The 62,899-nt window shown below is 59.4% G+C and overlaps 1 protein-coding gene across 1 annotated transcript; it reads right to left on the bottom strand.

The window, feature by feature from the left end:
* Positions 1–2,674: 2,674 nt before the first annotated feature.
* MYOM2 (myomesin 2) lies at positions 2,675–60,921 on the bottom strand. The gene is made up of 36 exons (XM_054720341.1): positions 60,815–60,921; positions 58,607–58,777; positions 56,043–56,181; positions 55,768–55,925; positions 55,568–55,660; positions 50,802–50,890; positions 50,667–50,717; positions 49,022–49,186; positions 48,349–48,510; positions 46,693–46,834; positions 36,617–36,816; positions 35,707–35,760; positions 34,198–34,325; positions 32,530–32,713; positions 31,405–31,579; positions 29,627–29,748; positions 25,796–25,983; positions 25,373–25,499; positions 25,079–25,257; positions 23,210–23,324; positions 21,131–21,287; positions 20,943–21,049; positions 18,670–18,714; positions 18,148–18,284; positions 15,457–15,601; positions 15,306–15,365; positions 14,095–14,162; positions 13,244–13,357; positions 12,731–12,818; positions 12,192–12,230; positions 10,659–10,764; positions 8,273–8,436; positions 8,028–8,064; positions 7,088–7,110; positions 4,278–4,333; positions 2,675–3,158 (listed from the first exon to the last, which is right to left on the bottom strand). The coding sequence occupies exons 1-36, from the start codon at positions 60,919–60,921 to the stop codon at positions 2,841–2,843; spliced, it is 4,413 nt and encodes a 1,470-aa protein (XP_054576316.1). The 3' UTR covers positions 2,675–2,840.
* Positions 60,922–62,899: the final 1,978 nt, after the last annotated feature.

Here is a 62,899-nt window from a genome sequence, read left to right as displayed (position 1 = left end):
CTTGGTTTGCACCTTGGCCTCGCCTGGGCACCTCCGAGTCCAGCACAAGAAGCAGCCATCTGCAGATCGCTTTGTAGATCATGCCAGGTGTCCCTGGGTAGAACAGGTGGTGACTGAACTTGGTCCGCCCCTCCTGGGAAGCCCCAGAGCCATCAAACCCAGCGGGCAGCTTCGGATCACATGGGGGCACCACCCAACCACCCCCACAAGAGACACGCCTAAGGGCCGGGCTCAGCAAACACCAGAGCCCTGCTACGTCCTGCTCTGTGGAGTGGGCCCCTGCACGGCTGGTCCTCCACAGTGGTCAGAGGTCAGTGGTCACAGCCAGTCCTTGCATCTGATTGGCCTTGGGGTAAATCCCTCCCATTGCCGTGCCAACAGTGATCGAGTCTCAACTACAACAGGAGGGGGACACAGCCCACCCGGGGAGCACCTGGAGTGCCCCATTGGGGTGATCAGGGAGGCGATGCCACTGGACCCTACGGGACACCTACTACACAAGGCCCCGCTTGCACGCCCGGGAGACAGAGCAGCTCCACCTGCACACAGCATGGGTAGGTGCCCAGATGAGGAGACCGAGAAACATGTCCCAAATGAAAGAAGAAGAGAAGCCGAAACCGGTTTGGCTCAGTGGATAGAGCGTCGGCCTAAGGACTGAGGGGTCCCGGGTTCGATTCCGGTCAAGGGCATGTACCTTGGTTGCAGGCACATCCCCAGTGGGAGGTGTGCAGGAGGCAGCTGATCGATGTTTCTCTCTCATCGATGTTTCTAGCTTTCTATCCCTCTCCCTTCCTCTCTGTAAGAAGTCAATAAAATATATTTTTAAAAAAGAAGAAGAAGAAGAAGAAGAAGAAGAAGAAGAAGAAGAAGAGAAAACTCCAGAAAAAAAAAGCTAAGCTGGAGACAAGCAATCTACCAGAGGCAGAGTTCAAAACACTGGTTCTAAGGATGCTCAGTGAACTCAGAACATCGGCAGCATAAAAAAGGATCAGTCCTAACTGGAGCATACACTAATTGAGAAGAAGGAGAATTGACCAGGAACCAGCAGGAGAGTGGATGAAGCCAAGTGATTTGGAATAAAAGGAAGGAAAGAGCACCCAATCAGAACAGCAAAAGGATAAAGAATCCAGAAAAGTGAAGTTAGTCGAAGGAGCCTCAGGGACAACTTCAAGCATACCAATATTCACATTCTGGGGGTGCCAGAAGGAGGAGAGAGGGAGCAAGATGTTGAAAACCTAATGGAAGAAATAATGACAGAAAACCGTCCTAACTTGGTGAAGGAAATAGACATCAAAGTCCAGGAATTTCAGAGAGACCCTAACAAGATGAATCCAAAGAGGACCACGCCAAGACACATCATAATTAAAATGCCAAGGGCTAAAGACAAAGAGAGAATCTTGAAAGCAACAAGAGAAAAACAGTTAGTTACCTACAAGGGAGCACCCATACAACTGTCAGCTGATTTCTCAACAGAAACCATGCAGGCCAGACGGGAATGGCAAGAAATATTCAAAGTGATGAATAGCAAGAACCTACAACCAAGATTACTCTACCCAGCAAAGTTATCATTTAGAATTGAAGGTCAGATAAAGAGCTTCACAGACAAGAAAAAGCTAAAGGAGTTCATCACTACCAAACCAGGATTATATGAAATGCTGAAAGGTATTCTTTAAGAAGAGGAAGGGGGAAAAAAAAGATTAAAAATAGGAACAATAAAATGGCAATAAGTACATATTAACAATTGGATCTAAAAAACAAAATAAAGGAGCAAGCAGAACATTTTGATGGTTAGCAGATGGGAGGGAAGTCGGGGGGAATGGGTGAAAAACGTGAAGGGATCGAGAAGTACAAATGGGTTGTTACAGAATAGTCATGGGAATATGAAGTGTAGGACAGGGCATATAGCAATAATCCTAGATAATAAAAGCCTAATATGCAAATTGTCCCCTCAACCAGGAGTTCAACCGGGAGTTCGACCAGGGGGCGGGGACAGCCGGCCAACCGCCCATGGCCCCTCCCCCCGGCCGACCAGGCTGATCGGCCCTGATGGAGGCGGGCTGGCCGGACCCCACCTGTGCACGAATTCGTGCACCAGGCCTCCAGTATTCTAATAGGTATGTACAGGGTCCGAGGGTACAAGATTTATCAGGATGATCGCTTAGTAAGCTGTGTCATGTCCAATCGCTGGGGTGTGCACTGAAACTAATATAACATTGTGTATCAACTGTAACGGAAAATAAAAAATGATTTTTGTAAAGGAAAGAATGTGGCCATCTATGCATTTCATGTTCCTCTCATGTTCCTCACAGAGACATGCAACGCAAAAAACACTCAGTGTTTCTCATTCTGCGGGGACCCCTCTAGCCAGGCTCCGTCACCTTGACCCCAAGCCCTGAGGGGTCCGGCTTTGGAGGGACCTCCCCGCAGGTGCTCGGAGTGCAGGCTCCCTGCGGGCTGCAACCTGCCCGACCATCATAATGGAAGGGCTGAAGCGGAGGCAGTGAGGTGCGCAGAACCACAACAAGTCGCTTCATAAAGTTTTATTAGTCGGAAGCAAGAGAAAACACAGTGGCGGTAGCACAGCATACAGGGCTCCAGCCAGGAGCCGGGGCTGCTGGGTGATGTTGGCACTGGGGTCCACCCCGGGGCGTGGACAGGACCCCACACCCAACCCTCGGCTTCCCGCCCCGAGGGCCCTAAACCAGACTGAACAAATGCCGAAGCTAAACACGCGTGGCGCAGGCTCGCTCTCCGGCCACGCGTGGGGTCACTCAGCTGGCGACACGCACTGGGCACGGCACACGGCACGGCACACGGCACGCCGCCTGGGGGCGCCCGCCTCACTGGGCCGGGCCGGAGGCGGAGGCGGGGATGAGCTTGGGCGTGGCCTGCTGGGGCGGCGGCACGTCGGGGATGGTCTCCCCGTGCTGGTACACGCTGACCGTGACGTCGATCTTCTCGCCGCCGTACTTGTTCTTGACGCTGATGCTGTACTTGCCCGAGTCCTCGGAGGTCACGCCCTTGATGCTCATGCTGACGTACTTGGCCTGCTCCACCTTCACCGAGAAGTGCTCGCTGAGCTCGATGTCCTTGTCGTTCTTGAACCACACCACCTCGGGGTCGGGGTTTCCGAACACCGTGCAGGTCAGGTTCAAGGTCTTCGGGAGGGAAGGGGGCAGAGGGAGGAAGACGAAGGTCAGATTCCCTCCGAATGGCACTGACCCTCATCGTGGTCCTTTACAGCATCCATCGAGTCAACATGCTCTTTACACGTGTGAGCACCACGCCAGGCCCCAGGGGTCCCCAAGCGAGAGCAGCTCGTGAGGCAAACCCGCGGTAACTCCTCCTATTCATCCTCAGCCGTAACCCAGGGCCTAGGCCTGAGACGGGGACCCTTTTTCCTGCCGCGGCCGTCTGGGTACTTATACCATCATTCTCGGGCCAAACAACATGATCCACGTAAACATCGGCCTCTGCGTTCGGTCCAACATCCCATCAGCTCGCCCTAATGCCTCCGCAGGGCCGGACCACACGGTTTCGAGAGCCTTGTACGGCCCGCGGGCCGGACGTCCCCCACCCCTGGCCTAAGCGGCTAAAGAATTGGAAAGTCACTAAATATACCCACGTTTTACAGACGTTTTAGCATGTTTCTCAATCTCCTTCCTATTCAGACCCGGGGCCTCTGGCAAATCCAGAGGATGCACGGACTTAGAGCACGCCGGGCGCAGCAACCGACACGGAGCCACACCCGCCGGAGCCCGGGCCGCGGTGAGTGTCCCAGCGACGGCTCCGCCCGGAGCACGAGCTGCTCAGCCTCGCACGGGCTCGGCAGCGGCCCAGGAGGAGGGCCACACCTTGGTGTTCGGAGAATAAAGTCCTCTCCGCTCTGTGTCCCGGGACCCTGAGCTAGAGCTGAGGCCGGAGGGGGGGGCGGCTGGGCGGCAGCAATCCCGCCGACAGGGGCCCGTTAACACTCGGCAAGAAGCGCCCGGTCACGTTCCAAAGGGCCTGGAGCCTGAGGGGTTCCACACGCAGAGGGCGGCTCCGCCTTCACGCGGGCAGGTGCGTCCGGTGGGCGTGAGTGTGGCCTCCCCACCCCGGGGCTTGTAGGCTCAGGTATCAGCACAAGGGCCACCAGGGGCAGCGGGCCGGCAGGAGGGGTGGGGAGCCCAGTCCCCGGAGGCGGAGTGACAGGCACACGCCCCACTCCGCGTGGCCCTTTGCAGGCTGCAGGCACGGCTGAGCCGTGAGCCCCGGGTCCTGCCGTCCGTCCTTACCTTGCCTTCCATTATGGTCACCACGTCAGGTAAGCCACCGATCACCTTGCCGCGATCTGTAATGGAGGGGACTCGGCTGAGAAACCATCAGCAGGGTGTCCTCCCTCCTCCAGCCCCGCTGAGCTCCGGCTGTATACAGGTGCACACAGCCACTCGGTGGAGGACGGCACCGGAGGGGAGGCTGGGGAGGCTGGGAGGGACGGGGGTGTGAGCGGGCCTTTGAGGGTGCAGGAGGGGCGCCCGGGGCTGAACTAGGGGGACAGGCCCGGCTATCACTCAGTCTTGCAGGGCAAGGGGTCTAGACGCCTGGGCACCTGGGGGACCTGCCATCCACCCACCAGCCATCCAGAGCCTGAGATCAGGCCCACGTGCCAGGCATCCAGGGACCATGCCCACGGCCCAAAGCCCCCCAATGGTGCAGTCCAGCCGCCCCGAGTGTCCCCGCCCGCCTGCCCAGGGAAGCCCAGCAAGGGCGTGTCAGCTCCCCAGTCCTGTCTTCTCCTCCGGACCCCCAGCCCTGTGCTCCCCAACACACCGGCCTGTCCCAGAACCTTGTTTCCTGAGCCTCTCAGTCTCCTCCTGCAGCCACCCCTGCCTGACCGCCTCGTCAAACAACACAGAACAGGTGGGTGGTGGCAGGAGGACAGGTGGCCAGGGGTGCTGGAGGCTCAGGAGGGCAGGGGTGAGGAGGGCAGGGGTGAGGGGGGCAGGGGTGAGGGGGGAAGGTGTGAGGGGGCAGGTGTGAGGAGGCAGGTGTGAGGGGGCAGGTGTGAGGGGGGAAGGTGTGAGGGGGCAGTTGTGATAAGGGGAGGTGTGAGGGGGCAGGTGTGAGGAGGGCAGGTGTGAGGGGGGCAGGGGTGAGGGGGCAGGTGTGAGGGGGCAGGTGTGAGGGGGGCAGGGGTGAGGGGGCAGGTGTGAGGGGGCAGGTGTGAGGGGGGCAGGGGTGAGGGGGCAGGTGTGAGGAGGCAGGTGTGAGGGGGCAGGTGTGAGGGGGCAGGTGTGAGGGGGGCAGGGGGTGAGGGGGCAGGTGTGAGGGGGCAGGTGTGAGGGGGGCAGGGGTGAGGGGGCAGGTGTGAGGGGGGAGGTGTGAGGAGGGCAGGTGTGAGGGGGCAGGTGTGAGGGGGCAGGTGTGAGGGGGCAGGTGTGAGGAGGGCAGGGGGTGAAGGGGCAGGGGTGAGGGGGCAGGTGTGAGGAGGGCAGGGGTGAGGGGGCAGGTGTGAGGGGGCAGGTGTGAGGGGGCAGGTGTGAGGGGGGCAGGGGTGAGGGGGCAGGTGTGAGGAGGCAGGTGTGAGGGGGCAGGTGTGAGGGGGCAGGTGTGAGGGGGGCAGGGGGTGAGGGGGCAGGTGTGAGGGGGCAGGTGTGAGGGGGGCAGGTGTGAGGGGGCAGGTGTGAGGGGGGCAGGGGTGAGGAGGGCAGGTGTGAGGAGGGCAGGTGTGAGGGGGCAGGTGTGAGGAGGGCAGGTGTGAGGGGGCAGGTGTGAGGAGGGCAGGTGTGAGGGGGGCAGGGGTGAGGGGGCAGGTGTGAGGGGGCAGGTGTGAGGGGGCAGGTGTGAGGGGGGCAGGGGTGAGGGGGCAGGTGTGAGGAGGCAGGTGTGAGGGGGCAGGTGTGAGGGGGCAGGTGTGAGGGGGGCAGGGGGTGAGGGGGCAGGTGTGAGGGGGCAGGTGTGAGGGGGGCAGGGGTGAGGGGGCAGGTGTGAGGGGGGCAGGGGGTGAGGGGGCAGGTGTGAGGAGGCAGGTGTGAGGGGGCAGGTGTGAGGGGGCAGGTGTGAGGGGGGCAGGGGTGAGGGGGCAGGTGTGAGGGGGCAGGTGTGAGGGGGGCAGGGGTGAGGGGGCAGGTGTGAGGGGGGCAGGGGGTGAGGGGGCAGGTGTGAGGGGGCAGGTGTGAGGGGGCAGGTGTGAGGGGGCAGGTGTGAGGGGGGCAGGGGGTGAGGGGGCAGGTGTGAGGGGGCAGGTGTGAGGGGGGCAGGGGGTGAGGGGGCAGGTGTGAGGGGGGCAGGGGTGAGGGGGCAGGTGTGAGGGGGGCAGGGGGTGAGGGGGCAGGTGTGAGGGGGCAGGTGTGAGGGGGCAGGTGTGAGGGGGGCAGGGGTGAGGGGGCAGGGGTGAGGGGGCAGGGGTGAGGGGGCAGGGGTGAGGAGGGCAGGTGTGAGGGGGCAGGGGTGAGGAGGGCAGGTGTGAGGGGGGCAGGGGTGAGGGGGCAGGTGTGAGGAGGCAGGTGTGAGGAGGGCAGGGGTGAGGGGGCAGGTGTGAGGGGGGCAGGTGTGAGGGGGGCAGGGGGTGAGGGGGCAGGTGTGAGGGGGGCAGGGGGTGAGGGGGCAGGGGTGAGGAGGGCAGGTGTGAGGGGGCAGGGGTGAGGAGGGCAGGGGTGAGGAGGGCAGGTGTGAGGAGGGCAGGTGTGATGGGGGAGGTGTGAGGGAGCAGTTGTGATAAGGGGAGGTGTGAGGAGGGCAGGGGTGAGGGGGCAGGTGTGAGGGGGCAGGTGTGAGGGGGCAGGTGTGAGGGGGGCAGGGGTGAGGGGGCAGGGGTGAGGGGGCAGGGGTGAGGAGGGCAGGGGTGAGGGGGCAGGTGTGAGGAGGGCAGGGGTGAGGGGGCAGGGGTGAGAGGGCAGGTGTCAGGGGGCAGGTGTCAGGGGGCAGGTGTGAGGGGGCAGGTGTGAGGGGGCAGGTGTGAGGGGGGCAGGTGGGGAGAGGCATGGCGGGTGCCCAATGGGAGCGAGCAGCTCTGCCCGTTGCCATCCAATACACGGGGTGACACTCTAAGGCGTGGCCTCTGCCCTCCCACAGCAAAAGCCCTGTTCCCATCGCCCGTACTTACTCTTCTCTGCAAACGCAGCTGCCCTGGACGTCAAGGGGGAGGGGAGAGCAGAAGAGAGTCGTGAGGAAACGCACCCACACACATCCCACAGGGGAGGGGTCGGCTGGGGTGAAGGGGGGTGGGGGACGCCTGCTGCAGGGGAGGGGTCGGCTGGGGGGGAGGGGAGGGGGACGCCTGCTTTCTCTCGGGAGGACACGCCTTTCCCCTGCCCCGCCGCCCCTTTGAGAGGGGGACCCCGTCTCTCAGCTGCTGAGACGCGGTTTACATTCAGACTCAGAGTCACAGAAACTTCTTTTCCACTGAATTCCTCGGGTTGCACTGGAGCGTTTCAGAGCTTTTGGGAAATGCTGGTTCTGCCTTACCCTGGTCACCCACTCACCCATTGACAGATATTCACTGAGTGACCTGGTGCGGGCCATGGCTGTGTGTGTGGATGCTCTAAAATTCACACACACTTAGAAATCTGAAGTTACTGCCCGGCCGCCGTGGCTCCGTGGCTGAGCGTGGACCTATGAACCAGGAGGTCCCGGGTTCGATACCCAGTCAGAGCACATGCCCGGCTTGCAGGCTCCATCCCCAGTAGGGGGTGTGCAGGAGGCAGCCGATCCATGATTCTCTCTCATCACTGATGTTTCTCTCTCCATTTACCTTCCTTTCTGAAATCAGTAAAAATATTTAAAAAAAAAAAAAAAAGAAATTCATCACTTTCCTCGTTGAAACCACGCAGGGTTCCCACAACTCCAGGCAGTGGCTGGCAGACACGGTCACCGTGCGGAGAGCGCCTGCCATCTGCAGAGAGCGGCTTACACTGCCGCTCGCACCCAGTGCCCAGGGAGGGACAGGCCTCGGTCCCCTGGGCGCCCAGCGAGGCCCCTCGGCAAAATAACTGCGAGGCCCCGGACCCTGGACGGCGGCGTCTTAACCCGCGAGCGAGTCTTACTTGAGCTGCTGGAACTCCGCCAGCGCGTCGTCGAAGGCTGCAAGGAAACACGGCAGCGTCACTAACGGGGCTCCCTGGCCGTGGGCCCGCGGCGCCTCTTTCCGAGGAACACGGACCGGCAGCACGCGAACGGGCCGATTCCTCAGAAACCATGTCCCCCCGTGGGATCCCCACGCCAGAGGGCTTCCCCGCCCGCAGGCCACACCATCGCCACGCGCCAGGCCTGAGGCGAGGAGGCCTCTGACCTTGGCCGGACAGGTCGAGCGAGCGCTGGTGGTTGTCGGTGCCGTCCGCGATCTCGAAGGTGTACTTCCCCTTGTCCTTCTCCGTGGGCTCGCAGATCTGCAGCCAGGCCATCTCCTCGCTGCCGCCCGCCCGCATGTGCTCGCTGGACGCGATCTTAGCGTCTCTGACAAGAAAAGGCAGCGGGACGCGTGTGAGTCCAGATCCAGCCACGCAGGTCCCCGAGGGCAGCGGCCGGCGTGGGCGGGAGCCGTGTCTGACCGGCCCGTGCCTCTGTCGGACCGGTTCTTCGGGACGTTAGTAACGTATTCTCCACGTCGTCACTCAGACCCGAACACCGTCTGAGATTAAACACAACGCTTAGTGTTTAAAGACGGATTGCCATTGGCCATAGCATAATGGACTCTAACGTACTCTATGCAGCCCGGCCGGCGTGGCTCCGTGGCTGAGCATCGACCTCCGAACCAGGAGGTCACAGTTGGATTCCCGGTCAGGGCACAGGCCCGGGTTGCGGGCTCCATCCCCAGTGGGGGGCGTGCAGGAGGCAGCTGGTCAATGATTCTCTCTCATCATGGATGTTTCTCTCTCTCTCCCCCTCCCTCTCCCTTCTTCTCTGAAATCAATAAAAATATATCTTTAAAAATGTACTCTATGCAGTATGGCATTTTTTCCTCAAAAAAAATTTTTTTAATTACATGTGATGTAGCATTTGCATTTCCGGATCTAAACCCAGAGGGGTGACTGACAGCAGGGCCCCGGCACCAGGTGAGCGGCCGGCCGGTGGGCACACACCGGTGACGGACAGACAAGCAAAGCTCGGTGGAATGCCGTTCAGCCTTACGGAGGGCAGAGCCCAGCCCTGGCCAGTGTCTCGGTGGTTCGTGTCGGCCCACACGGAGGGGTGGCAGGTGCGATTCCCGGTCAAGGGCACGTACCTGGGCTGCGGGCTGGCTCCCTGACCCCAGTGGGACGCATGCAGGAGGCAACCAGTCAATGTGTCTCTCTCACCTCTCTCTCTCTCTCTCTCTCTCTCTCTCTCTCTCTCTCTCTCTCTCTCTCTTTCTCCCATTCTCCCTCTCCCTCTCCCTTCTTCCCTTTCACTCTCTCTGCAGAGCAATGGGGTAAAATACCCTCAGCTGAGGATTAACAACAAAAACACGCTGCCTCTAGCACTTTCCCAAAGGAGACCCTTGGGCTGGGGCCCGTGACGACCCCGGGTCTGAGTCCCACGCTGTGAAAAGCACGGGACGCCCCGAGACACCAGCACGCCTCCCTGTCCACGTGCCCGAGCGTCACATCGAGGACGGCGGCCGGGCGGCCGATCTCGGCAGGAAACGCCCAGAGCACTGGTCCCCCCAGCAGGGCCCGCGCTCCCCCCCATCCGCCCACACACGTGACGCCCTAAACACGGGACTCGCAGCCACGGAGTGCGCCTGGGAAAGGTCATGGGGGACGTGGCCCATCCAAAGGCGGGAGGAGGGGCCCGGCCGGCGTGGCTCCGTGGCTGAGCATCGACCTACGAACCAGGAGGTCAGGGTTCCATTCCCGGTCAGGGCACAGGCCTGGCTGTGGGCTTAATCTCAGTCGTGCAGGAGGCAGCCGATCCCCGATTCTCTCCCATCACTGATGTTTCTATCCCCCTCTCCCTCTCTCTCTGACATCAATAAGAATATATTAAAAATAAAATTAAATAAAGGCATGAGGAGGCACCGGGCTGGATCCGGGAGGAGCTTAAGACATTGGTGCGTGGACCCCACTGACAGCTGAGCTGACAATGTCGCCGTGTCCTCGGGTCAGACCGGGGTGTGGGGGGTGGAAGGCAGGTGCCCAGCAGGTTCCCTGAGGCCCTGGTGCCCGCCGGGTCCTCTCCCGGAGACCTGGGGCTCTGACGAGTGTTGGGGACGAGCTGGGGGTGGCGGGAGAGAGCCGGCCCCCACGGGCGGGGCGACAGCCTGGGCGAGTGCTAACTCCATCATGACCGTCAGGAGGGTTTTCCCAGGGGCACCCCGCCTGGGGAGGCCGGGAGCGCTGGGACAGGAACGCCGCTCCGCACACAGGCCCCGGCTGCCCTCCTCCCAGCGTGAGCCTTGGGCTCACTGCGGACCTCTCTGCAGGCTGCCTCCGGGACGGCAGCAGGCGGACACGCGGGATGTGGTTCTGGGCTTATTCTTCCTGGACTGGCTCTCCGCTGAGTGCCCACGCCACGTGTCCACACCGAGAGGGTGCAGGAACTGCTCTCTGACCCCGTCAGGCATGTCCGTACCTGCCTCCTGCCCCCGCCCTGCCCATGCCAGGCCTGTCACTGTTTCTCCGAACTCCAGGGGCTGAGGGCGCGGGCACTGCCCTGGTCCTCGCCTCGGACGGCCCGTCCACAGCTCTGGGACTTACTTGTGGTACCAGTTCACTCGCATCTCCTCGGTGAAGTATTTCATGAAGCACTGCAGTCTGATTCCGTCTGGGGTGCAGAGGATCTTCAGAGGAGAAGCAGACAAGCCTGCAGAGAGCGAGACACACTCAGATCTCAAACACAGCCTGCCACGTGAGCGGGAGCCACGTGAGTGGGAGCCACGTGGGGGACCACGTGAGCGGGAGCCATGTGATCGGGAGCCACGTCAGGGGGGACAGCGCTGTAGGCAGGTCCTCGCCCAGCGGCGCAGACGCGCTCCCACTCCCGTGCGTCTGTCTGTCAGCCCAGATCCTCACGCTGGTCCCCTGCCACAGTCATTCGTCAAACAAGCCTCGGCCATGCCGGAATCACTGGACGTGCCCACTGAACACGGTGAGGAGAGAGTCGTGCCTGCCCTTAGCTCAGCGTGTGACCAGGAGGGAAGCGCGTGGACTGCACTGTGACCGGGAAGTGCTGTGTTCACTGATCCAGAACCCAAGCCGGCCGGACACCGCCGACGGGACAGGCCACAGGCCCGGCGCCCGGAGCGCTGCCGACCAGACGCGGTGCCGGGAGGCCTGCCCTCCGCCTGGTTTTACGTCAACGGCCCCGTACGCGGCCGTCGTCCTGAGGGCATGGGGCACGTCTCCTCTTTCCAACCAGCATTTCGCCACACAGACCACCGTCCACGCCGCCCACGGAGGGAAGTCCGTTCCCATGCTGGCGCCGAGGCACCCGCTCCGTCAGCCGGTGTCTGCGCTCCGGGTTAGAATTCCCGGGTCCCACCCACACTCAGAGTCCAGGCGTGTCCTGTGGGCCGGGCCCCTCGGGGAGCCGCACGCTCTGGAGAGCCCTGTACATCGGAGGAGCGGCCAAGGTGAGGGACCGGTGAGTGAGGAACGCCTGTGGGCGGTGAGGAGAGACCCCTACGTGAGTTACCGGGATCGCGAGCGTCCGAGGGGCCAGGCGGTCAGGTGCCCCTCGACCGGCTGGGAACTCACTGGGTGACGGAGAGCTCACTGCCCCGTCCCCGGGGACATGGCTGCCACCGGGACACTCACGTGGTCTCTCCTAAGATTCTGCAACGTCCATGGGCCCCCTGGGGTGGGGGCACGGGGTGTAACGGATCCCATTACAGAACCCACACCTGCATGAGCATGTAGATCAACATCTCCCCAGTCCACTTAACGAAAAGGGAAGAAGATAATAATAATTAAAGCCAGTGGGCTCCCCCATCCGACTCGCCAGCTCTAGTTAAGGGGACGCCTCCTGCTCCGTGGCCCCTCGGTCCTCCTTCTCCGTCCGCTCCCACGGAAAGCACACAGCCGTGGCGGCACTGCCCCCGCGGGGAGCGTGGGGCGAGCAGGGCTCGTAAAACAAACCAAACACCACGCTGAGGAGCCCGCGGGCGCCGCCAGCTGGCTGCGCTGCCACCGCGCCGGGGCCCCTGAGGGCGGGCGCCTGGGTCCCCCCCACCTCCCCGGACAGTGACGCTCCCACCCAAACCACCCCGACACGAGACGGCACCGACTTACCGCAGACTCTGCTCATCGCCAAGATCATGTCCTCGTACACTGCCGGAGAGAGCAGACGCACGGTTACCGCACGTCACCGAACCGGCGCGGCCCTCTCGCGTGTCATTACGTGGACACGGGACATCGCCACGTGCGTTTGAAAGTGACGCCCTGAAGCGGCGGTTTGTGTCCACAAAGGCGGGGCGGGGTCGCTCCAACCACCCCGTCCACTTCGTAATCAAGGACAAGCACGTCCCGCGCCCCCCGAGTCCGGCCGGACCGGAACCGTCTGCTCGCAGACCCCGCCACGGCCACGCCAGGCCCGGGAGAGCCCCGCTGTCTTGCGAGGGCCTGCGGTGACATGGCAGCGACCCACGGGACTGCCACGCGGTATTCCACACGCGGCACCGCCCCACGCGCGGCGCAAGGACAGACCTCGTTCCTCTCGCGGCGGCTGCTAAACTGCAGTGCGTGCCACGGCCCGGACGGGGCGAAGGGCCCGCACCCGCTCCCGGGGTAAAATGGGTTTCCCCTCGGCGGGACGGAGAGGCGGCCTGTACCTTTGCCGGCGATCTCCAGGGTGGACACGTCCTGGCCTCTGTCGTCCTTCAGGGTCGCCTTATACTCCCCGAGGTCCTTCTTGGACAGCTGTGGGGAGCACGCCGTGTGGGGTGAGAGGAGGGTCACCACACGCAGCGGAGGCCCTGCTGCCCGGCCCGCGGCGCGTGGCTCAGCGTCGACCGATGAACCGGGAGGTCACGGTCGATTCCAGGTCAGGCACACGCCCGGGTTGGGGCTCGCTCCCCAGTGTGGGGCGGGGCGGGGCGGGGAGAGGAAGAGGCAGCCGATCGAGGATGCTCTGTCATCACTGATGTTTCTCTCTCTCCCCCCCCCCCCCCCGCCCCTCCTCTCTGAAATCAATAAAAACATTTTTTAAAAATGAAACAAAATGGAATCCCTGCTGACAGGTTTCCTTTGCCAACCACGGAGACCAGGCCGCAGCCCGGAGACGGGGCAGGGCCGGCGGCCCCCGAGAGCCGTTCTGGCGCCGGCGCTCCGGGCAGGGCGCGCACCTTGGGGAGCAGCAGCTCGCAGACGCCGCGCTCCAGGTCCGGCGGGCTCTCCGGCTCGTGCAGGGCGTCGTCCTTCAGCCACCGGAACACGGTCTCCTTCCTGGTGTTGGCCACCTGGGGGCAGAGCCCGGTCAGGGGGGCGCCGGCTCCGGGCCGGAGGCTCTGCCGGCCCAGCCCCGGCCCAGAGGGAAGGACTCCGCGTTCCCGGACGCTCGGACGGAGGCGGCGAGCTCCGGCCTGCCGGCTGCGCGCCCCCGAAGGTCGCGGGTTCACGTCCCAGTCAAGGCCTGTACCCGGTCCGGGTGCGCGCAGGAGGCAACGGTGGGCGCGTGCCGCTCTCACATGGACGTCTCTCTCCCTCTCTCTCTCCCCTCCCTCACCCTCCCCCTCCCCTCTCGCTAAAATCGAGGGGAAACGCCTGCAGGGAGGAGGGCCGTGGGTCCGAACGGTGGCAAACGTGTCTCTGAGGCCCTGGCCCTGCCAGGAAGGGCCTGCTCGAGTCCCTGGAGGGGACGGGCCAGCGGTGACCGCGATGGCGGCGATGGGACGAGCCGTGCGCAGTGCGTGTGAAGTGTCACCGCGTGGAACGTTCTCCGAGGGCCAGGACCCCGGCTGCGGCGGCTCCTTGGGCAGTGACATCCCGGCGCATCGCCACGGAGGGAGGCACGGCACCCAGGCCGGCCCGCGGAGGGCGGCTCCTTCCCAGGCGACGCTGACAGTCTCAGACCGAAGCGTCCACGGGACCCAGCGCGTGCGGCCTGCCCCGCCAGACCCCGCCCCGAGCGCTCACCCTCCGGCTCCCTGCAGGCCCGGCGCCCTGAGGGAGAGCCGCGCTCCTCCCGGCCGCTCACCTTGCAGACCAGACGGACCTCACACTCCTCGGTGACGTCCCAGTGCAGGTACTCGGCAAAGTGCGGGCCTGGGGGGCAGCGTGAAAAGGAATTACATTGTATAGTAACACATGTGTATGTGTGCATGTGTGTGTGCACATGTGTGTGTGGGTGAGTATATGTACCCATGTTGTGTGTGTGAACATGTGTGTGCATGCATGTGTGTGCGGGTATGTGACTGTTTTATGCATTTAAACATGTGTGTGTATGTGTGTGTTGTGTAGATGTGTGTGTGTGTGTATACTTGTGTGCATTTTAGGCAGAAGGAAGCAGCTGTTCAGTGTGAACCGGGAAAGCCCGTTTCTAGGCTCTGAAACCGACGTGTGCACGGTCCGCTCCCTCTCCCGCCACCATCGCCTCCTCCGCTCTTCAGAAAGCAGGCGGAACCCTCCTTCCTCCCCAGGCACCTGCCCACTGCGGCCGACGGCCATGGAGGTGAGCAGGGGTGAGGCGACGAAGACGCAGCTTGGCCTAGCCACGTCGTGAACACATCACATTCTCAATTCAAACGAGGATCTGTCTGTCTTTTAAATTAGTGTGCTCATTTAAAGGAAACTTAGAAGTAATTCATACACTGATAGCAATGTCATTAGCCCATTCAACACAAACATGCAAGGCAGATACGGGAAGTATTTACTGAATTCTTCCAATAAACATATCCTGCAAAGTTAAAAAGTTCATAATGCAGAAAGGGGGAAAACAAAGTATTTTTGACTGTTAAAAATAAAAATAACTAAAAACAACGAACTTAAAAAGAACTCCCTGATGGTATATTTTATAACCCGTATTCTAATGTTTTTCAAAAGGCAGAGAAATCCCCCATAAACATCCCATTAAAAAAGTAAGCCCTTGCGTTATTTTTCAGGCTCTGAAATTTATCCATTTTACTTTGTATCTAGTGACATGCATTTTTAAAAACAATGTATTTAACATGGACTGTTGGCAGCTAAAACAGGTGAAAGTTAAAACGTCCCCCTGGTTGTAAGTAAAACAGCAAGTTCCTGGGGAAAGGGCCACGGACAGAAGAGGCCCCAGTGCCCAGAGCCGGGACGCCGGAGCCCTGGCCCCGGGACCGCATCGAGCCGCCGGGGCTCGCGGCGTTGGCCTAACGGAACGCTCCAACCCTGACCCTGGGCCCCGCGCGCCCTGTGGGCGGGCGGGCCGACACCCACCTTGTTTCCTGAGGAATTCTTTCCGCTGAAACTCAGCCTCGTCCAGGACGGCCTTGAACGCTACATTCCACAGGAGGGGAGGACGTGAGACGCGTTTTCCGGCCAACAGGAGGGGCCTTGAGTCCTCCCGCGGGCGCGCCCGGCGGCCTACCGTCTCCGATGAGCACCAGGGAGGACTGGTTCTTGGCCTTGCCGTCGTGGATCTGCACCGTGTAGGTGCCCTCGTTCTCCACGGTGAACTGGTCCATCACCATCTCGATGATGCCGGTCGACTTGTCGCACTTGATTTTGTGCGTCTGGAAGCCACGAAGGAGACAGGACCCGCGGTGAGACTCCCGTGCCTCAGCTCAGCCTCGGGATCGGACACACGAAAGCACAATGAAATGGATCCACTAAACCCACCGCGAACCGGACACCAAATACCGGACACAGATGTGCCCTCGGGGGAACCCCAGGCCTGTGTGTATGGGGGCGGGGGCGGCCAGCAGACACGCACCCCCAGACCCGCACCAAACCTGACACCATCGAACGCGTGGGGCAAAGAACACAGACGCACATGCAGCCACACACAGCCACCCGCACAGCGCCCTCCTCTCCCGGGACCCTGAGCCACGGCTTCCGAGCGGGCGCCCCCCTGGGCGAGAAGCCTCGGTGAGGGACAGAGATCTTTCCGGAAGAGGCAGGAGGAAGGCGTGTGCGGTTCCAGCACCTACACGTCCCCCACTCCCCGCGAACTCCCTCGCACAACCTTAGGCTCCCGCAGCCTCTGCCCAGGCCCTGACCGCTCCCGGGGGTCGGAGGAGGGCGGGGACCCCAGGAAGGGTCCCGCCTCAGGGCCTCTCGCTCCTCGGTGATCCTGCCGCAGCCACGCGCAGGTCCCAGGCATAACGAGGCTCCGCCCGCGCCCTCATGCAGGGGGAGCCCCACGAGGCTAAGGTGCGTCACGGGCTTTTATGCGGCTCGCACGGCAGAGTCGCCCGGAGCGGCTGAGGACGTGGACTAGCACAGCCTCCGCCCACGGGCCGCAGGTGGCAGGGACCGCGGCGCGTGGGGCAAGCGCTCGGCAGCGGCTGGGAACCTCGCATCGAAGGATGTTCCGCAGGGAACGCGCCATCCCCCCCAATTCCACCCGCTCACGGCGAGACCGCTGCCGAGGCGACCCGCACGCGCCCTGGCCCGGGTGCTGCCCGTCGGCCTCCCTGCGCGGGAGGACGGCGAGCCAGGCCCACTGCGCAGGCGGGAGGGGGTCTCTGTCGCGTGGGGAGGGGGAGGGGAAGCGGAGCAGCACGTGACCTCTGTCCACCCAGGTCTCTGCCCGACACCGTCGTCTGACGAAGCTCCGAATGGACAGGAGCGGGAGCCCGGCTCGGAGGAGCGGCGGGCGGGCCGCCACGGAGTGACCGCAGCCACCGCCACGCTCCGTGGGTGTCTGTGCACACGACACGTGGACGCGGTGTCTGGGGCTCAGCGGGGAGGGCAGGCCGCCAGGGACACGGAAGACGGGGCGTCGTGAACCGGGCAGAGGAGGAAGGACGGGGTCCGGGGCCCCACGCTCACCACCGGACGGACAGCTAAGGTCCGCCCAGCAGCTGCGCCTTCCCGGGGCCCGGGGGCCGGTTAGAGGAGCGGAAGCCCCAGGGCTCCGCAGCCGGGGAACGGCCGTCACCGCAAGCCTCGCTCCTCAACGCCAGCGGGGCCGGTGCTCGCAGCACAGCCAACGGCGCCTGCGGCCGCTCCACGCCCCTGCCCAGCGCTGCGGGGGAGCCGCCGGGACCGGGGGAGGGGCAGGGACCGGGGGAGGGGCAGGGACCGGGGGAGGGGCAGGGACCGGGGGAGGGGCAGGGACCGGGGGAGGGCAGAGAGTGCCTCGTGGCCGCTCTCCACGGCCCTGGCCCACATCCATGCCCTGGTCCCCACGGCACCAGCCAGAACCGGAACCTGCTCACAGAACCAGGCTGGACATCTCCGAAACAGACGGTCACAACAATTCCCACAGGCCGGACCGAGCCCGACCGCCTGTCTGACCCGGACCTGCCCTCCCACCACGCAGAGCCAACCTCTCGTCCACCCTGCCGGCCTTCCACACCCCACTTCCCACAGGGCAGACGGGGCGCAGACACACGCAGCGCAGACACACGCAAGGGCGCCTGGGCCAGGGACTCACCAAAGCAAAGCTGGCCGCTGGGGAGCCAGGGCACATGTGTGCGCACACGCACAGGCACACTCACAGACACAGACACTCATACACACGCACATACACACATACACACATGTACGCATGCACATACATTCACACATACACACATTCACACACAGGCACACACTACATGCACTCGCACATACACAGAGAGAAGCATGTGCACACATGCACACATACACACTCACACTTGTGTACACACTCACACACACGTGTGTGCACGCACACTTATATATACACTCGCACACACTCGCACACACGCATGCACAAGCACACACTCGCACATGTGTGCACACATAAACACAATCACACATGCTCACTCATACACACACATACACCTGTGTGTGCACACACTCACATGTAGTCAATATACACTCACATACACACACTTGTGTACACACACATACACGTGTGTGCATGCACACATATATATACTCGCACATACACACTTGCACACACACATGCACAATCGCACACAGGTGCACACTCACCCACGCACACACATATGCACACGTACACACACACGCACACATACACACACTCGCACATGCTCACTCATACATGCATACACCTGTGTGTGCACACACTCACATACACACACATATACACACTCACACACACGCTCACACACACACACGCACTCACCGGGCTGTCGGAGACTTCCCGGTCGTTGATCACGAACCGGAAGCCGGCGTCGGGGGACAGCTGCTCGGCCTGCAGCCAGAAGCGGACCTGGCCGTGCTCGAACACCTCGTAGGCCAGCTCGGACTTGAGCGGGACGGCTGCGGGGAGGGGGCGCTCAGCAGGCGGTCCTGCTGCTGGGGACGCCCCGGCAGGGAGCCCGGGGGGCGGGGGCTGCGAACCCAGAAACGGAAGGCCCCGCTCCAGGCGGCCCACGTCCGGACATGCGGGCGGGCAGCCTTCTCGGGGTCCCCTGCCCCCGAGGGTGCACTCTGCGTCCCGTGGGATCCAGCAACCGAGGCTCCCCTCGGCCGGCAGCCACCCTGAACCCCAAATTCAAAACTCGCCACGCCATGAACGTTTCTGCGAGCCGCAGTCAAAGCTGGCGCTGGTTTTAAGTGAGCAGGTGGCCGGCCTGGGGCTGAGGAGAGGGGCCCCCACACACAAAGCCGGCGGCCCCCCACCCCCCCCCACAGGCTCACTCACTGGGGTTTTTGATCTCGTGGCTCAGCGCCATCAGACGGTCGAGCTCTGCAAGGAAGAGAACGTGCCGTGGGCGCGGACCCCGTTCCCACGGTGCACGGGTCAGGAGGCTGCCCGGCGGAGCGCCCACATTGGACGGAGGACGCGGAGGAAGCCCCCGCGGAGGAAGCGCCCACTGACCACGGACCGCAGACCTGCGAGGGCCCAGCTGGTGGGCGGGGCGTGTGTGGGCGGGGCGTGTGGGCGGGGCCAGGTGTGGGCGGGCATGTGGGTGTGGGCGGGGCCAGATATGGGCGGGGCCTGACTGGGCGTGGCGTGTGGGTGGGGCGAATGGGCGGGAGCATTGTGGGGGCGTGGGGCGGGGCACTGGGCGGGGCATGTGGGCAGGGCCAGGTGTGGGCGGGTGTGGGGGCGGGGCCAGATGTGGACAGGGCCTGACTGGGCGTGGCGTGTGGGTGGCGCATGGGGTGCAGGGGCGTGGGGTGCAGGGGCGTGGGGTGCAGGGGCGTGGGGTGCAGGGGCGTGGGGTGGGGCGCGGTCAGGCCCTGGAGAGAGGTCTGCCCCGGGTCTGCTCATTCCACAGGAGCGCTGCCCTCGGGTTGGCCCGGCTGCGAAGGGTCCGGTGGTGCCGGCTGCCGCCCCCTCTGAGCGCCCTCAGCGCCTCTGGCCCGGGAGCCCCGCCAGGTGTCCCCACCAGGACCCCTCCCTCCGTGGGGCGCACTGCTCCTGGGAGGCCGGAGTTCCAAAGAGGAAGGCCCCAGCCCCCCGCCGCCCTCCCTCCCTCCCTCCCTCCCTCCCTCCCTCCCTCCCAGCGGGGGTTCAGGAGGAGATCCGGCCACAAGCCCGTGTGAGCGCGTGTTCCTGACGGAGGGGAGCAGCCGGGGCCGGGCTGGCGGCTGGACCCCCTCCCCCCCCCCCCCAATCAGGGCTCCGGAGGGTCGGCCACAGACCAGGGGCTGAGCCCGCCCGCTGTCCCTGACGGCTGTGCACCCCGCTCACTATCAAGGATGCGGGGACCGTCTCCCTGGCAACGAGCTCAGGCCAGGCTCAGCGCCGCCTGTCACCTCTGGAGCGGTGCAGAGGGGCGCCTTCCAGGATTTTCTCAGCATGTTTGGGGGTATCTGAGGACCACTGCATTGGGGTCAGAAGAGGCAGCTTGGAGAGCAGGATCCAGGGCCGGCACACAGTGCACCCCGGGAAGCAGACAGGGCACCCCCTACCCCTGCTGAGTCCTGTGAAACTCACAGGAGCCGCCCGACTTCCCTGCAGGCGCCTGCGGCCACCACAATGCGGCCTCCGGCCCGGAACATCCTGCCCCCTCCCCAAACCGCCCCCGCCCCGTCCCTGCCCCCGTCCTGGGTCCGGCCTCCTGAGGACCAGCTCTTAGCACCGCCAACCACGTGCAGCTGCTGAGCGGGCCTCCTGCTCCAGGAGGGCGGGCAGAGGGCGGGCATCGCAGCCCAGGCCTGGGCCTCAGCGCTGTGGAGACCCGGGGGGCCTGTCCCCTGCTGCCCGTCCGCCCACCTCCCTGACGGTGCTCTTACAGAAACGGTGCCCTGCCCGGCAGGCCTGGCTCCGTGGCCGAGCACCGACCTATGACCCAGGAGGTCACGGTTCGATTCCCGGTCAGAACCCATGTGGGCTCATCCCGTGTGGGGCGTGCAGGCGGCAGCCGATCCATGATTCTCTCTCATCACGGATGTTTCTCTCTCTCTTCCTCTCCCTCCCTCTCCCTGAGATCAATAAAAACATTTTTTTAAAAAAAGGACCGGTGCGGCTGGCCCTCCCCGAGGAACAGGCAGGTGAGGGTCGGACAGGTGAGTGACCAGGCAGGAGCGAATCCGCCTGAGCTCGGCCCGTGACCCACAGGAGCCACTGCCCCTCCCGGGTCTCGGTGATCGGAGGGCCGGTCCTCCTTCAGCGTCGCCCCCTGTGCGGGAGGGAGACCCGCCACGGCCGTTAAAGGCTTTCACACGGAGACACGCACAGGCGTGCTTCCTCTTTCCCGTTACCGGACGGTGGGCGGACTGGGAGGCCCCTCGCTCCGTGTGGGCCTGGCATCCATGTAGGGACGTGCGCGCCAGTGCGCCCCCTGCTGCCCAAGCTGCCGAGCGCAGGACGCGGACAGGCCCGAGCGCTGGTGTCACTTCCACAGTGAACGTGGGCTTCTCTGCACGGCCCCCACCCCGCCTCCCACAAACACCCCCTTTTCCCAAGGAAACCGCCTCGGGCCTCAGAGCCCAGCCTCGGAAGAGCCGCCGCCCCGCACGCCGTACCTGCTTCATCCAGCACGAAGCTGGACGACACCCCGTCCGTGTCGCTCACGGACACCGAGTAGGTCCCCAGGTCCCCCTTCTCCGGGCTCTTCAAGTACAGCTTCGAGCTGCGGGCAAGCAGACGGCGTCAGGACGCCCGCGCGCCCGTGCCGAAGGGGTCGCGGCCGCCGCCCGCCGCGGCGACTTACTGGTCCCCGACGGTCTCCACCTGGAACCTGTCCTCGTCGGCGATCTCCTCGTAGGCCTTGCACCAGGTGAACCGGGAGGCGTCGGTCACCTCGGGGCAGTCGAAGCTCAGGTAGATGTTGCCCTGCTCGTCCACCCCGGCGCTGACCTCCTTCGTGCCTGCGGAGCGGGGACCGAGCTGACCCCGCGGACGGAGGGACACGCTGCCCGGGGGCCTCCTCTCGGAGAGGCCTGACCCGGGGGCCTGACCCGGGGCCTGACCCGGGGGCCTGACCGGGGGCCTGACCGGGGGCCTGACCGGGGGCCTGACCGGGGGCCTGACCGGGGGCCTGACCCGGGGCCTGACAGCGACAGAGAGTCGTCCGCTTTGCTCACCGTCCACCCAGGGCATGACGGCCGGGGAGAGCCGACCGCTCCAGCCGCACACGGACCGCGGGCCGCACACGGATGGGGGCCGCACACGGATGGGGCCGCACACGGACGGGGGAGGGGAGGGGGGCTTTGCGGTGTGTTCTAAGTCACCACGTTCCTGCGCTCAGGACAGCGGGGTGACCTTGGGGGCTGTCACTCCCGGCCCCGAAGATCCTTCTCTCTCTGAGCTCAACCCCTGGCCGCTCCAGGGCCCAGGCGGCACGGCCACACCAGGGAACCCCTCCCCGTCCCCCCCCCCCCCCACCGCCCCGGCTCCTCTGCTCCTTTCGGCCCAGCCTTTTCGAGAGGAAAGAGGAGGCTTTTTGGTCATTTTTTATTTTTTGACCAAGATGGACACCTGGACCCCTCTTCCCGGCCGGGGAGAATCACCTCCGAGGACTGGGATGGAGGAGACGCCCCGCCTCTGGGTGAGGGGCTGAGAACAGGCTCACAGAGGCTGCTGGTCGGGCAGACGGGGCGACGGGGCGACGGGGCGACGGGAGGCACAGAGCCGGGCGAATCCCTGCAGCCGATGCCCAGGGAGAGGAGGGTGAGGGACCCCTGCCCCTCCAGCCGGCTCTACCCCTTCAAGCTCGGACGCCTCCTCCGCATCCCGGGAGCTCCCATCACCCCCAGAAGCACACCCTGGCCCTGGCCGGGGGCTCAGTGGTTAGACCACCGGCCCTCAGACCGAGGGGCCTCAGGTTCCACTTCCGGTCAAAGGCACGGGCCTGGGTGCAGGTTCAATCCCTGGCCCCGTGTGGGTCGCCAGCGGGAGGAAACCCATCGATGTGTCTCTCTCACATCAGGGTTTCTCTCTCCGTCTCTCCCTCTCCCTCTAGAGCAGTGGTTCTCAACCTTCCTGATGCCGCGGCCCTTTAACACAGTTCCTCGTGTTGTGGTGACCCCCAACCATAACATTATTTTCGTTGCTACTTCATAACTGTAATGTTGCTACTGTTATGAATCGTAATGTAAATATCTGTGTTTTCCGATGGGCTTAGGCGACCCTGCGAGCGGTTCTCAACCTGTGGGTCGCAGCATTGAAAAGGTTGAGAACCGCTGCTCTGAAGAAATCTATGAGTGAGGATTCACAAAATAAATTAAAACTGCCAGAACCGGTTTGGCTCAGTGGATAGAGCATTGGACTGCGGACTGAAAGGTCCCAGGTTCGATTCCGGTCAAGGGCAGTGGGGGGTGTGCAGGAGGCAGCTGGTCAATGTTTCTCTCTCATCTATGTTTCTGACTTTCTGTCCCTCTCCCTTCCTCTCTGTAAAAAATCAATAAAATATATTTTTTTTAAAAAATTAAAAATAAATTAAAACTAAAAACAAAGAAGCACGTCCCCGGTCCCTGCGGGGCCACCTCCTGGCCTCCTCGCTTGCAACCGAAAACCACCAGGCCGCGTCATTTCCTCGCAGACCCCGGTGAGGGAAAGCCGCCATCACGTGCTCACGCTGGTCCAACGTCCAAGGAGGGTCCCGCCGCCGCCCACCGGACCCAGCGTGCCCTCGCCTGTCCCAGCGGGAGAGCCCGCGGCCCTGAGAACTTGCTCTGTGTCCCCGCCCTCCAACCGCTTCCAAACCTGTCACGGCCCGTCCACGTTCACGCCGTAACTCGGGGTCACTCGGGGCCCCCGCGCCCGAAGCCTGCCATCCGTCCCAGCTCACCCGGCCTGGCCTCCAGCAGCACCGGCTCCGACGGGTCCGACGGCTTCCCCACGCCGCTGGCGTTCGCCGCCCGCACTCGGAAGACGTAGCTTTGACCCTGGTGCAGGTCACACACCTGGAGGCGGCGGGGGAATGCCGCGAGGATAGAGAAATGAAGGGAATTGTGTTAGGTTTCAGTTTGTGATGAATATGCTTTCTTTTTAAAAAAAAAAAATAATAAAGAAATGTGTTCCTGCCCGGCCGGCGTGGCTCGGGGGCTGAGCATCGACCCAGGAACCCGGAGGTCACGGTTCGATTCCCGGTCAGGGCACAGGCCTGGGCTGAGGGCTCCATCCCCAGTGTGGGGCGTGCAGGAGGCAGCGATCCATGATTCTCTCTCGTTGATGTTTCTCTCTCTCGCTCCCTCTCCCTTCCTCCCTAAAATCAATAAAAACGTGTCCATTTTAGAAAAGAATCGCACTCCTCTAGTCGGAATCACTATGTGTCGTCAGCCCAAACAGCTGGACAGACGCCCACTCAGCCTGACTGCAGGAACACAGGTTGGCACAATTCTTTTTAATCCTCACATGAGGATATGCTTCTATTGACTTGAGAGAGAGAGAGAGAGAGAGAGAGAGAGAAAGGGAGGGAGAGAGAGACGAGAGAGAAACATCCATCTATGGCTTCCACTTGGCGCCCGACTAGGGATTGAACCCCCCCCCCCCCAGGCTTGTGCCTGACCCGGAATGGAAGTCGTGACCTTTCGGTGCACGGGGGCCGGGCTGGGGAGGGAGGATGCTCCGACCAACACAGCCACTGGCCGGGGCGATTTGTGACGATCCTGATGCGTTCTCTCTTTTCTCTGTGTGTATTTGAAAGCAGATTTGAAATCAGACCATCTAGCTTCTAATCTGGGGTGTGGAGTCACTGACATAACCCTGTGGGGCTAACGAGAATGCTGAAGTGAATGGCCGCTGTGCCCCGTCCCACCCTGTGGGGCCACACAACTGGCCACTCTCCTGTTACCCGATGGCCACGGGCGCCCACCTGCACGGGGAACCACACGTGAACGTGCGTTTGCTAAACGCCTCACAAATCGGTTCAGCGGGACTCGCAGAAGCTGGTTTGTTCCTTCAAAAGGGATGGACGCTGTTTCCCATCGCCCACTGCTTTCCGGGAGTGGCTGCCAGGCCCGCACGCACCCCGGGGTGCAGCGAGTGCCCAGCGCGACGTGGCCTGTCTCTGAGGGCGGACACGTCGCTTCCTACCAGTCACACCCCGAGCCCAGCGGAGAGCCCCGAGACCCGGCCACCGGCCAATGGAGGGGCTAACGTAGAGGGATTTGCAGGGAGGACAGAGCAACGTCCCCTCACAATTCTGCCAGAGGTAAAACTGTAAAGATGTGTGTGTGTGTGTGTGTGTGTGTGCGTGTGTGTGTCTGTACGTGCACACACATGCCCAGTCAGGGCACATGCCTGGTTGCGGGCTCCATCCCCAGTGGGGGGCGTGCAGGAGGCAGCCCATCCATGATTCTCTCTCATCACTGATGCTTCTCTCTCCCTCTGCCTTCCTCTCTGACGTCAATAAAAACATTTCCTTCAAAAGCCTTTATTAGCCATCCGTGAGCTAGGTAGTCAGGGCGGGGCCCGGGCGGGGAGAACGATCAATACCCACGCCCCGTGGACGGCGTGGACGGCGCCCGCCCACAGGCAGGTCTGAGGCCCGCTCGCTCCGTGCCGTCCAGCGCCGAGGCCGCGCTCGGGGCAGGAACGAAGCTCGCGCCACGGTCCCCAGGGCCGCGGCGTTGAGGGTCCCCTCGGCCCCCACGGTCCGGGCGCTGCCGCCACGGGATCGAGCCCGGCTCCCAGGCAGTGGCACAGGACGCCTCACCTTCAAGTAGCGATGAGCCGTGGGCGCCTCGCTGACGGGGGTCCACTCCTCGGAGCCCTCCTCCCTGTAGTCCACGAAGTACCCGGACACGGGGCTGCTGCCCGCGTACACGGGCGCCTTCCACAGCAGCACCAGCGAGGTGTCCCTGACCTCGCAGAAGGTCAGGTCGTAGGTGGGGCCTGGAGCAGCGGGGGACCCGGTCAGCCCCCCTGCACGCAGGGAGTCCCCTCTCGCAGTCCCCCGGGTGCGAGGCAGGAGGGGGGGGAGGGGGGTGTCCAGGAGAGCGGCCCCTACCCGGCTCCGGCGCCGTCCAGGCCTCGCACTTGAAGAGCTCGCTGGGGTCCGAGGGCTGCCCGATGCCCACCAGGTTGGTGGCAGCGATTTTGAACTCGTAGGATGCGCCTTCGGTCAAGCCCTCCACCTGCCAGATGGTGAGAGTCCGTCACACGCGGAGGAACGCGCCTGCCGGGGCCACGCCGGGGCCTGGGCACCGGGCACCGCGGCGTCACCACCGGCTGCCCGCCCCTCGCTCACCTGCCTTTCCTCCTCGCGCTGCTTCTCAGAAGGAAAGGAAAAGGCCCGAGACCCTCCCGGCCCCACGGCCCTGGCCCCACGGCCCGGGAGGCGGCGGTGTGTGATCGGGTTGTCCCCGCGCTCGGAGCGGCCGAGGGGCCGGCCCCCGCGTGCGCCCGCAGAGCCCACGACGCCCACACCCACCGTCAGGAGCCGCTCTGTCACGGGCGCCGCGTTGACCTCGTGCCAGTTCCTGTGCTGGGCCTCGCGCTTGTCCAGGAAGTAGCCCAGGACGGGCGCGCCCCCGCTGAACCGCGGCTCCTTCCAGCCCAGCGTCATGGAGCGGCCGTCGCAGTTCAGGAGCGTGATCCCGTACGGGTGGGACGGGACGGCTGCGGGGACACGCGCGTCACCCCCTCCGCGGCCCTGTCCCCGTCCACCACGCCGCCCACGCGGCAGCCACGGGGTGTGGCCCTGGGCGCTGGCCCTCGGCCCCTTCCTTGGCGACCTTGTAACCATCTTTGTGTTTCTCTCTCTTTTCAAGGAAAGTTGGAAAATGCTCTCAGAGCCCAGCCGGTGTGCTCAGGGGACGAGCGCTGACCTATGACCCAGGAGGTCAGGGTTCGGTTCCCGGTCAGGGCACGTGCCTGGGTAGCGGGCTCGGTCCCTAGTATCGGCATGCAGCGGGCAGCTGATCCATGATGCCTCTCATCAATGGTGTTTCTCTCTCTCCCTCTCCCTTCCTCTCTGAAATCAATAAAGTCTATTTAAAATCCTCTCCTATATACTCTGGCTACTTCCCAACACGCCCCCCACTATTCGGAAGATTCCAGGGCGACGATGGCGTCAGGGTGGCCTGGACACGGAAACAGGACTCTCCCGCCTGCCGGCGAGGAAAGCCTGGCAGGACTGGCCCCTCCCTCATGAGGAGCGGCAGCCGCCCACGGCCAGGGGGCCCAGTGAGCCTCCCTCTCCTGAAGGGTCATCAAATTCAGGCTTCCGGGCAGAATGAGGTCGGGGCTCCCGTGTGAACCCCGGCTGGAGCGGGACCCTCTTCTCTCACAGGTGGAGGGGATGTGTCTCTGCTCCCCCTTCTCCCCAACGCTGAGTCGCCTACATCGGGCGCCCTCTGTTACCTGAGACTCAGGTGAGCTGCGAGCAAGCTCTTCTCAGCATAGGATGAGGACTTAAATACCTGGTTCTCAGCTCGCCGGAATATAGGATGAGGACTTAAGTAACTGGTTCTCAGCTCGCCGGAATATAGGATGAGAACTTAAATAACTGGTTCTCAGCTCGCCGGAATATAGGATGAGGACTTACATAACTGGTTCTCAGCTCGCCGGAATATAGGATGAGAACTTAAATACCTGGTTCTCAGCTCGCCGGAATATAGGATGAGGACTTACATAACTGGTTCTCAGCTCACGGGAATATAGGATGAGAACTTAAATACCTGGTTCTCAGCTCGCCGGAATATAGGATGAGAACTTAAATACCTGGTTCTCAGCTCGCCGGAATATAGGATGAGGACTTAAGTAACTGGTTCTCAGCTCGCCGGAATATAGCATGAGAACTTAAATACCTGATTCCCAGCTCGCCGGAATATAGGATGAGGACTTAAATAACTGGTTCTCAGCTCACCGGAATATAGGATGAGGACTTAAATACCTGGTTCTCAGCTCGCCGGAATATAGGATGAGGACTTAAAAACCTGATTCTCAGCTCGAGGGAATATAGGATAAGAACTTAAATAACTGATTCTTAGCTTGCCGGAATGACTTAAAAAGGGGAGCGAGTGTCTGAAAGTCCCTCAGGAGAACGGAGATAGAATGAGGACCCTGAGACAAAGAGATAATTCACTTTTGTTGTTCTGTTTGCCCACCCACGTGTTATCAGACTTGACATTCTAGAAACATGATCCTCAGAAGAGAGATCTTAATTGCTGAAAATGGTAAATTGTGTCAGAGACAAAAATAATTAAATAGCGAAGTGTATTTCTCAGAAATGCAAAGTTCCTGCTATGATCCAAACGTGGCCGTGCAATGGCCGGTCTCAGAACCTCCTGACTGTGTGCAGGCCATGGAGCCCACGTGACTGACAGTCACAGAACCTCCTGACTGTGTGCAGGCCTGTGGTGACCTCCGTGGAGCCCACATGGCTGACAGTCTCAGAACCTCCTTGCTGGGAACCAATTCCGCATGTAATAATTACAAGAGTTCCATCAAAAGGTTGGTGAAGCTGAAACCGGTGTGGCTCAGTGGATAGAGCGTCGGCCTGCGGACTCAAGGGTCCCAGGTTTGATTCCGGTCAAGGGCATGTACCTTGGTTGCGGGCACATCCCCAGTAGGGGGTATGCAAGAGGCAGCTGATCGATGTTTCTCTCTCATCGATGTTTCTAACTCTCTATCCCTCTCTCTTCCTCTCTGTAAAAAATCAATAAAATGTATTAAAAAAAAAAAAAAAAGGTTGGTGAAGCTTGGGCGGCTCAACAAGGGTGAGCCACATATATAGTTTGCCTGTTGGAAATGGCTAAATAGCACTTCCCCCAAACCTGAATAGGATAATCGTTAGCTGCCAGACAGCTCAGGGCATTTTATTGCCTCCTGTTGGCCAAACACCTGAACAGCTGTAGGCTATTCCCCAAACTGACAATATCCTTTGAAGCCCTACCCTTTGAAATGTATATCTCCACCTTGCCTTGGGACAAATTGTGTTAAATAAATAGCACGGGGTCCTTAGACAAGGGTAGTCTTCAGTTCCTTTAGCTGAAGCTCCTCTGACCCCCATTGCCTTTCAAAATTATCTTTCGTCTTTGGACTCCTTCTTGAATCTATGCATCAGCCCCTTTCTCTGGATTGCTGAACCCTTTGTAAGGCTGGGAAAAGAACCCCGGCACCCCCTGACTGTGTGCAGGCCTGTGCTGAGCTCCGTGGAGCCCACGTGGCTGAGTCACAGAACCTCCTGACTGTGTGCAGGCCTGTGCTGAGCTCCGTGGAGCCCACATGGCATTCACAGAACCCCCTGACTGTGTGCAGGCCTGTGCTGAGCTCCGTGGAGCCCACGTGGCTGACAGTCACAGAACCCCCTGACTGTGTGCAGGCCTGTGCTGAGCTCCGTGGAGCCCACATGGCTGAGAGTCACAGAACCTCCTGACTGTGTGCAGGCCTGTGCTGAGCTCCGTGGAGCCCACGTGGCTGAGTCACAGAACCTCCTGACTGTGTGCAGGACTGTGCTGAGCTCTGTGGAGCCCACGTGGCATTCACAGAACCTCCTGACTGTGTGCAGGACTATGCTGAGCTCTGTGGAGCTCACGTGGCAGTCACAGAACCTCCTGACTGTGTGCAGGCCTGTGCTGAGCTCCGTGGAGCCCACATGGCATTCACAGAACCTCCTGACTGTGTGCAGGCCTGTGCTGAGCTCCGTGGAGCCCACGTGGCTGACAGTCACAGAACCTCCTGACTGTGTGCAGGCCTGTGCTGAGCTCCGTGGAGCCCACGTGGCTGAGTCACAGAACCTCCTGACTGTGTGCAGGCCTGTGCTGAGCTCCGTGGAGCCCACGTGGCTGAGTCACAGAACAGCAGCTCACACGCCCGCAGTTCCCGCCCGTCCTGCAGTCCGGGACCTGACTGGTCAGCTCCATCACAATAACCATGTCCTAAGGTGACTGGGAACAAAGCCGGAAGTTACATGAACTCCTGCGATCCCTGAAGTCCCTCAAACGGAGGACGCTCCGGAGGCCACTGGCGCTGCCTGGCTCAGCCTCCGGCTGAAGGGAGAAACCGGCCCACAGCACATACTTCAATGTGGGCACGTGAGCGGGAATGGCTTTCCTTGGCATGTGGTTAGCATGTGGCTAATCAGCACACAGGCATTTCCGAGGCAGGAGCCTGGGTGAGCGGTTCCCGCAGAACCCCACGTTCCCTGGGGGGCGATTCACACCACCCTCTCTTGGTGACCCTGCACACGGCAGCACACGTGTGTGTCGTGCAGAAGCCCACGCCCTGGCGCGGGGACATGGAGCAGCACGTGACTTACTGAGCGCGGCCTGGACCTTGATGGCGTCCGACTCCTGCGAGTTCTCGCTGGTCCCCACGGCATTCACCGCCTTCACGCGGAACATGTACTGCTCGCCCGTGGTCAGGCCGTGCACCACGAACCTGGGGAGACAGGGGGCGTGGCTGCCGGCCGTGGCCTTTCCCTCCTTCACAAAAACAGGCCGTTATGGGGTTCGGGAGGGTTTGTTTTATTTTTTAAGTTAGTGATTCTCTCTCATCATTGATGTTTCTGTCTCTGTCTCTCCCTTCCTCTCTCTGAAATCAATAAAAATATATTTAAAATATATATACACTGAGTGGCCAGATTATTATGATCTCTGAATGCATAATAATCTGGCCATTCAGTGTATATATATATATTTTAGAGGCCCGGTGCATGAATTCGTGCTGGGTGGGGTCCAGCCAGCCTGGCCAGAGGGAGGGGACATGGGCGGTTGGCCGGCCTGTCTGCTGGTCGAACTCCTGGTTGAGGGGACAATTTGCATATTAGCCTTTTATTATATAGGATATACACTGAGTGGCCAGATTATTATGCGTTCAAAGATCATAATAATCTGGCCACTCAGTGTATATGTATGTATGTGTGTGTGTGTGTGTGTGTATATATATATTTATATATATATATATTTTAAAGACCTCAGCACAGGTGCTTTGCCTGTGGTAAGTGCTCAGTAAATGTATAATTTATCATTTAAATTATAATTTATAAAGTGTCATGTATCTAATGGAGTCTGCAACGTTGTAACCATTTATAAAACCCCTCCGCCAGAGAACTGTGTTGTGGGTTTTGCTCTCAGACAACCCTCCGTGTTCTAGCCAAGGACAGTGAGTAAAACCTGCTCTTCTCCTCAATTACATCTCATCTTTTCCTAGCCACAGCTTTCCCAAGCATTTTCGTAAAAAATAAAGAAGTTTGAAAGGAAGGACAGCTGAGCCATAATTGGTAACGCGGCCACCGTGGACAGCGTGCCCTGGGGACGCCTAACTCACTCGGACGCCCCTGCCCGCTCCGCAGGAAGCTAGGGAAAATCGATGGCGGAGCGGATGGAGGCACCGGCGCCCCCGCGGGGAGGAGCCAGGCCCCTGGGATTTGTCCCGGTGGCTGGCTGGAGAAGAGACGGCCGGTTCTGTGAACGGAGCCACTTCAAACGTTCAGAAAGTTAAAACGGAAAACAAAACCTCTTTCACATCACGGTTGCCGTGTTAACTCTCCATTCAAGGCAAATCTGAAATGCTGGTTAGGTCATCGCAGGAACCCCCCAAGCCAGGTGCCTGGAAACTAACTCACCGCCTTCAAAACCCACACCCCGTGGGAACGAGACAGACGCAGCGTGCACAGCCTTCTCCGAGGCGTGTCTGCCGCGGGACACGCTGCCCTCGGTGCCCTGTGGCTCCTAGCCCACGTGTACAGCCTTCTCCGGGGCGTGTCTGCCGCGGGACACGCTGCCCTCGGTGCCCTGTGGCTCCTAGTTCACGTGTACAGCCTTCTCCAAGGCGTGTCTGCCGCGGGACACGCTGCCCTCGGTGCCCTGTGGCTCCTAGCTCACGTGTACAGCCTTCTCCGGGGCGTGTCTGCCGCGGGACACGCTGCCCTCGGTGCCCTGTGGCTCCTAGGTCACGTGTACAGCCTTCTCCGAGGCGTGTCTGCCGCGGGACACGCTGCCCTCGGTGCCCTGTGGCTCCTAGCTCAGTTTTGCTTCTCGAACTTGACCCCGGCAGTGGTCTGGGGCCTCGGGGAGGCGGGGAGAGGGGCCACACCTGTTGTAGCCGATGGGCTTGTGGTTGCAGGGTTCCCAGACGTTGGATCCCACTACGCAGCAGTCCACGTAGTAGCCGAGTAGGTCCTCGTCATGCTTGGGCCTGTCCCATTCCACCACGACCGACGTCTTTGTGTCCCGAGAGACAAGGACCCGGCCGGGCGCCGAGGGGGTGACTTCGCAGGGGAGACGGATGGGGACACGGTCAGTGATACTGGAGTTTCGGAAGACACACCGCGACCTCCCAGCCCCTCTGTCCACAGGGCCTGGCGGCCCAAGCCTGGGCCTTTAGATAAAATGTGGACGAGGAGGAGGAAAACGAGGGTGGGCGAACCCTCAGAGGGCCCAGGGGTGCCTGCCAGGCGTCTCTGTCCGCCTGAGGCCCCACCTGACCCCACAGAAAAGGGGGTGCAATCATGAAATCACCCGTCCCTCCACCCGGACGACTGAGGGATCTCAGACTCAAACCATGAGTTGACTAGGACAGTGGTCGGCAAACTCATTAGTCAACAGAGCAGCAAACTGTGGCTCGCGAGCCGCAGTTTGCCGACCACTGGAATAGGGATTTGCACCTCATCTCGCATTTGACATCGCCAGAGAGGGGACTTCAACCATATAGACAAAAAACTCCAGTCCATCTAGGGAATGGGATTTTTTATAAATATAATTCTTATTGGCTTCAGAGAGGAAGGGAGAGGGAGAGATAGAAACATCCATGATGAGAGGGAATCATGGATCGGCTGCCTCCTGCACGCCCCCCACTGGGGATGGAGCCCACAACCCGGGCCTGTGCCCTGACCGGGAATCAAACCATGACCTCCTGGTTCACAGGTCGATGCTCAGCCACGGAGCCACGCCGGCCGGGTGGGACTGGGATTTTTTTAAAGTGACCATTGCCTAAACGTGTGTGTGACCCATTCCCCCGGCCCTACGATGAGACTCTGGAGAAACGCTGAGAACTGACCAAAGCCAGGCCGACGGAGCGCTCCTCACTGGTCACGTGAAACGCTCAGGCCCCTGGACTGTAACTCCTACGCGGCGCTGGCGTCTTCACCACACAGAGCCGCGGGCACCCGCCGTCCCGCTCAGGGCCCGTCCCGAACCCGGCCGCGCGGCCGCCGCTCACCTGTGGTGTCCTGGGCCTGGATCGGGGGCGTGATTTCCGACGGGTCGCTCAGCCCGTGCTTGTTCGCAGACAGAACTCGGAACACGTAGGGCTTCCCCTCCACAAGGTCAAAGACGGCGTAGCGCGGCGACCGGACCGCCGTCTGGGCGTTGACCCGCTGCCAGCTGCCACTCCCAACCATGGACTGCGGGGGAAGGGGACTGTGACGGGGCCGCCCCCCCCCCCCGCAGCGGGTCGGAGGGAACCGCCCGTCCTACGGTGGGGTGCGCATCCCACGCGGACACCGGGCCCTGAAACACCTTTTCCGATGTGTGTGAAAGGGAAGCCCGTCTGAGGAGGTGAGAATTATTTAAAGGGGAAAACGCTGACCAACAGAATTCTTACTCGAAAGCGAGTAATTCCGTAACATAACTCTGTTCCCCAGAGACACAGTCACGGCTTCTCGTGACGACAGAGGCTTTGCCAAGGCGGCCGCGGCCCAGGGCGTCACCGCGTGTCAGCCCTGACATCTGCGCTTCGAGAGCAAAGGACAGACAACCCGAGATGGGATGCACGGCCCATGGAAAGGGTGTAAGTTTTGTTGGGTGTATCTGTGTGTCTGTGTGTGTGCATGTGTGTGTGTGCATGCGTGTGTATCTGTGTGTGTGCATCTGTACCTGTGTGTGCATGTGTATGTGTGCATGTGCGTCTGTGTGTGCATGTGTATCTGTGTGCATGTGCATCTGTGCGTGTGTATCTGTGTGTGCATGTGTATCTATGTGTGTGTGCATGTGTATCTGTGTGCATGTGCATCTGTGCGTGTGTATCTGTGTGTGCATGTGTATGTGTGTCTGTGTGTGCATGTGTATCTGTGTGTGCATGTGTATCTGTGTGTGCATGTGTATCTGTGTGTGTATCTGTGTGTGCATGTGTATCTGTGTGTGCATGTGTGGGCACACGTGATACGTGTGTTCCAGGGCCACAACACGCCAGCTATTTTCTTTCCTTTTTTTGTTGTTTTTGCTGTTGTTGTTCATCTTCACCCGAGGATATTTCCATTGTTTTTTAGGGAGCGTGGGGGGGGGGGGGCAGAGAAACATCCATGTGAGAAAGACACATCGACTGGCTGCCTCCCCACACGCACCCCAACCAGAGGGGGGATCCAGCCTGCAACCCAGGTGCACGCCCTTGACCAGAATCGAACCCACAACCCTTCAGTCCCTGGGCGGACACTCTAACCCCTAGAACGCCTGGCCAGGGCCACCAGCTGGCTCTGTGTCTGTCCAGAGCAGGCCTGCCTGGCCGCGGCCACCGGAAGTGTGAATCCCTCGACGTGTCGCCACCAGTGGCCACGCGGCTTCTGATCAAATCCTCCTCGGGGCCTGGCAGCCTGGTGTTGGGGGGAAGACTAAGTCCGGGGCCTCCCTATAGGTGGGGACGCAGCCTCCTGACGGGAGGGGACGGGGCGGGCTTGCTCACGGGGCGTCGGGGGGGGGGGGTGTCGGGGGCAGAGCCGGGCCAGTCCCCGAGGCCGGTGACCCTGCTCATCACCCGCAGGTGGGCCGGCAGGAGCTTCCCCCCGAGGACGTGACGGGGCTCTGTGACGGGCACTCGGTAGCGCCCGTCTCTAAGGCCCACCGCGTGGCACAGCGGCCGCAGCGACTGGCGGTCTCGGGACGGGAGGCGTACCTTCTCGATGAAGTAGGTCAGGGGCTCCTTGCCCCGGGGAGCAGGCGGCTCCCAGCTGAGGACCACGTAGGTCCTGCTGACCTCTGAGGCGTGCACGTTGGTGGGGGGCCCCGGGACCTGCACGTCGCCTGGAGGGGAGACAGCGGTGAGCGCGGGTGAGGCCGGCCGCGGTGGGCCCACGGAGGAGCCGCACGTCTCCGCGGGCAGTCGGCACGCTGAGCGGACTGTCCCGGAGCCGAGGCGGCAGGCCCGGTAAGACCACCGCATTCCTGCTTCTGCCCGAGCCAGCTCCCGGGACAGGAGCCAGCCAGGCGGCCAGGGTTCCTGCTGGGCGTGGGGGGGGGGATCGGCCACAAGAAGCCCCCCGCAGCCCTGGCTGCCCTGGCTGTGGTTTCGAGAAGGGACGGCCACCGGGCACCGTTCGGGGCAAATAGAACCAATCAGCGGACTCCCCCGCGTGGGGCCTCTGGGGACACGGTGGGACCGCGGCCATTTGGAGAGGAGTCCAAGTGTATCTCCTTAGGTGGCAGCTCCATGTTAGTGAATTATTTTTATTTTACACTAGAGGCCCGGGGCACGAATTCGTGCACCAGTGGGGTCCCTCGGCCTGGCCTGCGGGATCGGGCCGAAACCGGCTCTCCAACATCATCCCCTGAGGGGTCCTGGATTGCAAGAGGGCACAGGCCAGGCTGAGGGACCCCACCAATGCACGATTGGGGCCTGGGAGGGACCGCAGGAGGGCTCCAGGGCGTGTCCGGCCCGTCTTGCTCAGTCCCAATCAGCCAGACCCCAGCAGCAAGCTAACCTACTGGTTGGAGCATCTGCCCCCTGGTGGTCAGTGCACGTCATAGCAAGCAGTTGAGTGGCCTTAGCATATCATTAGCATATTACGCTTTGATTGGTTGAACGGCCGACTGGACGACCGGACACTTAGCATATTAGGCTTTTATTATGTAGGACATTCATGCTTTGTCCTCTGGCTATGGGCCCGACTAAAATCTTTGGATTTCGGACCAATAACGCTAGATCCTCCTTCTCCGTAAGTCGGCCTTTCTGGGCGTCTGTGGGAGGAATATGAAGAAGCGTGTAAGTCTAATAGGGACATGATTTGACGGGTAAGGCCAGTCCGCTGAGTGAAGTATTAGAAGTAAAGCTTCTGCCTAGACAACACTGAGCACCGGCCCAGGAACGGGCGGTGTGAGCGGGGAGCCGGCTCCAGCCAGTCCTCAGGCCTCGGGGTCGGTTTGGTTGCGTCTCTCCCCATCCCCAAAAGAATGCATTCCTGGACCCCACATAACACAGCAGTGTCCGCGACGCGGCCACATCTGGACTCCCATTCCCGCTCCCTCGTTCGGCCTTGTATGGTTTTCAGCTTCCTCAGGCCTTACGCTTGCAGGTCTGGCCCCTGGTGTTATGTTTACCTGTAAGAGTGTCCCCTTCACGCAAGCACTTTCCCCCTCTCTCCTGCCTCCAATCAACCTCAGTCCCTGGGGTGTGAGAGCGACTTACCTTCCAGGTCATCCTGAGAGATCACAATTTCTTTATCTTCCCCCAAACGGATGGCTGCAGAGAGAAAGGCTGATGCTAAGTTTGACGCCCAAAGGTCCCTTGAAAAAGCACTATTTTGCCCGCCGGGCGTGGCTCAGGGGTTGAGCATCGACCCATGAACCAGGAGGTCACGGTTGGATTCCCAGTCAGGGCACATGCCCGGGTTGCGGGATTAAACACCAGAAGGGGGCGTGCAGGAGGCAGCCGATCCATGATTCTCTCCCATCACGGATGTTTCTCTCTCTCCCTCCCTCTCCCTCCCTCTCTGACATCAACAGAGACATTTAAAAAGCACCATTTCCCTCGCTGCCTGGGAGGCACGCATCGCCTCTGCTCCGATGAGGACGGCACGCTGCCTGCCCTGAGGCCATCGGCGCTGCCTCCGGGGAAGTGGTCCCGACCATGTCCAGCACTTGCAGCTCTTTGCAGTGGACTCGAGGGGCCATGCAGGTAAGGGACACGCAGGGGCACCCTTAAGAGCATAATTAGGGTCCCATCCCATTAGGGAGCCTGCATCGTGTGAAATTAAAATTCCAAAACAGAGTGGCTTGGTTTCAACACCCGCCGCCTCGTGTGTTGAAACTATACCCTCCGTGGGCTTGGCAAAGCCCAGTTCTCCAGGTAACTGGGTTCCGGTGGAGAGGGCAGGAAGGTGCCCTGAGGTATACACCGCGGCCCGCCTCCCGCTCCCCCAGGGCACTCACGGGAGACCACGGGAGACCAGGGGACACCCCGGCCCTCTCTGGCCCTCCCGCCCATGACCATGTCCTCGAAGCTCAGACACCGTCGGGGGCAGGGAGAAAGGAAGAATCACACAACACGGCCCCGTGTGCCCCGGTCCCAGCTGGACCCTGACCTTTTAGGGACCCACCTTGTAACCTTTGGAGGTCAGCAGGGTCGAGGGCGGCCACAGCCTCCGAGGCTCGGGACGGCCGGCTGACGCCGGCGCTGTTGATCGCCCTGACGCGGAACACGTAAGACCGCCCTTCCAGCAGCCCCGTCACCGGGTACTTGCAGATTTTTACGGGGGAGTCATTGCACTGAACCCAATTGTTAGTTCCCACCTCACACCTGCAAAGAAAAAAGAGGCAAGAGTAGCAGCTACATCCGTGTAATGACTAAATAGGAGTGAATACCCATTTGGACATATATAATATATAAGAGGTGGGGTCCCTCAGCCCGGCCTGCGCCCTCTCGCAATCCGGGACCCCTTGGGGGATGTCGGACTGCCGGTTTCTGCCCGATCCTCGCAGGTCAGGCTGAGAGACCCCTCTGGTGCACGTGCACCGGGCCTCTAGTCTGCATATAAGATCTTTGGTTAATCTCTTCCCCCTCCCCTCCCCCACTTCCCTCTGAGATTCATCAGTCTGTTCCACGTTTCCATGCCTGTGCCTTGAGTGTCTGGCCCCTGGTGGTCAGTGCGCGTCATAGCTACCGGTGGAATGGTCAAACGGTCGCTTTTTTATACGTATAGATAACAATTATAAAAGGCAAAGATTTCACATGGGCAAAACTGATGCCATCAAAATATCGATTTACACAAACAGCATAAATAAACATTAAAAGACAGCTAGTCAGGAAATAGTATATTCCCGAGCCTCTGTAGCGTATAGGCGAGGATCAGCTCCTGACTCCTGGGGAAACTGTCTCAGATCTCAGACCCATCCTCCCTCGGTAGCTCTTGAACAGCTCACGTCACAAAGCCTCAGGTGCCCTCAGCTCCCCGGCCCATCTGCTGCCCGGGCTGCGGAGGGGAACGGCCCTGCACCCCGCGGCCCAAAGGGGGGCCTGACGACCAAGCCCAGAGGGTCTCCCTGAGCTGGCTCCCCGTCCCTCCAGTAACAGTAAGGCGGGTCTTTCTAGCAGGCTTCTCGTGTGGAATTTGGAAGTCTCCCCAAAACATTAAGTCCTGCCCTGGCCGGTGTGCCCAGTGGTTAGAGCGTGACCCATGCACCAAAGGGTTGCAGGTTCGATTCCCTGTCAAGGGCACTTACCCGGGTTGCGGGTTCAATACTGTGCCCGTGTTAGAGAACGTGGGGAAGCTAACAATCAATGTTTCTCTCTCACAGCGATGTTTCTCTCTCTCTTTCTTCTCTCTCTCCCTCTCTCCTCTTCTCTCTCTCTCTCTCTCTCCCCTCCCCCTTCCCTTCCACTGTTTCTAAAAAATCAATGGGCCGAAACCGGTTTGGCTCAGTGGATAGAGCATCGGCCTGCGGACTCAAGGGTCCCAGGTTCAATTCCGGTCAAGGGCATGTACCTCGGTTGCAGGCATATCCCCAGTAGGGGGTGTGCAAGAGGCAGCTGATCGATGTTTCTCTCTCATCGATGTTTCCAACTCTCTATCCCTCTCTCTGTAAAAAATCAATAAAATATATTTTAAAAAAAAAATCAATGGAAACATATCCTCAGGTGAAGGTCAACCAAAAATAAAAGAAGACATTAAGTCCTGACCTGAAATCTGGACATGATGGACCTCCATTTATTTCCCAAAGGCGGAGATATTTAAATGCCAGCACTTCACGTCGGATTTCCCAGGAGAAATTAAGTTGAATAAACCAGCCTTTTGAGCAGCTCAGTGTCAGGGCTGCATCTTCATTTCAAAAGGAATCCACTCTCACCCTGGCCAGTGTGGCTCAGTGGATAGAGCGTCAGCCTACGGACTGAGGGGTCCCGGGTTCGATTCCGGTCAAGGGCATGTACCTTGGTTGCGGGCACATACCCAGTAGGGGGTGTGCAGGAGGCAGCTGATCGATGTTTCTCTCTCATCGATGTTTCTAACTCTCTATCCCTCTCCCTTCCTCTCTGTAAAAAATCAATAAAAAAATATATTTTTTTTAAAAAAAGGAATCCACTCTCTTTTCCCTAATAAGGCAGAATTTTTGATGAAAGTCCTCTGACCCACACATGCTAACCTGCTGCAGCCAAGTTCTGTGTTTTTATTGGGTTGGGGTTTTTTTTAATGTTTTTACTGATTTCAGAGAGAGGGAGGAGAGGGAGAGAGATGGAAACATCCGTGATGAGAGAGTCATCAATCGGCTGCCTCCTGCATGCTCCCCACTGGGGACCAAGCCCACAACCCGGGCCTGTGCCCTGACCGGGAACCGAACCCTGACCTCCTGGTTCATCGGTCGACGCTCAGCCCCTGAGCCACGCCGGCCGGGCCGTATCTTCATCTTTCTAACGGGGGATTAACACCTGAGACGGTGCATGAAACCACACGGCCAGAGAGTTGGGGAAATGGTCAAATGTCGCAGGAAAACTGGAAACAGCTCTTGTTTTTTGCTTTTCTAATTCCAGGTAAACCCTGACCGACCCCACCGTGCGTCAGGTCTGACTCCAGGGATGGAAACATTACCCGGACATGAACATTTTAGCTAAACACGTAGCTTGGTTGTGGCAAAGAAAGTGAATCGACTCTGGTCAGGGCACATGCCCGGGTTTGGGGCTCGATCCCCAGTACGGGGCGTGCAAGAGGCAGCCGATCCATGGTTCTCTCTCCTCATTGATGTTTCTCTCTCTCTCTCCCTCTCCCTTCCTCCCTGAAATCAATTTTAAAAATCTATTTAAAGAACGGTGTCGACACTGGGAAAAAAATGGCGACGGAATAGAGTCGGGTTTGGAGTCTGTTCCTGGGGCGGAGTGTGGGAGAGGCAGAGGCTCGCAGAGGGAGTGTATGTGGGCAAGCCAAGGGACAGCTAAACTCCAGGAGCAGGCGGGGGAGTGCTGGGCAGTGTTCCTCTGACCGTGCAGCACCCACAGGGGCTGGGTCCCCTCCCGGAGCTGCGGGCTCACCGGGCGCCTCACCATCTTGCAAGGAAAGGAGGATTTTATTGGAAACCTGACTTTCTGCGACAACTGCAAACACTGAACTGCTGCGATCACCAGACCACCGGTCCCCTATCAGCGCAAACATTCGGATTCAAAGAAACTCTTCACTGCACCATGGAAAGGTCAGATTTCGCCTGAAATAAGGAGTGGTTTCTAATCCCTGCGGTGGGTGAGGGAAGCGCTGGGTGAGGGAAGCGCGGCAGCCACAGGACCGGCAGGAGCCGGGAGGTCTGTGCCTAGAAAAACTGGAGGCAGTTGGAACTGCCGTGATCCGTGATGTGGAGGGGGGTCCTCTGAGCTGCTAACAGAAGTGACCTCTTGAAAGCAACTCATTTTAATCTGACGAGGAGGGTCAGACTAAGAATTTTCAAAGGAGTGCAGGCTCCTTAGTCTGGTGCACAGACCCACGGTCCGCACACCTGGGCTCTTTCCGACTCTGATTGCTAAGCCCAATACAGAGGTAAACCCAGGTGGAAACCCTGAAAGACTGCAGGGGGAAGGTGTTTTTTCGGAACCTGGGGCCAGAGCTGCTTGTGACCATCAGAGAGGCAGCTCTGAGGTGCACACCTCCACAAGCTCTGAGGTGCACACCTCCACAAACCTGTAGTGAGTGCCATAGAGGGGGGGAAAAAAAAAAAAAAAGCTAGAGAGGCCCGGAAGTCAATTCAGAAACACCGCCACCCAGGGGCTGAAACGCTAATTGTCTCTGGTGTAATCAAAAATAAATACGAGAAATTAAGACACGGCCGGCTTAAAAAGCAGGACTGGCTTCCAACACTGAGGAGCCCTGGAATGAAGCTGAACTGAAATACCGCCCAGACTGGGAAACAGGCGTACCAAACAGAATAATAGAGGAAGTGAATGACAGCCGCTACTGCACATTTTAGTCTTCCTATTTTTTAATTTTCAATTCTTTTTTCAATTTTTTTAATTTTTTATTCTCATTTATTTTATTTTTTTATTTTCATTTTTTGCATCTTTTACTTAAGAAACTAAATTTTTTTCTTTTTCCTCATTCGATTTTCACCTTTTTAATTATTACATTTTTATTTTCAATCAGCATTATTATTACTATTATTTTACTTTTTGTTTTTTTTTTAATGTCAGTTGATTTTCTCTTTCTTTTATTTTTGGATTAGTGTCCTACATTCGATTTGCATCTTTCCCTTACAATTGTTTTACCCTATCTCAAAGCTAACATTATGCCATCACTCTCCTCCTAACCTTTCCCCTTTTGGTCTCCGGTTTATCTTAACCCTTTCTGGCTTTAGATTTTCCCTACTTTTTCAGTTTACTCTCTGCTAAAACTTCACCCTACTTATATATCTAATTCCCAACCCCCTGCTCCAAATCCATACAAACCTCTCTCTACGCTACCTTAAAAAAATTATTTTTCTCTCTGGCCTTTTGTTGTTGTTTGCTTGAAAGTTGATTAGATTGAATTTTTATGCTTTTTTATGAGATTGTTTTGATTATTCTTTTTGTTGGTTTGGTTGGTTCTTTTGTTTGCTTTGTTTTTGTTTGTTTTTTACTTTTGTTTTCCCTTGCCTCACTTGATATTAGCTGGTGTTGCAGTTGTATTAATCTCCAGGCTCATGTTGCTGGAATTTGCTGGAAATAGTGGTTGTTCTAGTGGAGTTTACTCCCCATATATATAGTTTGTTCCCCTTTTCTCTCTTAGTATCGTTCTTGTCTCTCTTACTTTTTCTTTTCTTTTCTTTTTTTTTCTTTCTTTCTGCTCTTTTCCCAAGTTCAGATTCACACTCTTTGTTTTTTTTTGTTGTTGTTCTTTCTTTTTGCTCTCCCTCTTCCACTCCTATTCCCTAATTTGTCTTTCTCTGGTGGTTACCTTTATTGGAGGTTATTAATATCGTGAATACAATTCTGTTCAGTGCCTTGTCTGTTGTGCCTGGTTGTGTTGTATTTTGTACCTTTAAATCAACGCCGGAGAGAGAAATCTATATAACCAGACATCCGGAGAAGAGAGACCATGAGGAGACAAAGAAACAGCCCCCACAGGAAAGAGAAGCAGGCATCACCAGAAAAGGAAGTAAACGATTTAGAGGCAAACAACCTATCAGAGAAAGAATTCAGAGAAATGGTCATAAAGTGGCTGAAAAGGATGGAAGACAAATTCGACAATATGAGTAAGAACCAAGAGGAAATGAAGAAGAACCAAGAAGAAATGAAAAATGACATCGCTGCTGTAAAGAACTCAATAGAAAGCATCAAGAGTAGACTAGACGAAGCAGAGGACCGCATAAGTGAGCTAGAAGACAAGATGGAAAAAAATACCCAATTACAACAGCTTCTAGAAACAAAAATTAGAAAGCTTGAGGAGAGCCTAAGGGAACTTCGGGACAACACAAAACAAAACAACATCAGGATAATAGGGGTGCCAGAAGGAAAGGAAACTGAGCAAGGAATAGAAAACCTGTTTGAAGAAATAATAACAGAAAACTTCCCTGATATAGGGAAGAAAAAACCCACACAAATCCAAGAAGCTCAGAGTTCCAAGCAAAATGAACCCCAAAAGACCGACGCCAAGGCACATTATAATCAAGTTGGCAAACACCAACGACAAAGTAAGAATCTTAAAAGCGGCCAGAGAGAGACAGACAGTTACATACAAAGGAACCCCCATCAGACTAGCAACTGATTTCTCAACAGAAACTCATCAGGCCAGAAGGGAATGGAATGAAATATACAAAGTCATGCAAAGAAAGGGTCTAAATCCAAGAATACTGTACCCAGCAAGGCTATCAATCAAAATTGAAGGTGAAATCAGGAGCTTCACAGACAAAAAAGGACTAAGGGAGTTTATCACCACCAAACCAGCAATGAAAGAAATGCTAAAGGGTCTGCTGTAAAAAAAAAGAAAGAAATAGGAAGCAAAGAAGGAACACAGGGGTAAAGAATAAAAATGGCGTCAAATAAGTACCTATCAATAATAACTTTAAATGTAAATGGATTGAATGCCCCAATCAAAAGACACAGGGTAACAGATTGGATAAGAAAACAAAATCCATATATCTGCTGTCTACAGGAAACCCACCTCAAAAAAAAGGATGCATACAGACTGAGAGTAAAGGGATGGAAAAAGGTTTTCCAGGCGAATGGAAATGAAAAAAAAGCTGGGGTAGCAATACTTATATCTGACAAATTAGATCTCAAAGTGAAGGACATAACTAGAGATAATGCAGGCCACTTCATAATACTAAAGGGAGAAATCCAACAAGAAGAAATAACTCTGGTAAACATATATGCACCCAATACAGGAGCACCAAGATACATTAAAAAACTCCTGGAAGATATCAAAGGAGAGATTGACAGCAATACAATCATAGTAGGAGACTTCAATACCCCACTATCACCATTGGACAAATCCTCTAAACAAAAAATCAGCAAAGAAACATCAATCCTAAATGACTCACTAGAACAGATGGAATTAATCGACATCTTCAGAACATTTCACCCCAAAGCCACAGAATATACATTCTTCTCAAGTGCACATGGGTCATTTTCAAAGATAGACCATTTGTTAGGACATAGGCAAAGTCTCTCCAAATTCAAGAAGATAGAAATCATATCAAGTATCTTCTCAGATCACAGTGGCATAAAACTGGAAATCAACTACAATAAAAACAACCCAAAGAAATCAAACACTTGGAGACTAAACAGCATGCTATTAAACCATGACTGGGTTACCAAAGACATCAAGGAAGAAATAAAAAACATCATGGCAACAAATGACAATGAAAACACAACAATCCAAAATCTATGGGACACAGCGAAAGCAGTCCTGAGAGGGAAGTTCATAGCTCTACAAGCCTACTGCAAAAAACAAGAAACAATGGTAATAAATTACCTAACCCAACAACTCAAAGAGTTAGAGAGAGAGCAACAAGATAAGCCCAGTGTAAGCAGAAGGAAAGAAATAATAAAGATCAGAGCAGAGATAAACGACATAGAGACCAAAGAAATAATACAAAAGATCAACAAAACCAAGAGCTGGTTCTTTGAAAGGATAAACAAGATTGATGAACCTCTAGCCAGGCTCACCAAGAAGCAGAGAGAGAGGACCCAAATAAACAAAATCAGAAATGAAAGAGGTGAAATAACAACAGACCCCGACGAAATACAAAGGATTGTTACAAAATACTACGAACAACTCTATTCCAACAAACTGGACAACCTAGAGGAAATCGACATATTCCTAGAAAAATACAACCTTCCAAAACTCAATCAGGAAGAATCTAAACAGCTCAACATGCCAGTAACTATGGAAGAAATTGAAGCAGTCATCAAAAAGCTTCCAGCAAACAAAAGCCCGGGGCCAGATGGCTTCACAGGAGAGTTTTACCAAACTTTCAAGGAAGAACTAAAACCTATCCTCCTCAGACTATTCCAAAAAATTCAAGAGGAAGGAACACTTCCAGTCTCCTTCTATGTAGCCAGCATCACCCTAATACCAAAACCAGATAAAGACAACTCAATGAAAGAGAATTACAGGCCAATATCCCTCATGAACATAGATGCCAAAATCCTCAACAAAATTCTAGCAAATCGGCTCCAGCAGTACATCAGAAAGATCATACACCATGACCAAGTAGGATTTATCCCAGGAATGCAAGGATGGTACAATATCCGCAAATCAATAAACGTGATACATCACATAAACAAACTGAGAGATAAAAATCACATAGTCATATCAATAGATGCAGAAAAAGCATTTGACAAAATCCAACACCCTTTCTTGATAAAAACTCTCAACAAGGTGGGAATAGAAGGATCATACCTCAACATAATAAAAGCTATATATGATAAACCCACAGCAAACATCATACTCAATGGGCAAAAACTAAAACCATTTCCCCTAAGAACAGGAACAAGACAGGGATGCCCACTCTCACCACTCCTGTTTGACATAGTACTGGAAGTATTAGCTATCGCAATTAGGCAAGAAGAAGAAATAAGAGGCATCCAAATTGGAAAAGAAGAAGTGAAGCTGTCCTTATTTGCAGATGACATGATATTGTACATAAAAAACCCAAAAGATTCCATAAAAAAACTAATAGACTTAATAAATGAATTCGGCAATGTAGCGGGATACAAAATTAACGCCAAGAAATCTATGGCTTTTCTATACACCAATAATGAACTTACAGAAAGAGAGACTAAAAAAGCAATCCCATTTACCATCGCACCAAAAAAATTAAGATACCTAGGAATAAACTTAACTAAGGAGGTAAAAGACCTATACGCAGAAAACTACAGGACACTGAAAAAAGAGATAGAGGAAGATGTAAACAGATGGAAGAACATACCATGTTCATGGATTGGTAGAATCAACATCATTAAAATGTCCATACTACCCAAAGCAATCTACAGATTCAATGCACTCCCCATCAAAATACCAACAGCATATTTCACAGACCTAGAAAGAACTCTCCAAAAATTCATCTGGAATAAAAAAAGACCCCGAATAGCCACAGCAATCCTGAGAAAGAAGAATAAAGTAGGTGGGATCTCAATACAAGATTTCAAGCTGTATTACAAAGCCACTGTTCTCAAAACAGCCTGGTACTGGCACAAGAACAGACATATTGATCAATGGAACAGAATAGAGAACCCAGATATCGACCCAAACCACTATGCTCAATTAATATTTGACAAAGGAGGCATGAACATACAATGGAGTCAAGACAGTCTCTTCAATAAATGGTGTTGGGAAAATTGGACAGATACATGCAAAAAAATGAAACTAGATCACCAACTTACACCATACACAAAAATAAACTCAAAATGGATACAGGACTTAAACATAAGACGGGAAACCATAAAAATACTAGAGGAATCCACAGGCAACAAAATCTCGGACATATGCCAAAAGAACTTCTTCACTGACACTGCCCCTAGGGCAATGGAAGCTAAAGAGAAAATTAACAAATGGGACTACATCAAAATAAAAAGCTTTTTTACAGCAAAAGAAACAATCAACAAAACAACAAGAAAGCCCACTGCATGGGAGAACATATTTGCAAATGCTATCACTGATAAAGGTTTAATCTCCAACATCTACAGGCAGCTTATGCAACTTAATAAAAGGAAGATAAATGATCCAATAAAAAAATGGGCAACAGACCTAAACAGAACATTTTCAAAAGAAGACAGAAGAAAGGCCAAGAGACACATGAAAACATGTTCAAAGTCACTTATTATCCGAGAGATGCAAATCAAAACAACAATGAGGTACCATCTCACACCTGTCAGAATGGCTATCATCAACAAATCAACAAACGACAAGTGTTGGCGAGGATGCGGAGAAATAGGAACCCTCGTGCACTGCTGGTGCGAATGCAGACTGGTGCAGCCACTGTGGAGAACAGTATGGAGTTTCCTCAAAAAACTGAAAATGGAACTCCCATTTGACCCAGTAATCCCACTCCTGGGAATATATCCGAAGAAACTAGAAACACCAATCAGAAAGGATATCTGCACCACTATGTTCATAGCAGCACAATTCACCATAGCTAAGATTTAGAAACAGCCTAGGTGCCCGTCAGCAGATGACTGGATCAGAAAACTGTGGTACATCTACACAATGGAATACTATGCTGCCATAAAAAAGAAGGAATTCTCATCATTTGCAGCAACCTGGATGGAATTGGAGAACATAATGCTAAGTGAAATAAGCCAGTCAATGAAGGAAAAATACCACATGATCTCACTCATTTATGGATAGTAAAGAACATTATAAAGTGATGAACAAAAAGATAGATACAGAGACAGTAAAGCATCAAACAGTCTGTCAAATTACAGCGGGAAGTTTAGGGAGAGGTGGGGGAGTTATGAAATCAAACAAAAGACTTGTATACATGCATATAAGCATAAACAATGGACGCAAAACTCTGGGGGGTGAGGGCATGTATGGGTGTGGGGTGGGGGGGGTAATGGTAAGATATGCACACATATAAAAATATATATATATAAAAAAAATAAAAAATAAATAAAGAACGGTGTCATGAGCCGAGCGTAGGAAATCTTATCCAATACCTTGTCCGTGTATTTCATGGAACATTCAGGAACTCCCCACCTGTAAGAACGCAAGGCACTCACCGGTCGATGAAGTAGCCGATGACGGCGCCCTCGGAGGTCGTGTTGGGCGGCTTCCAGGTGACGATGACGTAATCTCGGTTGGCGTCGTGGCACCGCACGTCCATGGGCGCGCCAGGAGCCCCTGTGACCAGCGGGTCCGCGTCTGGTGGGGAAGGGAGAGGAGAGGGGACCTGTGATGAGAGTCCCTGGGCGGGGACATTCTAAAGCCTGTTGAGCCGGGCCGGCGTGGCGCAGTGGTTGAGCGTTGACCTATGAACCAGGAGGTCACGGTTCGATTCCGGTCAGGGCACAGGCCCGGGTTGCAGGCTCCATCCCCAGTGGGGGGCGTGCAGGAGGCAGCCGATCCATGGTTCTCTCATCATGGATGTTTCTATCCCTCTCTCTCCCTCTCCCTTCCTCTCTGAAATCAATAAAAATACATTAAAAAGAGGGGAAAAAAGCCTGATGACAACTTCTTCAAACTCTGACGCCCAGCTGCCCGACGGGACCCGTCTAACCCTCACACCCCGTGGCCGAGCGTCCTTGGCTGTGACGGATGGGGACAGGCGATGTGAACACACGGGTGTTCTGAAGCAACGCCTTCTGTCCTCTGTCACGTGCTCAGCTCTGAATTTCCGTGATCGGATCCCGAACTGAGGCCCGCGTCCCCTGGAAGGCCTGCTGGCACGCCGTGTCGTGTCGTCAGAAATCCGGGGGCCAGCCCTGGCCGGCGCGGCTCAGCGGTTAGAGCGTCAGTCAGCCTGCGTATGAAGGGGTCTCGGGTTCGATTCCCATCGGGGGCACGTATCTGGGTTGCGGGTTCTATCCCCGGCCCCAGTCGAGTTGTGTGCGGGAGGCAACCAATCAGTGTGTCTCTCTCACGTTAATGTTTCTCTCCACCTCCTCCCCCTCCCTTCCACTCTCTCTAAAAACCAATGGGAAAATATCCTTGGGTGAGGATTAAAGAAAAAAAAAATGGCCCTAGCCAGTCTGGCTCAGTGGATAGAGCGTCGGTCCGCGGACCCAAGTGTCCTGGGTTCGATTCTGGTCAAGGGCAGGTACCTCGGTTGCAGGCCCCTCCCCAGACAGGGCGCGTGCAGGAGGCAACCAATCGATGGGCTTCTCTCACATCAATGTTTCTCTCTGTCTCTCCCTCTCGCTTCCACTCTCTCTCAAAAAACAAAAACAAAAAACAAAAAAAGGAAAAAAATTTCAGAGAAGAAACAATAGCAAAAATGTGGCCTTTTCAGCGGCTGGGAAATGTGACCGTGGATGGTTAAATATTTCAAAGTCCTTAGGGAACAGGATCCCTCCGAGGTGTTCTCAGCAAGTTCTGAGCAAATGCTGGGGCGCCCGCCCTCCGCTCGCTCATCCCGCCGTGTGCCCCCGTGCAGGGGGGGCGGCCCGGTCTGAAGCTGAACTGAACAGGGCGGCGGCGGGACCCCCAGAGCGCGGAGACCTCGGTGCCGAGTCCATGGGAACCTGGGCTCCCCGCCGCCCTGACGTCACGGTCCTGCTCCGTCCTCAGCGACTAGAAGCTGAGGCTCTGGACGTGGAGCCAGCATTTCCGTCCCGTTCAGAGTTCCCGGGACGCCCTGGGACAGGTGACCGTCACCCCACCTGCCCGCCGGCCTGCCTCTCCCCGAGGTCCCCCCGCGGCCGGAGCCCCCCACCGACCTCTGACGAACAGGAAGGCGCGGTGCTCGCTGACGCCGCCCCGGGACAGGATGCGGAGGGTGTAGAGGCCCTCGTCGTCCTTGCTCAGCTGGCTGAAGGACAGCGCGGCCTGGCCCTCCCCGAAGAACATCTGCGTCCACGGGGACTCCTGCAGCAGCACGTCTGCGAGGGAAGGGGGTCAGCCCCGGGGCGCTCGCACCTCGGCCCGCGCCCGCCGTGCCCACGGGGGACGGCCCCTGGGCTCCACGGCCTGAGAGCCGGGTTCGCAGAGCCCACGAGAAAGCGAGGCATCCACGGGGCCGCGGGGGCTGCCGCCCGGGCAGAGGTCCACGCGGGCGAGAAGAGCGAGGCCCGATCACGTGGTTCCCAGCCCTGGCCGGTGTGGCTCAGTGGATAGAGCGCCGGCCCGTGGACTGGAGGGTCTCGGGTCCGAATGCATACAAGGGCACCTACCTCTGCTGCAGGCTCTACCCCCGGCCCCGGTCGGGGTGCATGTGGGAGGCAACCAATCGATGTGTCTCTCTCACATCGTGTTTCTCTCTCTGTCTCCCCCTCCCTCCACTCTCTCTAAAAGTCAGTGGGAAAACACCATCGGTTGAGGATTAACAGCAACAAAAGTTTTGGTTTCCCCACGTGGAGGGAGGCCCCCCGGGCTGCCGGCCCCCGGGCTCACCGTCCCGGTACCACTCGGCGCGCGGCTGCACCCGCTTCAGGTCCGGCGTCACCAGCAGCGTGCACTTCAGCGTGACCGTCTCGCCTTCTCTCCGGAAGGTGACCCCAAACTTCTCCAGAAACTGGACGTCGAAGTGCGTGTACGGAACCACGGACGGCAAGGGCACTGCGAGGGAAGGGACGGTCACGGGAAGGGCCCACGGGTCAGGCACGGGGACACACGCTCACTTCCGCCTGGGACACGGGGACACACGCTCACTTCCGCCTGGGACACGGGGACACACGCTCACTTCCGCCTGGGACACGGGGGACACACGCTCACTTCCACGGGGGACACACGCTCACTTTCACCTGGGACACGGGGACACACGCTCACTTCCACGGGGGACACACGCTCACTTCCGCCTGGGACACGGGGACACACGCTCACTTCCACGGGGGACACACGCTCACTTCCACGGGGGGACACGGGGACACACGCTCACTTCCACGGGGGACATGGGGACACACGCTCACGTCCACGGGGGACATGAGGACACACGCTCACTTCCATGGGGGACACGGGGGACACACGCTCACTTCCACGGGGGACACACGCTCACTTCCGCCTGGGACACGGGGGACACACGCTCACTTCCGCCTGGGACACGGGGGACACACGCTCACTTCCGCCTGGGACACGGGGACACACGCTCACTTCCGCCTGGGACACGGGGACACACGCTCACTTCCACCTGGGACACGGGGACACACGCTCACTTCTGCCTGGGACACAGTCACGGAGGAAAGGGAACCACGTGGCGTGAGAGACGGGAGCAGGAGGCGGAGGCGCAGGTGTGTCCCGTGTGGGCCTCGCCCGTGGCCGTCCAGGCAGGCCGGGCGCCGCTCAGGGCCCGGGTCCGCTGCGCCTTACAAGTGAGCCGGGCTTGGGGAAAGGAAAACCATCCTCCACCCAAAGGGCGGCCGCGGTCTGCGTCCCGTCAAGGATGTGGGTTCAAGCTTTTTCCCAACGGAAAGCGCCACGTTTCCCCACAGGACGGCACCGAGCACGCGCCCGCAGACGCTGCGGCGTGGAGAGCCGTTCGAACTTTAAAAAAAATTCACCTTTAGAAAATAACTTTTAAGCATGGCCGGTGTGGCTCAGTGGTTGAGCGTTGACCCATGAACCAGGAGGTCACGGTTCGATTCCCGGTCAGGGCACAGGCCCGGTTGTGGGCTCGATCCCTGTTTAATTTTAAACAGATTAAAATTCTGGGGGAAACAGAACTCGCCCTGGGAGTCCCGCGAGCGAGTCTGTGAGCGCCTGGCGCCCGTCGGGCCGGAACCCGAGCGGCCCGGGGGACGAGGCGGCCCCACCTGCTCTCGGCGCTTCGAGAATGTGGGGCCATGGCCACAGGACATTCCTAGGAGCACATGTCACTGCGGTCACAGGAGGCTCAGCCCTCAGCCGCACACTGGGACCTCGATCCCAGTGCGTGCAGGAGGCAGCCCATCCGTGATTCTCTCATCACTGACGTTTCTCTCGCTCCCCCTCCCTTCCTCTCTGAAATCAGTAAAAATCTATATAGTAAAAAAAAAGAAGAATTTTAAGCGATGTGCTATGTCAGTGTACATTTTTCTGCCCAAAAGGGGAAACGTGGACTTACAGCCAATCGGGAGTCCCATCGAGTGGATCGGCTCCTCCTCCCCTCGGAACCCTGAAAGGCAACGGGATGGGCAGAGAGAGCCCGAGGGCGTGGGGCGTGCCCCTCCCCCTCCCCCGACCCCGGGTGCTCACTCACTTTTCACCACCACGGCCGCGTTGGTGGATGCCTGCCCGTGCACGTTCGTGGCCACCGCGGAGTACGTGGCCGTGTCATCAAAGTTCGCCCTGGGAGAGAAAAAGCCAGCCGTCGGCCGTCCCACAGAAGCAGGCGACCTGCCTCTGAACACCACGTCCACGTCGCCCTGACTGGTGTGGCTCAGTGGATGGAGCGTCGGCCTGCAGACTGCAGGGTCCCGGGTTCTATTCCGGTCAAGGGCATGTACCTTGGTTGCGGGCACATCTCCAGTAGGGGGTGTGCAGGAGGCAGCTGGTTGATGTTTCTCTCTCACCGATGTTTCTAGCTCTCTATCCCTCTCCCTTCCTCTCTGTAAAAAATTAATAAAATATATTTTTAAAAAAAAAAAGAAAGAAAGCAGCCACGTGGCCTTGGTCCTTGTTCACGAAAGTCGTGCCTAAGAACAACGCCAGCCCTGTCCCGGGACCAGGTGTTCAGTACCGAGGCCGGCGAGGGCTGGTCCCGACTTCATAACGAACTAGAGGCCCAGTGCACAAAATTCGTGCATGGTTAGGGTCCCTAGGCCTGGCCAGCAATCAGGGCCCATCAGGTTCCCCGCCTCCCCGCCTCCTCCTTCCCTTGCTCCCTCAGTGCTCTGCCACTGCTGCTGGTCACCGCCATGTTCCACGCCGCCCCCTGGTGGTCAGCGCACATCATAGTGAGCGATCGAACTCCCAGTCTCCCGGTCAAACTCCCAAGGGGACAATTTGCATATTAGCCTTTTATTATAGAGGATAAACAGTAGGTATTGTTTTTGTTAGCCCTCACCCAAGGATATTTCTTCCATTTATTTGTAGAGAGAGTGGAAGGGAGAGGGAGAGACAGAGAGAGAAATATGGATGTGAGAGAGACACGGTGATTGGTTGCCTCCTACATGCACCCTGACCAGGGCCAGGGATGGAGCCTGCAACCGAGGTACGTGCCCTTGACCGGGATCGAACCCTTTGGTCCACAGGCTGACGCTCTATCCACTGAGCTACACAGGCCGGGGCTGTATGTTTCTTGCCTGTTCTTCATTAAAAAGCACCCACTGAATTCCTGGACCCGAAGTTCAAAGATGGGCTTCCGTCTCCTCCAGGCCTCCACACCCCAGCGGCTTCACTGCTCCTGTCCACCATCCCCCCCCCCCCAGGCGGGCGTGTGAGGGGCGGGCTGTGAGGTGAGAGAGCTGCTTGCAGGGAGCCAGGAGGAGCATTGCCAAGCCACCCCCCCCCCCCCCCCCCCGCAGCTCCTCCCGGGGATTTAACCTGCTTTTCACCCGACTCTGCATTAACGGGGATTTAACCTGCTTTTCACCCGACTCTGCATTAACGGGGAGCGGCCCTAACACTCAGCACTGGGAGCTCCCAATTAGCGCCGGGCGTGGAGTGAGGAGCAGCTGGGAGCCGGCCTCCCGCGCCTGCAGCGGGGCCTCTGCCGCCTGTGCCCGCGTGGCCCTGCAGGGGGCGGGCCCTCAGCTCCCCCCCCCCCCCCCGCTTGTGCACAGGCCACAGCCCCCCTAGCCTTCCTTCCGAGCCCCTGCCTGCCCCCCCCCCCCCCAGGGCAGGAGGCTCGCCTCTGCATTCCTGCTTGGTGACTGTTGTGCAGGGCGTGACCTCTCGGCTGGAGGTCAGGGACGGTTATAAATAACCACACCTGCCGGGCGGATAGGGGAGCCCACACCCTCGGACTGGGTGCAGGGAGGGCTGCCCTGGGCGACGCTGAGGACACTTTGTTTAACTAAGCACCTTGCCCTGGGGTGACCTGGGGATGGGGTGACGGGACAGGGTGACATGGGGATGGGGGGACATGGGGATGGAGTGACATGGGGACGGGGGGACATGGGGATGGGGGGACATGGGGATGGGGTGACGTGGGGATGGGGGGACATGGGGATGGGGGGACGTGGGGACGGGGTGACGTGGGGATGGGGGGACATGGGGATGGGGGGACATGGGGATGGGGGGACGTGGGGACGGGGTGACGTGGGGATGGGGGGACATGGGGATGGGGGGACGTGGGGACGGGGTGGTGGCCACATGCCTCACGCGCTGTGGGACCTGCGCTCCCCGCTCCGAGGCCCCAGCCTCAGCTCCGCTGGGAGAAACGCACGCAGGCGCTGACAGCCACGGGTCATGTTTCCTGTCTGGACGCGTTCCCAGGACAGCAGGGGCCAGACAGACGTCCAAGGGGCCCCGGGCCCCCCGAGTCCCGTGTGGAGGTGAGGTGGGGGTGGGGGTGGGGTGAGGGTGGAGGGGGGATGAGGGCGGGGGGGAGGTGGAGCAGGGGTGGGGGTGGAGGTGGGGTGGGGGGTGAGGTGGAGTGGGGGTGGGGTAGGGGTGAAGGTGAGGTGAGGGTGGAGGTGGAGGTGGGGTAGAGGGGTGAGATGGAGTAGGGGTGGGGGTGGAGGTGGGGTGGGGGGTGAGGTGGAGTAGGGGTGTGGGTGGAAGTGGGGTGGAGGTGGAGGTGGAGGTGGGGTAGGGATGGAGGTGGGGTGAGGGTGGAGGTGGAGGTGGGGTGGAGGGGTGAGATGGAGTGGGGGTGGGGGTGGAGGTGGGGTGGGGGGTGAGGTGGAGTGGGGGTGGGGGTGGAGGGGGGATGAGGGGGGGGTGAGGTGGAGTGGGGGTGGGGTAGGGGTGAAGGTGAGGTGAGGGTGGAGGTGGAGGTGGGGTAGAGGGGGTGAGGTGGAGTAGGGGTGGGGGTGGAGGTGGGGTAGAGGGGGTGAGGTGGGGTAGGGGTGAAGGTGAGGTGAGGGTGGAGGTGGGGTGGGGGGTGAGGTGGAGCAGGGGTGGGGGTGGAGGGAGCTCCAAGGGAAACAGGGAGACGTCCTGGGCCCGTCCGCCCAGCGTGGGGAGATTAAAATTCTGGGGGAAACAGAACTCGCCCTGGGAGTCCCACGAGCGAGTCTATGAGCGCCTGGCGCCCGTCGGGCCGGAACCCGAGCGGCCCGGGGGACGAGGCGGCCCCACCTGCTCTCGGCGCTTCGAGAATGCGGGGCCGCGGCCACAGGACATTCCTAGGAGCACATGTCACTCCGGTCACAGGAGGCTCAGCCCTCGGCCGCACACCACCCGGCCGAGCCCTCCGATCCGATGACGGGGACTCAGCACATTGGGGAGACAGCTGAGCGCAGCCCCACGCGCCCCCCCCCCTCCCCCCGTCCTGCTCTGAGGCGGAGTCGCATGGCGCCTGCACCCCAGTTCAGACAAGAGCGCTGCTGAGAGCTCGGCTCGGGTCCCTCTGCCCCGTGCACAGCCCCGGGGCCTGGGGTCCGAGCCGCCGCCCACCGGCCCCCGGCCCGTCACTGCCCCACAGGCCACACCACTCCTTTCAGACTCGAGAGGGAACAGCTTTTCTTTTTAAAACAACTGTTAGCACACGGCTCGGCCCAGCGGCGGGGCTCAGCGGGTGACGTGGGCCCAGGAGCCAGGAGGTCAGGGTTCGATTCCCGGTCAGGGCACAGGCCCGGGTAGCGGGCTCCATCCCCAGTGGGGGGCGCGCCGGAGGCAGCCGATCCATGCCTCTCATCACTGAGGTTTCTACCTCTCCCTCTCCCTTCCTCTCTGTAATCTATAAAAATACATTTTTTAAAAAGAACAAGAGAACCTCACGTTAGTTTAAAAAACCGAAACCTGTGTGCAGGGTCAGGGAAAAGCAAGGCCTCTGGGTGTGAGCAGTGTGAATAACTTCTGTTTTCTTTCACTCATCTGCACGTTCTACATCTTTTCAACTTACCGTGGGGAAGAAATTAAGGCCGTGCTTCTCTGAAGAGCGTGAGTTTGCCCTGCTCAGCCTGGTACCAGGCGCGGCCCGCCGTTACCTGGTGTGCGCACGGCCTCCGCACCGCACGCAGCCGCGCCCCTGGGACCGTGTCCCCACACCTCGGCTTCTCTGTTCCCCGGCGGAGCCAGAGGGGCTGGTGGATGTGCGCCCCACTAGCCTGACCCTGAAGCGGGGCCACGTGCACTAACTCACAGACCAGCAACCTGCCTGGGACGCCGTCCACGGAGAGCGGCCCGACCTGAGGTTTGGGACACGGACCTGCCTCAGCCCTCACCTGAGCATCGTGGCGTGTGCACACGGCCCTGACCTGTGGATCTCCAGTGTGTGCACATGGCCCTGACCTGTGGCTCTCCCGTGTGTGCACACGGCTTACCTGTGGATCTCCTGCGTGTACACACAGCCCTGACCTGTGGATCTCCCGCGTGTGCACACGGCTCACCTGTGGATCTCCCGCGTGTGCACACGGCTCACCTGTGGATCTCCAGCGTGTGCACACGGCCCTCACCTGTGGATCTCCAGCGTGTGCACACGGCTCACCTGTGGATCTCCCGCGTGTGCACACGGCCCTCACCTGTGGATCTCCCGCGTGTGCACATGGCTCTCACCTGTGGATCTCCCGCGTGTGCACATGGCTCTCACCTGTGGATCTCCAGCGTGTGCACACGGCTCACCTGTGGATCTCCCGCGTGTGCACACGGCTCACCTGTGGATCTCCAGCGTGTGCACACGGCCCTCACCTGTGGATCTCCCGCGTGTGCACACGGCTCACCTGTGGATCTCCAGCATGTGCACACGGCTCACCTGTGGATCTCCCGCGTGTGCACATGGCTCTCACCTGTGGATCTCCAGCGTGTGCACACGGCTCACCTGTGGATCTCCCGCGTGTGCACATGGCCCTCACCTGTGGATCTCCAGCGTGTGCACACGGCTCACCTGTGGATCTCCCGCGTGTGCACACGGCTCACCTGTGGATCTCCAGCGTGTGCACTCCGTACTTGCTCTCGATCCTGTACTTGCCGGGGTCGGCCGCTTGGCTGATCAGGATGCCGTCTTTGTACCTGCAGGAGGAGACAGTCGGTGCGAGGGGGCTGGGCTGTGCCCTCCCAGGTGTCACGCCCGCCTCCGCAGGGGGCTCAGTGTCACGGGCGGAGGGGAGGCCGCTCACCACTGCACCACGGGCGTGGGGAAGCCCTGCACGGTGAAACACAGCTTCACGGACATCCGCTCCCACACCGTGTGCGACCGCAGCCGCACCAGGATCTCGGGGGCGCGCCGCATCCGCTCCTCGAACACGCGCCGCTCCCAGGCCAGCGCGTCCTCCGCCTGCGGGGCGAGGCCGGTCAGCGCGGCGAGAGGACACGCGTGGGCCAGCGGCTCTGCCAGAGGCCACGAGCGTCCGCGATGGACGCCCCGCAGCCCGCCCCGCCTCCCCCGACCTACCGCCTGCTGCGCGGCGTATCTGTCCAGCTGCTCCCGCGCCTGGGCCCGCGCCAGGTGGACGCTGCCCTCCAGCCCCGCCAGCTCCCGCAGGAAGCGCTCCCGCTTGGCCTCCCCGTACAAGGCCACCTGGGACTCGTACCTGTGGGGGGAGGGGCACTGCAGCCTGGCCGCCAGGACACGCAGGGCCGGTCACGGGGGTGCGAGGCCAGGCGCTGGCACGGCCAGGGGCTGGGGAAGCGGGAATTGGGGAAGCGGGAGAAACGCCAGTTCCCTTTGCCTTTCCTTCAAGGGGGCCTCAGGGCGTGTTAATACCGCGCAGGCCTCCCCCGCGCCGGCCTCCCCCCCCCCGTGCCGGCCTCCCCTGCACCTGCCTCCCCCGCACCTGCCTCCCCCGCACCTGCCTGGCCAGCACCTGACTCCCCACCCCTACCAAGACTGGACAAGAGGGGGACTATCCCACCACCAGAATAAAACGCGCTCAGGTTCACCAGGCGTTTTAGGAAGAGTTCCAACAGCCCAGATCCTCAAAGTGAGTTCCCTGGAACCCCGTGAACTACCCGGTCCCCGGCGATTCAGATTAAATGCCGTTCACCCTCCCCTTGCACCCTTGGGGAAACTGAGGACGGGGAAGTTTTCATAATTCGTTTTAGGTCACACCAGGTATAACGGGTAGAACTTAAATGGTCAAACTCAGTCCGCTCCTGTGCCAACAATTAAATACGGGACCCGTTTTTCCTGATCCAGCCCCGAAAACCCAGGCGTTTGAATGGCACACGGTGCCGCCTTCGCTTCCAATAGAACGAGTGTGTGCGGCACGTTCCCCTGAGGCAGCTAACACGCCTCAGCGAGGGCTCTTCGGCTGTGCGGCGTGGACGAATTCCTGTCCCGGGCACCTTTCCCAGCGGAGCCTGCTCTCCCGCCTGCTCTTGTCTTTGGGGTGGACGGGTTAGAGAACACACCCCACACCCCGTCCGGTCGTGGGCGGTGGGGCCATCAGCTGTGGCCGGAAGCGGCCACCAGCTGTGGAACTGTTTGACCCTGAAGGATCGGAGGAGGGTCCCCGCCTGTCGCTCTGGGCCTGAACCCATGTGTGGACTGACGCTCTCACTGATCCGGCTCCTCTGCCCTTCCCGGGAGCCGACCCTCCGAACTGTGGATGGAGGAGCCACCGCTCCGCTGCCCCCGCCCCCAACGCGGGGGGGGGGGGGGGGGGGGACCCTGCCCGCTGTTCCGGGATGTGACGGGACCCTGTCCCGGGGCGGGGGGGGGGGGGGGTGTGACGGGACCCTGTCCCGGGGCGGGGGGGGATGTGACAGGACCCTGTCCCGGGGCGGGGGGGTGTGACAGGACCCTGTCCCGGGGCGGGCGGGGGGGATGTGACGGGACCCTGTCCCGGGGGGGGGGGGGGGGGATGTGACGGGACCCTGTCCCGGGGCAGGGGGGGATGTGACGGGACCCTGTCCCGGGGCGGGGGGGTGTGACAGGACCCTGTCCCGGGGCGGGCGGGGGGGATGTGACGGGACCCTGTCCCGGGGCGGGGGGTGTGACAGGACCCTGTCCCGGGGCGGGGGGGGGGGATGTGACGGGACCCTGTCCCGGGGCGGGGGGGTGTGACAGGACCCTGTCCCGGGGCGGGCGGGGGGGATGTGACGGGACCCTGTCCCGGGGCGGGGGGGATGTGACGGGACCCTGTCCCGGGGCGGGGGGGATGTGACGGGACCCTGTCCCAGGGCGGGGGGGTGTGACGGGACCCTGTCCCGGGGCGGGGGGGATGTGACGGGACCCTGTCCCGGGACGGGGTGGTGTGACGGGACCCTGTCCCGGGGCGGGGGGGTGTGACGGGACCCTGTCCCGGGGCGGGGGGGGGATGTGACGGGACCCTGTCCCGGGGCGGGGGGGTGTGACGGGACCCTGTCCCGGGGCGGGGGGGGTGTGACGGGACCCTGTCCCGGGGCGGGGGGGTGTGACGGGACCCTGTCCCGGGGCGGGGATATGTGACGGGACCCTGTCCCGGGGCGGGGATATGTGACGGGACCCTGTCCCGGGGCGGGGGGTGTGACGGGACCCTGTCCCGGGGCAGGGGGATATGACGGGACCCTGTCCCGGGGCGGGGGGATGTGACGGGACCCTGTCCCGGGGCGGGGGGGTGTGACGGGACCCTGTGCCGGGGCGGGGGGGGGATGTGACGGGACCCTGTCCCGGGGCGGGGGGGTGTGACGGGACCCTGTCCCGGGGCGGGGGGGTGTGACGGGACCCTGGCCCGGGGCGGGGGGGTGTGACGGGACCCTGGCCCGGGGCGGGGATATGTGACGGGACCCTGTCCCGGGGCGGGGATATGTGACGGGACCCTGTCCCGGGGCGGGGGGGGTGTGACGGGACCCTGTCCCGGGGCGGGGGGGTGTGACGGGACCCTGTCCCGGGGCGGGGGGGATGTGACGGGACCCTGTCCCGGGGCGGGGGGGTGTGACGGGACCCTGTCCCGGGGCGGGGGATATGTGATGGGACCCCGTCCCGGTGGGAGGCGCTGCGACCTGTGGCCCGGCAGCCTGCGGGAGCCGGCGCACCTTCTCTTGTGCTCGTGCTCGCTCTCCTCCTGCTCGGAGCTCAGCCTCTTGGCGCAGAGCCTGCAGACCGTGCCGCCCTGGGACAGCAGCTGCTGGCCGGAAGCTCGCTGGGAGGACGCCTGCGCCCGCTCGGTGAGGGACTGCTGGGAGGACGACCGCGAGGACGAGCGCCTTGGTGAACACGGGGAAGTGGGGTTAGAGACTGCCCTTTCCGTACACACACCACGCTGGAAACACACACGGACACACATGCAGGCTCACGTGTGTACATGCTTACCTGTACATTACCTTTGTGTGCTGAGTTATGCAAATGTGTGCATATGTGTGCATTCTCACATGTGTACATACATACATCCTTGCATGTGCACTCAAACATGTGTGCATGTGTACATATGCACATGCACATACATGTATGCACGCGCGCACACCTACATCCCTCTGCACCCGGCTCCCACACTCAGAGGGACACTGTCACCTGAGCTCCTCCCCCACTGCCCCTGCCCGGGGTCAGCCGGGGCCCACACTCTGGCCCGGCACCAGGATTATATATATCCGCAGGGCTGCCAGGCCCCGGAGCCGGCGGGGCGGGGCGGGCTGGAGTGTTGGCCTTTGTTTGCTATGGGGATGGCAACTGGACCCAAGGACCCCAGGCGTTTCTAAATATAGGGTGCTGGTGACATGCGCAAGGAACCTACGGCTGGAGCCCAACCCTCAGCAGCTCTCCTCTCAGCCCAACCTCCCATCCGTGCCCTGCGCTGCGACATGCTGTCCCCGGGGCGGGAGGATGCCGCCCTTTAGAAACGCGCAGAGGACGTTGGGGCATGACCCCAGCCTGTGACGCAGTCACTTCACTTCTAGTTCCATTTACTATCCGTGCAGCAGGGTCTCCACCCATCGTCACTCTGCCATCCCATAATTTCCCTGCCACTGGCATCTTCCCCGGTGTTTTCCCTCCCGTTGCCCTTGTTTTTCGGTGGCTTTTTAAATTCCTGTTCTGGAAGATGCAAGAAGAAGGATAAAGTCAATGAACCCTTCCTAAAAAGTCCCCACCCCTCCTGATCTAACCCAGGGCCAGAGCCAGTATACCAGGATCCACTAGGATCTACCAGGCTCCACCGGGATCCATCAGGATCTACCAGGTCCACCAGGATCTATGGGGTCTACCAGAGTCTACCAGGATCCACCAGGATCTACCAGGAGCTACCAGGATCCACCAGGATCTATGGGGTCCACCAGGGTCTACCAGGATCTACCAGGATCTACCAGGATCTATGGGGTCTACCAGAGTCTACCAGGATCTACCAGGATCTACCAGGATCTATGGGGTCCACCAGGGTCTACCAGGATCCACCAGGAGCTACTAGGATCCACCAGGATCCACCAGGATCTACATGGTCCACTGGGATCCATCGGGATCTATCAGGTCCACCAGGATCTATGGGGTCTACCAGGATCTATGGGGTCCACCAGGGTCTACCAGGATCTACCAGGATCCACCAGGAGCTACTAGGATCCACCAGGATCCACCAGGATCTACATGGTCCACCGGGATCCATCAGGATCTATCAGGTCCACCAGGATCTATGGGGTCCACCCAGATCCACCAGGATCTACCAGGATCTACAGGGTCCACCGGGATCCACCAGGATCTACAGGGTCCACCGGGATCCACCAGGATCTACCAGGATCTACAGGGTCCACCGGGATCCACCAGGGTCTACCAGAGTCCACCAGGACCTACCAGGATCTAGCAGGCCTAGCAAATTCTGCCAGGGTCCACCCGGATGCCAGGGAGCACTGCACACATAGTTCACTGCCCAGCCGATCAGCCACATTCCCCTCTGGCACTGAAGATGGGCATCAGGGATCACTGCCTCCCCTGACCCTCCCCAGTCACGTCACTCCAGGCTCCAGGGGAGCAGGTAAAGCTCCCTGCCTTTGAATGGGGGACGCCCCTAATCGAAGTTCTGTGTGTCTAAGGCCGGGGTGGGAGCGTCCAGTCCAAGGGCCGTGTGAGGCCTGCAGAGTCCTTCGGCCTGGCCCTGCCAAGGCATGAGGGGTGAGTTTGTTCCATGTTTGGCCAAAAGGAGCAGGTGATTTTTAAGTGGGTGATTGTGTATGGCCCGTGGGTGATGCTGTAAATACCCCCATGGCCCTTGGCAGAGAAAAGGTGCCCGCCCCCGGTCTGATCAGTGAGTTCCAGCTTACATTTTTGCTGCATATTCGTTCATAAGGTATCTGGTCTGGATGTTACGATACGAATGGTCGAAGTGCTTGTGTCTCCTCTGGTAAAAAGGCAGGGTGACCAGTGACATCTTGGAGTTCACCTGCGAATACAGAGTAACAGCAGCATGAGGCCCTTTCTGGACATGGTCCTGCACCGTCTCCGAGCGCGGTCTACCAAGCATCGTGGCAAAGGGGGAAATCAGGTGCAGTCAGCAAAACCCACGGGGCCGTGAAGGATGGATGGTACACGCGTGAATAATCCCGACCAGCAGTCTGAGGGTGAATGCTCGGGGCCACGGCAGACTCCCTCCTGGTCCCCGTGTCCTGGGCAGGGCCGGGCCCCGTCAGCTCGCCATCCATGACAGTCCGGGCCCGGTTCTCCGCTCTGCCCAGCAGACGCCACAGACGCCCCGGACGCTCTCCGCGCACTCGCCATCTCCGCTCGCTTAGGAGACACGGAGCTGGGGGTCACCCAGACCAGGGGTCAAGGACTCCACGCTACCCGCTCGTCATTCCACAAGCACGTGGGCGTTGCTGGGCACCTGCCCAGCCCTGTCGCGGACCATGGGCCCAGGAGGGCGGTCTCAGTGCCCTGGCCCGGATGCAGGGGCTCCTGGCCTCCCGCCTGGCCCCCCCGCCGGATCCCCCCCCCCCCCCCCCCGCCTGGCCCCGCGCCTGGCCCTGCCCCCCTGGTCGTCCACGCCCCTGCCCTCCCCGGCTTTCACCAATCTCACGCCCAAGGCAGCCACATGGCAGGACCGGCAGCTCGAGGACGCCTCGGCCACATGGTGTGCCGGGCCCTCCCCCCTCGCCCCACGGCCTCCTGGGTCAGGACTGCCCGGTGCCCCCGAGGCTCCAGGCGGGAGACCAGCCCCCGGGAAGCGGGCTCTGTGGGCTAGGCAGATGCCGGAGCCGCCGCCCTAGAGTCACAGGCCCTCAGGAGGGGCCCCGGGGGACTGGACCGGACCCGCTGTGTCCGGACGACGTGCCATGTTAGAAAGAAAAGGGGATCGTGGGGCCCAGCAGCTGCCAGAGCGCACCCCGTCTTCCAAGGAAAGTGACCTCTGACGCGGCCAAATGCCCTCCCCCAGCCCTGGAGAGGCCCTGGGTCCCCGCAGCAGCCCCGGCTCCCAGCATCAGCTCCCGGCCTCAGCCCGCTTTGCCGAGAAATGGGGCTCCTGTCCCTTCAGCCCCTGGGCTGTGTGGGCCTGTGACCCCGGTTAGGCCACCCGCCATCGCGAGCACTGACCACCCCAACACCAGATTGTGCCAAGGTCACACGCTGTCACGTGACGGACCTCAGCCTGTCCGGGCTCGGCTCTCCACCTGACCTGCGAGGACGCTGGGGGGAGAACGCCTGCCGCCCTCCCTCCCCGCCCCCTCCCGCACTCCCAGCCTTGCCCCCACATTTGGCGTTTATGGCAACAACACGAAGCGTGAGTCTGTCCTCACGTCCTCGCGTCCTCGTCCGGGGAAGGCGCGTCGGCGACACGCTGAGGCCTCATCCCCTCCTGTGAGGAACACCCGACCCATTCCCACGGCCGAGAAGGGACTTACTCTCTGGAAGCGTTTCAACGGCAGTGCCCTGACTTCCATCAACCAAGACACGCCACCGGGCCGCTGAAGACGCCCAAGTCCACAGACCCAACTCACAGCTGTTCTCCCAGCACGGAGGGGTTCGCAGCACCTGCGGGCGGCCTCCCCCAGGTAACCAGGCCCCCAGGGAACCAGGCCCCCAGGTACCAGGACCCCAGGTAACCAGGCCTCCAGGTAACCAGGCGCCCAGGGAACCAGGCCCCCCAAGTAACCAGGCCCCCAGGTAACCAAGCCCCCAGGGAACCAGGCCCCCAGGTAACCAAGCCCCCAGGGAACCAGGCCCCAGGTAACCAGGCCCCCAGGTAACCAGGCCCCCAGGGAACCAGGCCCCCGGGGAACCAGGCCCCCAGGTAACCAAGCCCCCAGGGAACCAGGCCCCCAGGTAACCAAGCCCCCAGGGAACCAGGCCCCCAGGTAACCAGGCCCCCAGGTAACCAGGAGCCCTGGTAACCAGACCCCTGGGTGACCAGG

This window comes from Eptesicus fuscus, chromosome 8, assembly GCF_027574615.1.
Source record: "Eptesicus fuscus isolate TK198812 chromosome 8, DD_ASM_mEF_20220401, whole genome shotgun sequence".
Lineage (NCBI taxonomy): Eukaryota > Metazoa > Chordata > Mammalia > Chiroptera > Vespertilionidae > Eptesicus > Eptesicus fuscus.
The sequence above is the reverse complement of the archived record's forward strand: the minus strand, read 5'-3'. Positions and strand labels throughout refer to the sequence as shown.

Bases quoted from the DNA above. Each gene is read 5' to 3' on its own strand.
- MYOM2 (XM_054720341.1), bottom strand. From the start codon at position 60,921: ATGTCACTGGTCACCCTGCCTTTTTACCAGAGGAGACACAAGCACTTC. The intron at 21,288-23,209 runs GTGAGCTGGGAC...CCCGCTCCGCAG, and splicing joins GCTGCTGGAGGCCAGGCCGG to GCACGAAGGAGGTCAGCGCC. The intron at 15,602-18,147 runs GTGAGTGCGTGT...CGTGGCTTCCAG, and splicing joins GGGAAGTCTCCGACAGCCCG to ACGCACAAAATCAAGTGCGA.